Raw genomic sequence first — 72,089 nt, 5'->3', positions numbered from 1 at the left:
CAGGGTATTCTGACGAGATCTGAAAAACCTTGCAACCAGAGCAAGCAAGAGATTATGTACATTTATTGAGTGAATATTATGAAAGTGAAATATGTATTGCTAGAAATGTAATCAAAACGCATTTCTATGCAGAAACTAACTCAAAATATTGATTTTTTCCACAGCGTGTCCAGCAACCAAAAATGTAACCATTTCACGTTATTAAAACGTTCCAGTTTTACATTATTCTGACGAGATCTGAAAAAACCTTGCAACCACGAGCAAGCAAGAGATTATATACATTTACTGAGTGAATATTATGAAAGTGAAATATGTATTGCTAGAAATGTAATCAAAACGCATTTCTATGCAGAAACTAACTCAAAATATTGATTTTCTTCACAGCGTGTACAGCAACCAAAAATGTAACCATTTCACGTTTTTAAAACGTTCCAGATTTACATTATTCTGACGAGATCTGAAAAAACCTTGCAACCACGAGCAAGCAAGAGATTATATACATTTACTGAGTGAATATTATGAAAGTGAAATATGTATTGCTAGAAATGTAATCAAAACGCATTTCTATGCAGAAACTAACTCAAAATATTGATTTTCTTCACAGCGTGTACAGCAACCAAAAATGTAACCATTTCACGTTTTTAAAACGTTCCAGATTTACATTATTCTGACGAGATCTGAAAAAACCTTGCAACCACGAGCAAGCAAGAGATTATATACATTTACTGAGTGAATATTATGAAAGTGAAATATGTATTGCTAGAAATGTAATCAAAACGCATTTCTATGCAGAAACTAACTCAAAATATTGATTTTCTTCACAGCGTGTACAGCAACCAAAAATGTAACCATTTCACGTTTTTAAAACGTTCCAGATTTACATTATTCTGACGAGATCTGAAAAAACCTTGCAACCACGAGCAAGCAAGAGATTATATACATTTACTGAGTGAATATTATGAAAGTGAAATATGTATTGCTATAAATGTAATCAAAACGCATTTCTATGCAGAAACTAACTCAAAATATTGATTTTCTTCACAGCGTGTACAGCAACCAAAAATGTAACCATTTCACGTTTTTAAAACGTTCCAGATTTACATTATTCCGACGAGATCTGAAAAAACCTTGCAACCACGAGCAAGCAAGAGATTATATACATTTACTGAGTGAATATTATGAAAGTGAAATATGTATTGCTAGAAATGTAATCAAAACGCATTTCTATGCAGAAACTAACTCAAAATATTGATTTTCTTCACAGCGTGTACAGCAACCAAAAATGTAACCATTTCACGTTTTTAAAACGTTCCAGATTTACATTATTCCGACGAGATGTGAAAAAACCTTGCAACCACGAGCAAGCAAGAGATTATATACATTTACTGAGTGAATATTATGAAAGTGAAATATGTATTGCTAGAAATGTAATCAAAACGCATTTCTATGCAGAAACTAACTCAAAATATTGATTTTCTTCACAGCGTGTACAGCAACCAAAAATGTAACCATTTCACGTTTTTAAAACGTTCCAGATTTACATTATTCCGACGAGATCTGAAAAAACCTTGCAACCACGAGCAAGCAAGAGATTATATACATTTACTGAGTGAATATTATGAAAGTAAAATATGTATTGCTAGAAATGTAATCAAAACGCATTTCTATGCAGAAACTAACTCAAAATATTGATTTTCTTCACTCAAAAATGAAAAATGTCCACCGTGTTTGTTGGTATCACGGCCAGAATCTTAAAAGTCACGTGACTTGGGCGCAAAACGAATCGGCAGAAAAATGTAACAGTTATACGTTTTAAGGGCTAAAAAAACGTAACAGTTATACATTTCAAGGGCTAATATTGTAGCCCCTCTACGTTTTTGCACTTTGGACCAACGTAGGCAGGGTACGTTTTTGTGTGAGACTGGGTTGCGAACCCAGGACCTTCTTGCTGTGATATGGCTGCACTACCAGCTGTGCCACCGTGACCCCTTAACTCATTATTTAACCTATCGAACACATGCCAGCAGATATATCATCTCCTCCAGGTTCTGCATCTTTGGTGTTTTCCTCTTAGTTTGTCACACAATTAAGTACGTCACAGCAGCTTCGCTCCAGCCCGCCTACTTCTGCTCCGAGTACTGGATTGTAGTGGAAAAGAAAATCAGGCTAAGTTGAGTCGAGCTTAGTTGAGATGAGTATAACCGAGTAGGTACCTTTGGAAAAGCGCCAATACATAGCCAGCCCAAGTAGCAGCGTTGACAGCTTCACTTACAAGTTAGCAAGCTCACCAAACTTTAATTCAATTTTATTTATATAGCGTCTAATACAACAGATGTCTCTAGACACTTTCCAGAGACCCAGAACATGAACATGACCCCCGACCAATTATTACATAGACAATGGCAGGTAAAAACTCCTCTAGTCGGAGAAAAGCCTTAAGCCAAGCAAGGAAAAACTCCCCTTTAGGAGGGAAGAAACCTTGAGCAGGACAAGGCTCAGAAGGGGGGGACCCTCCTACCGAAGGCCAGACTGAGGGGGGTCGGGGACGTCAGCAGCACACAGCAGGCATCCACGCAGGCATGTGGAAGCAGCAGCGGGATGACCAGAGGGGAGGGGGACCGCAGGCAGGTGGAAGCAGCAACGGGATGACCGGGGGGGGGGGGCGCAGCCCAGCACGCAGCTCCCAAAGCTCCGGCCTGAAAACATGCACAAAAGAGGAAAAAAAAGTGGGTTCCAAATTCCAAACGTTCCAAGTTATGCACATTTAACATGCCGTATGGACGATAACGCTTCCTACTTCTTCCATTTGGAATGTAGTCAGCTCCAGAAGTTTGTGAATGGAAGGCTCGGAGGAAGTAGTGAATATAGTAGATGACATCTTAGTGTGGGGTGAAGAGAAACAGCATGACAGGAGACTGAGAGGGCTGATGCACAGGATCAGGAGCATCAACCTGAAATTAAACAAAGACAAATGTAAGATTGGAAAGATGGAGATCACCTATGTTGCACACATTCTGCCTGCAGAAGATGTGAAACCAGACGAGGAGAATGTCAGAGCCATACAGGACATGCCCGAGCCTGAAGACAAGGCAGGTCTGCTGAGGTTTTTAGGGATGCTTCAGTATCTGTCTATCAGGCAGAAGCAGCAACAGCAGACATCCACGTAGGCAGGTGGAAGCAGCAACGGGATGACCGGGGATGGTGGGGGTGGGGCCAGGAACACAGGCCAGAACACAGGCCAGAACGCAGCTCCCGAGGCTGCAAACATGCACAAGAGAGAAAAAAGGGGGGCCGGCACAAGAAACTACAGGAACGATGGACAAAAATGATAGCTATGAGATATTTATAATAAATAAAAATGGTAATGGAGAAGAGAGGCAGGGAAAAGGAGAGGAGAAGAAGGGTGAGAGGCACCGCCCAGCGGATCATGTCGGTGCCCCCGTGCAGCATAAGCCTATAGCAGCATATCTACCGCGAAGCTATATTTGAGACTAACTATTATAGTTTTGTTCTATAGCTGCAACTATGACTACTGACTCTAACACACGAGTTTACACTACCTAGAGATTTACTGAAGCTGAAGATACTTGTGAGCTCTGAAGGTTTTGGAGTAGTGTTACTTCAGGAGGGACAGCCCATGGCTTATGGCTCAAGACCGCTGACTGCCAAAAGAGGTACGCACAGATTGAAAAATAACTCTTAGCAATTGTGTATGTACGCAAGAAGTTCAAACAATACATGTACAGAAAGACACTGTATGTGGAATCAGACCACAAGCCCCTGGAGACTGTGTTCAAGAAATCATTCCAAAAGGCTCTGCCAGAGATGCTGATGAGCCTCCAACCCTATGATGTACGGATTAGCTACAAGCATGGAAAGGAGCTCTACATCGCTGACACTCTAAGTCGAGCTTTTCTGAAGGAGAAATCAGAAAAACTACTACAGGACGAACTACGGGTCCATCAGATAACAGCTCAGCTACCGATCATGGAAGAAAAACTGAAGACTTTCAGAACACAAACAGCAGCTGATGTGGAACTGCATGGGGGTCATAGATATGGTCCTAGCAGGATGGCCAGCAGAAATACGTCAGGTACCAGTAGACTCAGACAATATCGGATGCTCAGAGAGGTACTTACATGTCTACTCTTCAAGAATACACGACTTGTTGTTCCACGTTGTCTGAGGACAGACATGCTTGACAGAGTCCATGATTCTCATCGTGGAGTAGTCAAATGCAAGGAAAAGAGCAAGAAACGTCATGTTCTGGCCCAACATGACTGAGGACATTGAGGACATGGTGTTAAAGTGTGCTGTTTGCAACACATTCAGGTGGTGCGACATCAAGGAGCCACTTATCTGACATTCCAGACAAGGCCTGGGCAAAAGTTGGAGTAGACTTTTTTCACTATCGACAAGGTGATCATCTGCTGTGTGTAGACTACTATTCAAAGTATCCTGAGGTTGCCAAACTCACTTGGACAACCGGCTGACAGGTGGTTACAGCCCTCAAGTCGCTGTTTGAAGACATGGGATTCCAGATGAGGTAGTGTCGGACAACGTTCCACAGTTTAGTAGTGCCGAGTTCAGGACATTTACAGAGAGATGGTAGTTTACGCACACCACTTCTCATCTGGGGTACACCTAGTCTAAGTGAGCGAGTAATTCAGACTGTAAAAAACTTACTGAAGAAAGCACAGGAGAGCAAAAGTGATCCTTATATTGCTTTGCTAGAATATAGAAACTCTCCTTTGGATATAGTACAACTGTCCCATGCTCAACAGCTCATGGGTCGGAGTATGAAAACTACAATGCCAACATCAGCACAGTTGCTGAAGCCACAGCTCCATGATGATGTACACTGCAGGATTAAGGAGAAGTAGCTGAAACAGAAACTGTACTTTGATCGGGGGAACAAAACGGCAACCTCCTCTAATGGCAGGAGAAAAAGTGAGGGTGAGGGTCAAAGATAACTGGTGACCAGCGGGTGTTGTGAGAAGACATGACAATCCCAGGTCAGTTATAATCCAAACAGCAGACGGCAACAACTACAGGAGAAAGTGGCGACACCGGCTGAAAACTTCTTCAGTAAGTTAAATGGTCTGAAGAGATATGGATGTGTGGTCCTGTAGTGTTTAATGGTTTGACTTGGTTCCTCAATCAAACTCTTAATGACCGATTAGGCACACTTGTTGAGTAAATATCTATGTAAAGGGAGACGCCCTATGCATGTTTTATCCTGCACTCAGGAAAGTTTAACTTAGACGAAAACATCTGCACATTCTCTATTGCTTGGAAGTTCCGCAGAGGCTCAATGACAAACAATTTTGATCATAACTCCTGTCTGCTGTCTTTTTTCATTGCTTGCAAGTCGTACAATGCTGCAACAATAAAGGATACATCCAATTAGTCCCATAAATCAAAACAAGCAAAAATGTCACATTGTATAAACATTCAGAGCAACAGAGAAAAACGCAGAGGGACCTTTTCTTGATGCTGCATTACGGTTATGCTGTTCTAAAAACTGCAAGGGGGAAGCACTGTCCCCTCACAGCAAAGACGCTTCCTGATCTCCCCGCTGGGGCTTTTCTGACATCAGTGTGCATTTTCTCCAGGTGCCTCCATGGCCTTCTATCTGTTTTTTCAATGTCCTTAATCAGTCCTAAAAGTCCACATTAGGTCAGTTGTTTTTTTCTCTCTTTCATTTTCTGACATAAACTGCTGAACAGCCAGACAGTTGAGATTGGCTCCAGTCCCTCTGCAACCCAAAATGAAGAGGGTATTGCGAAATAATCGACTGTCAACCACACCTTAGGCTTTGAAACGTTACTGTACTGTCAGGTCTTCCCCACTAGAGGGAGACGTCGCACAAAGGATCGGCCCTTTTCCACCATGTCCATCATCATGATCTTTGCTCCACAAACATTTGCAGTCGGAGAAGGCAGCAGTTGCTGTATTAGGATGATAAAACAGGATTTATGTCCATTCGCAGTTGTAGCCGTCACATAAAAGCAGGGAAAACAGGATGAAACAAAGGACTAAAGTGAAAATGCATTGAATACGTTTGTATATCTTTAAACTGTGAGTCTGAGATTTAAATCAAGATATAAACTTTCCATTTAAAACACTTATTCATCTTTCAGTTCATGTAATAAATCAAGGTTTTAAAATAATTAAAGGGGAGCTATTATGGCATCTAATACCTATTTTAAACAGGCCTTGAATGTCTTAAAAACAAGCTTTTGATTGTTTTTGCTAAATAAATTAGAAATTCAGCCTCTAAACCATGTCTTTATTATCCCAGTCTCTAACCTCAGTCAGCAGGACCCCCAACTATCCAGGCCTGGACAGCAGGACCCCCAACTATCCAGGCCCTGGAGCAGGACCCCCAACTATCCAGGCCAGGACAGCAGGACCCCCAACTATCCAGGCCTGGACAGCAGGACCCCCAACTATCCAGGCCAGGACAGCCCCCCGCAGGCAGGGGCTCCCGGCGTGGAGGCCCCCCATGATGAGAACACTGGAGCTGAAAACTAAAAGACAATGAATAAGATATGAACAGAACTAAAAGGAGTGTAAAACATACTAAAAACAGCATAAATGAATGTTAATATAAAAGATAACTTATGGGCACTAAGGCAGTAGAAGCAACATTAAAAAATAAATAAGTAAGAAAATAAATAAATAATTAATGAAATCTTTAAGAGAAAATTAAGAGCAATAAAATGACATAAAGGAAAATAAGTACGTAGTGCTAAACAAGAAAAAGTGACTACCTTGCATTGTATCAATGCAAGGTAGTGATGAGGCATGAGGGGTGCATCTCTTCATCCCCCACTCATCTTACCCTGATTCACCCATCCATCTAGAAGAGGGTGAATCTGGTCTTATAAGACCATATGACCTTTTTGCATTCCTCCACTGTTCAATCTTTATGCTGCATAGCAAACTAACGTTTTTTTGTAGTTTTCTTAAGGCAATGCAGTTATTTAGTTTTATCTAGCTCTTTTCACATTGTGTGTTCACTCGTAAACATTTCCATGAGCTCTGCTGTTCATTTTCCTTGATTAGGCTTCTTTTTATTCCTTTCCAAACCAAGGTTATTCATGATTTTTCTCCAATCCTTTTTGTTACTTGAAGATGAGGATTCAGCATTGTCCTTCCAGAATTCAATGACGTCTTGGACAGTTTTTAACCTGGTTTAATTTGAGCAGTTTTCTGGTTCTTATGTTCACATTATGCTCAGCAATACTATGACCCTTCTGAAACAGAGAAACCTCTTTTATATGACCACAAACTGTGTCCACTGATAGAACTGTATGAATATTTTACGTAATTAGAAAGGTATTCACTGCACAAATTGTGGTTATATAGCTTGTTGTTCCCAGCTGAAACATATTCATCAATGCTGTACTTTCCCAGTGAGATCATCTTCCCTGTTTGTTTTGTTATATTCCAAATACTTTGGACTGTCTCATTTATTCAACAAAAACTAAGCTGAGACCCTAGGTGGACCTCATGGTTGAATAGTTTGCTGAAACGCTTCTAGCAGCGAGAACTTCAAGTCATATTTTTCTGTATGACGTTATGTATCTCTCATAATGTTTTGGAGAAATTCTGTCTGGCTCCTCTTTACGGAGTCGCTTCAGTTCGTTCAGGCTTGCTCCCACTAGAGCATTTTAGTCATGTTGAAGTCTGTACTTGGACTGAGACCTTGTATTCTTTTTGTTTTTGGCGTGATTGTCCTGCTACACTTCCAAGTTTGAGCCAAACTTTAGTTAAAGTCATAGAGGACAATTTTACCGCTTTTCCACCAAACCAGTTCCAGGGCTGGTTCCGGGCCAGTGCTGGTGCTGGTTCACAACTCGTTCAACCTGCTGAGAACCGGTTTGTTTTTTTATAGCTCGGGTACTAAGGGGAGCCATGTCATTACGTCACTGCAAATGTCAGTTACATCACTGCAAGCGTCAGTTACGTCGCTGCGCTTCCGTTGGCACGAAAGTTGAAGCAACAACAAGTAGGGGTGGGACGATACGGGTAACTCACGATTCAATACTGTGGCGATATGTGGCCCAAGATAACGATAATATCACGATACACGATATCTACGATATTCCATATATTGTAAGAAATGTCATCAACAATATATCACGATGTATGTGACTGAAAAAGAAAAAATACCCATAAAAAGGAAAATGTCTGTAGCTATGCATTTATTCAATGCCAAAACTTCATACAATGTACAAAGAAAGTGCATTTGTATATTTCCTCACTGCCTGCTAGGCTTGTAAATGTAAACACTGTACAGCTGGATGAATTGAAGTGCATGAATATTAATAATATGTTTTATATAAACCAGGACAGTGCACTGGTTTGTTTCTAATACTGAAAAGTCAGTAAGCAACTTAATGTTGCATCGTACCTCACTGCCTCCTAGGCTTGTAAATGTAAACACTGAACAGCTGGACTAATTGAAGTGCAATAGTGCGGTGACAACCGCGTAAATCCATTATGTGTGTTGTTATAAAATATCAATATATCAAAATATGATGCGGTTGGTTCTAATAACTCCCCCCTCCGCTGACATAAGCGGTTCTTTCCTCTAGCCCAGCAAAGAGTTGGTGTTACCTTGGAACTGGAACCGGTTCTTTGTCAGTGGAAACAGAAAGCCCGGTTCCAAACTCAGCACTGGCCCAGAACCAGCCCTGGTTTGGTGGAAAAGGGGTATCTGATTCCAGCATCCTGGTACACACAGGAGCTCACGGTTGACTTAGTGATTGCATAAGATCCTGTGCCACAATAAAGGGTAAAAAAGCCCAAATTATCACTCCTCAACCATAGTGTTAGAAAGCAGTGATGAGGTGTTTGAGCTGAAATGCTGATGTTTTGTTAAAAATTACTTTTATTTAGTGATCTCCACTTCGGTCTCATTCGTTCACAGGACACTGATGACATAAACCATGGCATTTGTTGAGATGATTTTTCCGGTTGTGAATTGTGCTGCCATGTTGTTAGAGAGAAATAGGGGAGCTTTTACATACATCAAAACAACTTGCATGCGAACTGAAGCCTATAGAGTCTGAGATGTAGCTTTGTATCTCAGCATTGCATGGTTTCATCTTGGTATTAAGCTGCTGGGACATCCGACTTGGGGATATTGGCATATCTTGAATGTTTTCTACTTGAAAAATAATCTTTTTCACTGTAGAAAGATAGGCTACAAAGTATTTGGAAATGGCCTCATAACACCTTTCAGAAAAATTGGCAGTAAAAAGTGGTTCTCGGAGATCATTGCTGATGTTTTTCCTCATTGGCATTGTGTGTTAACTTGCAGCTTTGTACTGCATATAAACCAGTTTCCTAAATGCTTGCTTCTTATGGAAGAACCACCTGCCTGGTACTCGTCTTCAATTCAACTTTATTTATAGAGGGTATGCATTGATGTCACTTTCCCACTGGACCACACCTCCTTACTCGCACTGAGTGGCAAAAATGTCTCCAACTAGTGGAGAAGACGGGATAACAGCCAGTTATGGGCTTAAATTAAAGGCAGTTGGACTTGACAGTTACCCGAAGAACCAGTGGTCCATTGACATTAATATTTGGCCACAAATCCAGTTTCCTGATATTTATATGTACTTAATTTCTATGATGACAGAATAAATAATAATTAAAGCTGCAGGCAGTGATGATCGGGCCCTTTCACCCTTGTGCACGTTCAGGCTGCAGTGGAAGCTTGTATGACTTGCATGTAGATTCTTCAGGCGTGGACATTTAGTGGATGACACCACCCACGACTCTCTATATCAAACCATTCAAAAGTTATGGCAGAAAGTAGGAACTATCAGATATCGATCAATCAGAAGAAGCTAATTCATGTCAATGAAAGTCAAGTACACAAAACCGAGTCCGATGACACCACCCACGAGTCTTTATGTCAAACCATTGAAAAGTTATTGCAGAGAATAGGGACTATCAAATATCGACCAATCAGAAGAAGGGGCGGGGCTAATTCATGCCAATGAAGGTCAAGTACACAAAACCGAGTCCGTTAACACCCACGACTCTTTATGTCAAACCATTCAAAAGTTATTGCAGAAAATACCTATCAATTAGGCCAGGTGCATTATTCAAAAATGCAATACAAATACAGTTAAATAAATAATATTCAGAAATAAAATAAGGCTGAGTCTCAAATAGGCACTTAAGCAGACTCTCAATTCAAAATTAAAACTAAAGCTGACTCAATACAGCAATTCAAGTACTAGTAGCTGTAACGTTTACAGTGGAACTTGTTTAGCGTTTAAATGATAATTCAGGCTGGAGCAGCTCCGCTGATAGGAAAATTATTTTTTACAAAATGTACAAATCACATTGTTCTTGTTGATAGTCCCGTCTTCTTTCTTTTTATACATAAACTTGCCGTTCAAAGGTCCTAGCAAAGATTTGCTGAGTCTCCCCTGAGTCGTCCAGGTCTGTCACTGCTTTGTTAGTTTGACTAGCAGCAGGAGGGAAGTGACCTGCCACTGCCAAGTGGCCTACGGGTCCCTCAATGGGCCAAATATAAAATACTCGCGCATTTTGCCACTCATAATTAATTGCGTTAATTTTCATAACGCATTAATTAGCAGTGTAATTAATTAATCAATCTAATTAACGCACTAAACTGACAGCCCTAGTATTGTTATGAAATAATCAAAGCTCAGAAATTGAATAAGATATACATTTTTCATTTGACCGTACATGTCCAACATTTAATACATTCCTGTCAAGAGAATACATGATGAGGTCCACCAAGCCTGTTTTATGATTGATCTTTTCGTTTCTCCTTTGAAGCTGTATCAGATCTAGCTTCAACGTGGGAGATGGAGACAGCTGCAGGGAAAACTGGGATGAAGGTAGGAGTTGAGGTTATGAACAACAAACATGACAGCAGGGAGGATGAAGGGAAACAAGGATCACAAACCAGAGGCTGGGGTAGACGAGCCAGTTGGAAAGACGACTGCACAAGTGTCATCCCACACGGTGTACCAAACCAGGAGCTGTAGGTGTAACACTATAATTCATCCCTAGTGGTTTATAACTTGACTTTTATTCAGGTATTTATTACAAATATCTCCAAGACAAACATTGGAGGTGTGCTTAGTTTTACTTTAGTTTAGTTTATTGTTTTGCACAGTTTTTAAAAAATATACAGGACATATCAATGATAAACACTATAGGTGCAGGAAGAGGCAAAAAACCCAATGGACTTATTTGAAGCCTCCACCGAAGATATTAAAATTTCATGTCAAGATTAACATACAAAAAAAACAGAAAGTAAAACTACACAAAAGTGATGGCAAACTAATAATGCAAAATATAAATAATAAAGAATAAAGACAAAAAATAAGTGTGTGTGAGTGTGCATGGGATATTGTTTTTACAACTTATATTATATTGACTCCTGAGCAAATAAGACTGTACATGTCACTATGAGTGAAACACAAAAAAAAAACAAAAAGAACATGGATACATAAACAACAATACATTGGGAAAACAGTTACAAAACAGCAGTCAAGTTGTCCTTCAAACGTCTTTTGTAATATTTCAGAGAGGACGAGCTCTTTGCCAAGTGGGAAAAAATCCTTCCTCAATTTAGTGCCCCTAAATCTCACCGAAAATTGACCTCTGCTTACTGCCTGTATTTGTATGTTTAGGTGTGAATGTACTTTAATACACAAAGTGACTTTTAATTACTAATCTACTTTTCATTGTATTCATTTATGTCTGTTTTTATGCAATGCAAGGAAAAAGCCTTTAATCAGAACCACTGTATTACATACAAGTCAAACATACTTATAGGACGAGACAGCTGTAAGATAAACTGTTATTGTGTTTGTAGAGAGAGAATTACTGGGTGCCTTTGGTGCTCTGGGGTGTGATGGTGGTCAAAAAAGTCACGTGAAACTCGTATGAAACAGCATGAGGAAGGAGAAGACAATAAGCTCCTGCTAGGGTGGGAGTTGGAGGAAGGGTTTTGTCTAAAGAGAAGGGTGTGTGTGGGTGAGAGAAGGACGTCATGATATGGAAAAGACAGTGGGGGAGTAAAAGAGAGAGTGGGTGTGTTGGAGAGACAGGCTTGTTAGTATAAAAGCTACCCCTCTTGCATTTGTTCCCATATCCTTGTGTGTCTTGTGTGCATGTGTGTGTGTGTGTGTATGTGTGTGTCTATTTAAAAAGCCAAAGAGAGAGTGTGTCAGTGCCCTTGAAGTACAGAGGACTGATAACTCGTCAGGATGGACCGACTTCTGCTGGTGACTTTAGTGGTGGGGGCGCTCTGCACCCTGGGGAGGGTGGATTCTTCAGCCTATGACAAGATAGTCACCCACAGCCGCATACGGGCCAGAAAAGAAGGGTAAGGAGATGGCGAGAATGAGAGAAAAAGTTACATTTTTCATGCAGATCACTGATGGCATTAACCAGCCTGGTCAGCTTGTGATGTGTGCAGACAGAAGAACAAACGTTGCATGTTTCTGCTTATTCAAATCACTGACTATATAAGGTATTTGTGTTAGTTTTAAGGTCATTTTAAATTATAAATCATTTTAAATCATCACTTGATCTTAATAAGGCTGTAACTAACAACATGTGTTTATCACACTTCATTGCTCATATACAACACTATAAATCATTTTCTTTCATTTCAACATTTTGTTAATGTTAATTTTCTCAGGACAAATATATATATATATATATATATATATATATATATATATATATATATATATATATATATATATATATATATATGTTCAGGATTATACAGGGGTGTTATGGCAAAAGCATTTGCATGAAGACATAAGAACAGGCATGTTCAAATAAAATGAATTCACCCTTCTTTTTTCCCAGATGTACTTAACAACCCCCATATCTTCTATTTTCATTTCCCCATCTCATGCAATTCATCCGCCAGTCTCCCACCCACATCTCAGCCTTACTCACGGCCTTGCGCTTCTCTGTCTTGGTGAATAACCCCCCCACCAACACCTTCCGCTCTTTTCACAGGCCAAATGTGTGTGCTCTGCAACAAGTCCTGGGAACCCAGAAGAAGTACTTCAGTACCTGCAGGAACTGGTACAAAGGCTCAATCTGTGGCAAGAAGGCGTAAGTCTTTACAAAAACACTGAAACGATCAAAATGTGGTTTTGTTGTTTACCCTGGACACACAGAGGTCCCAACCCAACAACCCACACCCAGTTGAGACTCCTCCTGCAAAGTTAAGTGGTCATCTCCAAATTAGTCCCATAATCAAAATCTTTGTAGCACTGCCTTTTAGAATTGATTGGATTTCCCTGCTGCACTGACCTGCTTCAGTCAGCACACTTTGAGCCCAGTGTGACTTTTTTCCACCTGACCTGATGCTATTTTACTTTTCTTTTTTCAAAGTAAGGTTTTCCCACTCCCAGCTAGCCTTACATGATCACTCACACAAGATTCTTTGTCCTCATCCATCCCTCCCTTCCTCTCAAGTCTGGGCATGCTCTGCCGATCAGAGGCTCTGCAGATATCCACGCTGCTCACTGATGGCGAGCTTACCAGCAAACCTCTGTCTTTTAAGCACTGATAGTGGAGACTTTGATATCCTGCCTGCATTTATGTAAATGTAAGAACGTGTGATTAAGGTTAATCATTATTTTGAGGCAAACTGACCTTTGATAGAGCTGTTTTAGAGTATGCTCTTGTCCATGTTTAAGTTTAGAGCGTTGAGTTCAGCAGCAGACATATTGATAAGGATAAATGTGCGGGGCATGTTCTAAACAAATCAAACATTTATTTATTTTTATTCTGGCCTTCCAGGTTGGAAGTAGGGCACAGAGCTAACAACGCTGCCCCATAAAACAAACTTGTTGCAGAAACAGACCAACCTAAGCCAGCATGTTATTTTCCCTTGACATTTTGTGTTTAATGATATCAATAGAGGAATAGCTGAGGGAGTGTAAGGTCCAGCTGGAGCTGCTCTGCCTTGTTAGGCATGAATGGAGTGCAGACAACAAAGAGCACAATCCATCATGCTATAATAAAGGCTCAAGCACATTTTGGAGCACTCACGCAAACAAACTCACCTTTTCTGTGGGGAAGGTGGCTTAGTTGGTAGAGTGTTCGCCCATGAACCTGAAGGTCAGTGGTTCGAACCCTAGTTCCTCTTGTGTCCACCAAAGTGTCCTTGGGCAAGAATCCCCTATTTTCTCCCGGTTGTCAGGCCAGCGCTGTTGTATATGGCAGCTCCACCGACAACCGGTGTGTGAATGTGTGCATGTGTGGGTGAATTTCTACAGTGTAAAGCGCTTTGGGGCTGTAGGAGTACAGCTGGAAAGTGCTGTATAAGTGTAAGCAATTTACCATTTTACCATTTTCTCAGTCAACTGGAACATCCAGCCAGCGGTTAAGCCTGCAATTGAGGAGATATAGATATGATACACATGCGCCGAACAAAGTGTTTTCAAGATGCTAAAAAATATATTTTTTGACTACCTCACCTTTTGCAAATTGCAAAATTATTTTATGATACATCTTGTCAAATGATATGTTGTGGTGAGGTTTTTTTTCTCTGAGACTCAGCAACCAAACTGTCTCAGACCTTGACCTCGTGGTCCATCATGCACCTACCAGAACCCTCACACAGTCAGGGCTGGACCTTCTTACTGTACCAGAGTAAGAACCGAGCACGGCTAGGCAGCGTTCAGCTTTTATGCTCCTCACCTATAGAACAAACTCCCAGAATGCACCAGGGCTGCTGAAACTCTGGTTGAAAATATTTTAGTTTATTGCTGCATTTCAGTAATCCATCACAATGCACTACAACCTTTATTTCACCTGTCTCTCTTTAATTCTGCTTTTCAACACTTACTTTTTAATGCACTTTTAAAATGTTTTGATGTAAAGTTTTGAATTGTCTTATACATGACAAGACAAATAAACTTGCCTATATAATGTCCATGATTTGCACAAGACTTCATCTTTGGTCTGTATTTGAACGTGTTAATGGTAACCTCCTCTATTTTCAGTCATTATATATATATATATATATATATATATATATATATATATATATATATATAATTTAAAATAAATCAATCAGGTGAGATTATATGCATGCATGTCAATGACGTGACCCAAGGTTGTCTCCTATCCAGCCTAAATATATTTGTTTGCATCAAAAACACCTTAATAGCTCAAGTATAAAAACTGTGCTTTAAGCTTTAAGGACTAATCATGATTTGCCTCAAATTAGCTCTACAAACTTGTTTTAACTGAAGGAGTAGCTTAAGTTAGAAAGGACAGATGTGGTGCGCAAACATTATCTGAATACATTAATTTAGTTTTGTTTCATGTCATTATTAAATGTGCTTTTTTTTCGTTTTCTTTTGTGTTTTGTGTTTTTTCTTTTTTTGTTTTGTTTTGTTCTGTTGTCCAGTCTGCATGGATACAGTGATTTTACATTTACTTAATCGTTTACCATGAGACCAGGTTGAATTTAGGGACCATATTAATCGTATTTTTCAAAAACCGGCTAATAATTTCTATTTAAATGTTCAGTTAGTCTGATACCTGATGATGCAAATACTTGAGAAACACCAATATGGAGAAAACAGAAACTGAGTAAAATCATAAAAATGTCACCTCCATCCTCCACTGTCTGTGGTCACAGTGTGGACATTGTTCGGCAGCGGAGGAGATCCACCCTGCAGCTGTGGTTCTGTCTCAGCTGGATTTGCTCTCGATGAGGGATCAGAGACACATGTCCGGTTCCAAGAAGTGGCTGTTTGTATCTTCAAGTGTTTTTCTGTGGGCTGGTGGAGCAATCAGCAGGTGTCAGAAGAAGCACCGATGGTGCAACAGTTAGGATAATATCCTGAAAGAATCTTCTCAATTCTTGTGCAATTTAAGCTTTTTGCACAATAAAATGCACCTTAAAAGGTTGGAGTTTGGGGAAAGGTCAGGACAGGGTGTCATGCCTTAAGAGCACCTGCAGTCATTGAACAAATAGTTTTTGTGTGAATTTGTGTGTCTTTCGAATTGATCAAATTATACTATGTAAACCATTTATGCTTTAGTTTCTTCAACTGATCAACTGAAAGTTAAGTTGGAACCATTTTGCTTCATGGGTTTTAAGTAACAGATACAGCATTTAAAAATATAAGAACATAGCAAGCACCAAGGATATACTGTATGTCACAAAGCTTATTGTATATACTTGACTTCAGAACAGAGAAACACTAGCGTCCTTTATTTTGTTTGAAAACCCCACCTAGTGTGTGTATTTAGGTGTGCGTGTTTGCCCCACGCCTTCACATCTGCTCATCTGGAAGCCACATTGAGCTGTGTCATGCAGAGACTCTGCCAGACGCTTCTTTTTTCTTTCTTTTTTTTCCAGTGAATTGGCTTGTTCTGTCTCTGGTCTCAACGGCATCTATTATCCCATCAGAGCTCAGTCGAGGAGCAATGACTTCATACCGCCCGACTGCCAGTCATGTATGGATGTTTATGTGTCTAACATGTAACGCTGTCAAAACACAGCCTGGTCATTTTCACAGACATAGCAAAGTCCTTAAAGTGGACCGGAGAGATTTGCCAAATGTTAGTCATTTTGGGAAGCTTTAGTCAGTGATAACAAATCCCTACTGTTCATTTCGAAAAGAAAAACATTCGGCATGAGCTCGAAGTTGAAATGGAAATAATATTTTCAAGTATTCGTCTCTAAGCAATAAAGCAGTTTCGTGAAAGCAAATGTTTTAACATACGAGGTGCTTAAATTAAAATGACATCATCGTTACATGTATTCTCTGTATCCTCTGGTGGAGCACTGTTAAGCATCCAGTTCTTGACTCACTTTTGAATTGGTTTCTATGTCTGTTGGAGACGTCCCAGTCGAACTTGTATGACGATAAGATCATTTATTCTGGAGTTAACATTACATTACTGATTGATGGCTCAGTTTTGGCTCCCTCATATCTCTCTCAATTTTTCAAAACACTGCAGTAAAGTGGATCCCCGGTCCCTGTAAACCATCGGAGGAGAACTGCTGAGCTGCGTTCTTTTGTCTTGTTCAGTGTTTAAAGGTCCAATCAGAATCCTGCCAGGATGTTTATTTCCTGAGCTTTGTTTTTTGCAGACTTTCAATAAGTTGTTCCTTTCACTCCAAATTGCACACCCATTAAATTGACACAGTACACTGTGCACTTTGTTTTCTTTCAGACCTCCTCAATAGTTACAGGAGATTAATGACGAAGGAAAAGAGAAAAGGAGTCAACAGAAACCCCGGTCAGCTTTTCATGTTGACATACTTACAGTTTCTGAACATAAGCTATGAAGTATTAACCTTACATTTCCTTAAGAACATTAGAGCTGTGAGTTGGTAAACTTTTTGAGACTATGGTGTTGTATTTGACTGATGTGTAGGGCAAAATATTTTTGTATTATATAAAAAAAGTTCTGTTTTTCATTGCTTTGATTTTTGCCAGTCACGTTACTTACTCTGTTACCATCTGAAGTGTTGTTGTGTTATTGTTATTGTTAGTGTTACTGCTGTTGCATGAGACTGTAGAAAGGATTTTTGGATGGCTCTGAAGCTGCCTTGCCGGTCCAGATTTTCAGATTGGTCTCCTGGGCCTGTTTCATGTTGATTCAGTTACTTGTCTCTTCATTGTCAGCTTGTATTGTAGGAGGATATTGCCTGATTATACACTTAATTTGGCAAATTTGGACTCCCTTATTGTGCAATGATGTTAGCACCCCTGATCCAAGGGGTTGTCACACTCTAACTAATGCAGAGGTCGTTTCTCTTCCTTAAGGTTCATTTGGCAAGTTTACGTTTGCGCTCTCAACTTGAACTACATTCACATTGGATCTTTTTCTGTTTTATTTCTTTTACATACAGTTGCCAAGAGATTAACTAATATTGTACTGCAAAGCTCGTCCACTGTAATTCATCTGGAAACAAAAAGCTCTTTCTCTTTTTTTTTACATGGTGCATCTGGGTACAATAAATGAATGTTTTTCATGATCAATCAATCTCTTTTTTTTGTGATCAACATTTTTTATTTTCAAAGACAGACAATACAGACAACGACAATAACAACAACAACGCGGCTCGTTTACAGTGAGGTCAGAGACAAAAAATAAGAAATAAAAGATTAAACAGGATAACAACTTGGATAACAACGTGGATATCAATGTCGATTCTTACAAATCAATAATCATGTCAGTAATCAGTAATAAGCAATAAGATAAAGGACATGTTCTCGAAAAAAAAAAAAAAAACAGTAGTGGACTAGGGAAGAAAGAAAGTTAGATACCTAGACAAACTGTATCACATCTGACTAACGACTCCTGTTCGTTCATACTGTCAAAGCTGGAACGTTTCAGGTTGTGTGCTATTGAACACAGGGAAGTGTAGGAGGAAAAAGAGAACTTTTTTTGAGGAAATCCCTTATGGTATCAGCTAAACCTGACCACGCCTGTACAGTAGCTGGCCTAGCCTTGTTAAGTCGTGCAGTAGTGTACTCAAGAGAGGCTATACTCTGATAGGATGCCATCCAGTAGTGAGTCAAAGAGATATTCGGATTATACCACAATGATCAATCAATCTCTTGAAGCCATGGGTTGAAACTTTTTTTTGCACTCTTTTTGCAGCGTTGTTGTATATGAATGTTGTCCCGGGTACATGAAACTGGAAGGCATGAGAGGATGCCCTGCTGGTAAGCCCCACTCTAGTCTAATAATATCATTCTCTGTGATACCATTCAACAGCCAATCCAGCATCCTGGTTCGTTGTTCCTAACTCTTCTGCTCCCCCACAGTGGCTCCCATTGACCATGTGTATGGCACACTTGGGCTTGTCAAGGCAACAAGCACACAGCAATACTCTGACATGTCCAAGCTGAGAGAGGAAATCGAGGGAAGGGGCTCTTTCACTATGTTTGCACCGAGCAATGATGCCTGGGACCTGGTGGACCCTGTGAGTAAACTGGAGACTTCAATTCTTACAATATGTATCTCTAAAATACACATTTAATACTGAATTGCCTTCCTCCATTTAATAGGGGGTATGCATTGATGTCACTTCCCCACTGGACCAGCCCCCTTACTCTCACTGAGTGGCAAAAATGGCTCCAACTAGTGGAGAAGACGGGATAACAGCCGATTATCGGCTTAAATTAAAGGCAGTTGGACTTAACAGTGACCCGTACAGTTACCTGAAGAACCAGTGGTCCATGGACATTAATATTTGGTACAGTTACCAAGAACCAGTGGTCCATGGACATTAATATTTGGTACAGTTACCAAGAACCAGTGGTCCATGGACATTAATATTTGGTACAGTTACCAAGAACCAGTGGTCCATGGACATTAATATTTGGTACAGTTACCAAGAACCAGTGGTCCATGGACATTAATATTTGCCAGTTACCAAGAACCAGTGGTCCATGGACATTAATATTTGGCCACAAATCCAGTTTCCTGAAATTTATATGTACTTAATTTCTACGCAAAGCGCAAAGCTTGAAGGCATACAAAAGTCTTGACGCTTGGTCCGACTTCAAGGCAGGATTTGTTGTAGAAATTAAAGTGATGAGGACACTGAACTTTATGATTTGACCGTTTACGTTAGCTACCCAAAAATCCAACATTACCTGATACAAAATGGGAACCGCAAATCCACGTTTCGGTGCCTGGAATCCAGTTGTTTCTGAGAATTGCAGCGATCCATTAGTCTCTCTTAAGCTTATTTTTCGGCAGTCTGTAAAATGATAACTCAGATTTATTGCTAAATCTATGAGTACAGTCGATCGCACAACAGCTCTTTCCCATTTTAGATGTTTTCCAGTTGCTCAAACTCAAAGTTTACGCTGACACTCAGTCTTTCTGCCACTCAGTCTTTCTGACACTCAGTGGGCGTAACCCGCTGTGAAGTTGTATCTGTGACGTCATGAGCATTCCCTCTATACGGTGATCTCCGCAGAGCGTACGAGCCGCGCTGGTGAGCAACGTGAACATCGAGCTGTACAACGCTCTCCACTTCCACATGGTGAATCATCGTGTCTTGACCAAAGACATGAAGGACGGCAGGATGGTCACGTCTATGTACAGCGACCAGAAACTTTACTTCAACCACTACCCAAATGGGGTCAGTCTTTCCACCAGTGAGAAAACCACAGTTCTGCAGTTGTGTCTGACGCAGATGGCGATGGCTTAACCAAATGTCTCCTCTCTCTGGAGGTTGTGACAGTGAACTGTGCCAGGATCATCCATGGCAACCAGGTGGCCACAAATGGTGTGGTGCATGTCATAGATCGCGTAATCAGCGCTGTTAGCAAAACCATCAAGGAGGTCCTGGATCTTGAGGATTCCCTCGTTACTTTCAGCGTATGTAAAGCATTTTTAACAACATGATGTTTAAAACAAAGGTACATCGCAGTATTACTACATGTTACATGATACAAGTATTTGCTTTGTTTCCCAGACTGCAGCAACAGCAGCAGGTTTAATGGACAAACTAGACCAACCCGGTCAATATACCTTGTTTGCTCCAACTGATGAAGCCTTTGACAAGTTGGGTCCAGGTTACTTTGAGCGCATCATGGATGACAAGAATGTTATCGCAGGTACATTAATGAGATGCACTTACCATTACTTGTTGGAATGTCATTCTTTTTATTAAGAAGATTTGTTCTAATACATCTTTGCCTGCTTCTCTGGATAGAATCATATCACTTTTCTTTTTTGAAAACTTTTTGTTTAAATTTATCATCAATTCCGACTTCCAATAGAGAATTTTACTCACATTGGTTTGGGTTTAGGTCATAAGAATTTATCTCTGACCTGGAATCAGTCAGCCAGAGGACGGACAGATGTCCAGATGATTATCTCTTGTGTTGCATTTGTTTCAGCCAACCATGGGCGTTTGATGCCTCATATCACCCTTCTACTAACTACTTACATGGCTCATGTTATCTTATAGAAAAATCCTTTTAAAAACTTGGCCAGAAGCTAGCACGTGTCGAATAATCGTCACTGTGATTAAACGCATATATGGGTCATATCAGAGGCTCAGGTTGTAACAGGATCAGACTAATGGATAATCCACCAGGCTGCAGATCTCGCTCCACAGCTGGCCACATTACGTTCATGTTTCATACCCGAAAGCTGAGGTCATCATCCAGAACCTTAAAGCAGTAAAATGTGTGCCATGTTAGTCTGAAATGTTTTTTACGAGATCATTCTACAGCTCATTACTTCTTTGCTGACTTCAAACATCATGCGAGGGAACAAAGGCAGGTGTGGGCATAAATTTACCCACACTTTTTAGAAAACTGGTGAGATAGAAAACTCCTTATTTTAATTGAATTGATTAAAAACATTACAAATCCTTAAATTGGGGCTGACAACAGATACACAACAGATGTGATACACCCACATGGTTTTGTACAAATATGTTATAGATGGGATGTACATCACACATGGCCGGGCGGCCAGGCCTCCTTTGAACAGACCAAGGCACCGTACTGTTAGCTTCAGACGCCCAATAGATGTACCAGCATCCTTGAGTGTGATATAACATTTTTGTTGATGTCCTGATTAGATTTTACATTTCACAACTGAACTTAAATCCTCCATCCGTCCATCCCGAATCCATACCAGCCTTAAGCCTGAATTATGGTTCCGTGTTAAACCAACACAGAGCATACGCCGTTGCCGTGACGCCGTCGTGAAACCTTCGGACTTCTCCGTCACTCCATTTCGCCGCAGTGCAATACCCCGCCGGAGCGCTAGTTGATACTTTGTTTAGCTTCCAGTTTTTCCGGTCACAGTGAATCAAAGAGATGAGGACAACTATTGTGCAAAAAATCAAAACAAAAACAAAAAATCACACACACATGACGAAAAGAGCGCTGAAGGTTCACTACTGCTGCACGAACCGGAACCGGAAATGCGTTGCTACCAAGCAAACCAATCACAGCCCTCTCGGTCTGCGTTGGGTCAGCGTCGCCTCGACATGTAGTTCCATTTTTTGGGAGGTGCACGTCAGGCTACGGCGTAGGCTACGGAGAGACTCCCGCGTAGCTGCTTACCCTACGGCGTAGGTTTAATGCAGAACCATAATTCAGGCTTCAGTCATATTCAGGGTCATGAAGGTCTGCTTCAATCATAGTAGAGATGAGTGTCAAATAAAAATGAAACCACTGAAACTATCTTTGGACCACATTGGCATTGCCCAAACTAAAACAATGTCTAAACATGGCTTCCATCAGTTTCTCAAAATAAAGGAGCACATTATGCACGCTCATTGTTAAATCCTTTGAATATAACCACATCCACAAACCACACGATTAAATCCAGGAACCATTTTTCAGCATATTTGCGGAGTCGTGACCATGAGTTCAGACAGACTCCTCTATGATTAGCTTACGTCCCGAGGATTTGACCTATTAAAACATAGTCTTAAAATCTGGAATTTGTTTTAAAGTTTTTAGTTTTCAGGGTAGTGTTTGCAGTCCTTTTGCATTTGGTTTTGCCTCTAAAGTGTACTCCCAATTTGAAATGTTCACAGAAGCTCAGTATAGTGGAGGAGTGGGAGTATCTGCTACTTCTGCATGTCTCAGAACTATCTCCAAGCAACTGAGGAATAAAGAATTACAAAATGTAGATATATAGATTTATACTATGGATATAGATATGTTATACGTAGGTATGTATATAGATATATTGAGTTATATTATACATACAGTATATGTATATATATATATATATATATATATATATATATATATATATATATATATATATATATATATATATATATATATATATATATATATATATATATACTGTATGTATAATATATATATATATATATATTTATAGTAATTTTTATGTATATAATTGGGGGTAAATATATGAACCAGTGTATATAGCATGTCTACTCTTATATAGTTACTCAAGTACATTGTTATACCATTGCTGTCTATTGTTCTCTATTATATTGTAGTATTAAAGTAATGATAATGTAATTCTATGCATTATAATTACTTCTATTAGTACATACATACATAGTAGCACAACTAAATGCTGGGCGTTTGTTTTGTTTTCTTTATTTGCTTTGATTTGTTCTGTTTTTGACTATATTTATAAATACATATAATTGAGTATTATATCACTGTATTGAACAGTTATTAAAGTAGGTATGGGTGTTTTATAAGTAAGCTTATTGAAACTCTTGTTATATGCAAGAATGTATGTAAGATTCAGGGGTAGGACTCGTTAAGTGAATATTTAAATCCTACTCTGTTTCGAACATGTTGGTGGATCCGTGAGGTCTGCCCAAGTGCTGTACACACATACATATGTATATGTATATATATATATATATATATATATATATATATATATATATATATATATATATATATATATATATATATATATATATATATTTATTTATTTATTTATTATTTATATTATTTATATTTATTTTTATTTATATTTATTATTTGTATTTTACTTTTTTATTTTGGTATTCTTTTTTTAACATGCATCTTCAAAATAAAATCTTCAATAAAAAAAAAGTGTCCAATCTGATCAGAATATGTTTCTCTTTCCCTTCCTCTGTCTTTGTCACACTTTGACAGCTCTGGTGAACTACCACATCCTGAACAGTGTCCAGTGTGCAGAGGCGATCATGGCAGGAGCCGCGTATGAGACTGCCGAGGGCAGCACCGTAGAGATCGGCTGTGATGGCGACACCTTGACTGTCAATGGCATCAAGATGGTCCTAAAGAAGGACATCGTAACCTCCAATGGTGTCATCCACCTCATAGACCAGGTGCTCATCCCTGATTCAGGTAAAGCTCTTTTATTTATTTATTTAAAATGTGTGTCTGGGCCATTTTTCTGTGCTAAACAGCGTGTCGTGTTTGCCTGATTCACATCAGCCCAGGAGGTGACAGAGCTGATTGGAAAATCCCAGAGCACCTTCGGTGACATGATGACTGAGATGGGCTTCGTTGCTGCCATGGGTCCAAAAGCAGAATACACACTTCTGGCTCCTCTCAACAGTGCCTTCACCAGTAAGTTAAAACACATTCCAACGAGAGCAAATTACATTTCATTATCGTGGATCAGTATTTTTCCCTATAATTTCACACTTTTAATTTTCACAAGTTCTTGCAGTAAACACAGGATCCGGGCCAGCATTTAACCGTACATATTTGTGTTTTCTCAGCTGAGGTGATGTCAATAGACGAGAGCCTGCTGAGACTCATTCTGGAGAACCACATCTTGAAGACAAAAGTTACACTGAGCGAGCTTTACAACGGACAGCTGCTGGAAACAGTCAGCGGCAAAATGCTCCGAGTCTTCGTTTACCGAACTGTGAGAGCCATATGTGTCTGTACCGTTGCATGAAAGTGTCAAACAGGCAGGAACACATATAAATTAAAGCTGCAAGCAGCGATGCACGGGCCCTCTGCGTGTGCAATTTTCACCAATTAAGGTCAAGGACTCAAAACTAAGTCCGATGACACCACCCATGACTCTTTATGTCAAACCATTCAAAAGTTATGGCAGAAAATAGGAACTATAAACTATCGACCAATCAGAAGAAGGGGCGGAGCTAATTTCCAACAATTATGGTCAAGGACTCAAAACCATGTCCGATGACACCACCCACGACTCTATATCAAACCAATCAAAAGTTATGGCAGAAAATAGGAACTCTGAAATATCGACCAATCAGAAGAAGGGACGGGGATAATTCATGCCAATGAAGGTCAAGGACTCAAAATTGAGTCCGATGACACCACCCACGACTCTCTATGTCAAACCATTCAAAATTTATGGCAGAAAATAGGGACTCAATCAGAGTCCAATCAGATGAAGGGGGGCAGGCTTTTTGGTGTCTATTGTCGCCACGGTAACGCTTTTGACTGAGAAAATTAATGGGCATTGTCGCAGGATCAAGACGCACACTTTGATGTATAACACACCTGGGTGCACGTTACGGTTCGGGCGAAGAAACGGCCGAAAAAATGGCATAAATTGCGCCAAAATTACACGATTAATTCAAAATGGCCGACTTCCTGTTTAGTTTCGGCCATGGCGCCAAGAGACTTTTCTTTAGGTTGCGACATGATACAGGTTTGTACCAATTTCCGTGCATGAACGTCAAACCGTATTGTGGGGCTTGAGGCACAAAGTTTTCTAGGGGGCGCTGTTGAGCCATTAGGCAACGCCCATTGATGCAAACCATTAAATATCTAATTTTTCGCCAGGCCTGGCTTGGTGAAAAATGTGGTGACTTTTGGGGCACGTTAAGGGGGGCAAATCGGAAGACAAACAAGAGAGAAAAAAAATTCCTACAGATACAATAGGGCCTTCGCACTGTAGTGCTAGGGCCCTAATTAGAGGTAAAAGACAATGCAAGGAGCATTTTCTTCAGTGGTGATCTGATATTAATTACCAGCCCCCTCATGAAGTGTTAAGATAAGATAAGATAAGATAAGATAAGATAAGATAAGATAAGATAAGATAAGATAAGATAAGATTGTCCTTTATTTCTCCCTCAATGGGGAAATTCACTTTGTGCAGCAGTAGTACACTCAACACACACATGAAATATAAACTGTATATACATTGGAATGAAAAATAAAAAGTAGTGCGGGAAAGAAAGAAAAAAGCAGGTAGGATGTGCATGAGGTAGACAGATATTGCACATGTTGTTATTGTCCATTACTACTGAGAGCAGACTGGTTGTGGAGTCTGATGGCAGCGGGGAGGAAGGACCCAAGTTAACATTCTTTGATGCCCTTCAGCTGCAGACAAATGCATCCAATTAGTTTATTATAATCAACAGGGTTTCATTAATGCACATCAGCTTTTATCGTTCAGTGTGATTGTTTGTGATCACAGTTGATGTGTGACAGCTCCCACATCGAATAAATGCTTTCCAGATTTGGAAAAACAACTGCCTGTAACTATCCTTTCTGAATGCTCCTCTTTTGACAGGCCGTGTGCATAGAAAACGCATGTATGGTACGGGGCAGCAAGGAAGGGAGCAACGGGGCCCTCCATCTTCTCTCAACTCTGATCAGAACAACTGATAAAAGCATCTACGAGATCCTGGTTGCTGATGGACGGTTCAAGTAAGAACTACATTCTTGTCTGTTACCTTTTTGCTGCTTTTACAAAAAAGGTTATTTAGATACGATATACTCGACTCTGACATGCTCTTGAAGGTGAAAAATGCACTTCTTTGGAGAAAAAAAAGAAAAGAAAATGTTTTTCTAACATCTGACAACTCGCATGCAACTTTTTGTAACTCATAGTTTTTGCAGTAACATAATTATTTTGGTTCTGGTAGCTTCATGCAGCATGTTTTTTGTTGTACAAGTCGTACAGCACATGCCTTAATGGATTATAAAAGATAAAATTCATCCACCTTATTGTTTCCACAAATCCAAAAATTCAACCAGCAAGTTGTGCTTAAGCTCAGGCCTCATTGAACTTCTCTCTCTTGGCTTTTGTTTATAAATGCAGGATTTTCTTGACCCTGATGGAGGTAGCAGGTCTGCAGGATATGCTGATGCAGGAAGGTTCCTACACCATATTTGCTCCAACTGACGATGCCTTTGATGGCCTCAGTAAAGAGGACCTTGATTTGCTCAAGAGTGAGTCTTTGTCTTGAGTTTACTTTCCCTCTTAGGGGGTTCCCGCAGCAGATCCTTTTTTCTTTTACCCTTTCTTCTCCACCTTCCTCTGTCGCACCGACCATCTACATATCCTCCTTTATTTAACCAGGTAAAGACTCATTGAGATTAAAATTACTTTTCCAAGAGTGACCTGACCAAGAGGGCAGTGGAAACAGTGTTACAACAGCGAAAAAAACAACAACAAACAGCAGTATAGTCAGGGACACAAATAATATACAACATAAACTCAGGAACACGACAGGTCCGTATGATGTCATCACATTGGCCAAGAGAACTAGTTTCTCGATCCTTTAAAATGGAATGAAATTCCCCCAGAGTGATCAGTTCAGGAAACCTCAGATCATTCTGAAGGTATGAAGGACCAGGGAGCAGCAGATCTGAAGGCTTTTTTCCCAAGTTCACTGTTGGCTCCAGGAACTAACATGTGGAGGAAATCCTGTGAGCGTAGGTTGTAAGGATTAGCGTCCCTACACATGTATGAACATAGATAAGTAGGAACCAGCCCAAGAAGAGATTTATATATAAAATCTAACCATCGAGAAAGTCTGCGGGCAGATAAAGAGGGACAATCTGCAGTTGCATACAAAGTGCAGTGGTGAACAAGATAGCCACATCTTGTAATAAAACGTAAGGCACAATGATATTCAGTGTCCAGCTTTTTCAAATAAGTGACAGGTGCGTTCATAAACAACAAGTCTCCATAATCCAGTAAAGGAACGAAAGGGGTTGATATCAAATATTTCCTGACTTGCAAGGAAAAACAAGACTTGTTTCTAAAGAAGAAACCCAATTTCATCTTAAATTTGGATACAAGTTTTTCTATAGTGGTTTAAAAGACAAGTTCTCATCAATGACAATTCTTTCACCATCAAGACATCTCCTCTTGCTCTTTCTCCTGCTAGGCCACTCCATCTCCTGCTTTTTCCATCAATGTATCCATCATCGCTCCTGTTTAGCTTTTCTCGGACATTCAACTCTGGTTGTTGCTCTAACGTGCTCTTTCTTTAGAAAATATTCTATTAAAAGGGAAGGATGCAGAGATGCTACCTCCAGCTCTTCTTCCTGTCTCTTTGTCAGTCCCACTGTCTACAAGCCAAATGGTTGGTCTCCCTCCTGTGTTATAGGCCTTTCCTCTAACTGCTCTGAGTAATCCACAAAAACTGTCCCACATCTGTTCCTGTCCAACTACCTTGTTCTCACGGGAAGTTATGTGATTAGTACAGAAACCAAAATAAGCCATTTTGTGTAACGTACTGTGAATGCTTTCTAACTTCTGTTTTGTTTGTCAGGTGATGTTACTGCTTTGAGAACCATCCTCCTCTACCACTTCAGTAATGGCGTCTTCATCAACGGAGGATTAGAGGGAAGAGTTACTAATCTGGTCAAAACCGTGATGGGTTACAACTTGCAAGTTAAATCAGTACGAAATAATTATTAGGGCCCGAGCACCTTCAGTGCGAAGGCCCTATTGTATCTGTAGGAATTTTTTTTCTTTTTCTTTTTCTTTTTCTTTTTCTTTTTCTTCTGACGAAAGGACGGCCTTTTTGCCCCCCTAAACGTGCCCAAAAAGTCACCAAATTTTGCATGCAAGTCAGGCCTGGCGAAAAATTTGATATTTAATGGTTTACATTAATGGGCGTGGCAAAATGGCTCAACAGCGCCCCCCAGAAAACTTTGTGACTCAAGCCCCACAATACGGTTTGACGTACATGCACGAAAATCGCTACACACCTTTATCAGAAGACAACTTAAAGAAAAGTCTCTTGGCGACATGGCCGAAACCGAACAGGAAGTCAGCCATTTTGAATTAATCGTGTCACTTTGGCGCAATTTATGCCATTCCTTCGGCAGTTAATACGGCCCGAACCGTAACGTGCCCCCAAGTGTGTTATACATCAAAATGTGCGTCTACATCCTGCAACAACACGCATTACTTTTCTCTTTCAAAAGCGTTACCGTGGCGACGCTAGACGCCAAAAAGCGCGCCCCCCCTTCATCTGGTTGGTTCAGACCGAAAAAACTTTGCGCCTCAAGCCCCAGAATACGGTGTGACGTACATGAATGAAAATCGGTACACTCCTGTATCATGTGGCAACTTAAAGAAAAGTCTCTTGGCGCCATGGCCGAAAGCGAACAGGAAGTCGGCCATTTTAAACATTCTGAATTAATCGTGTAATTTTGGAGCAATATGAGCCATTCCTTCGAGAATTAATACGGCCCGAACCGTAATGTGCACCCAGGTGTGTTATACATCAAAATGTGCGTCTCTATCCTGCGACTACGCGCATTACTTTTCTCTTTCAAAAGTATTACCGTGGCGACGCTAGACGCGAAAAAGTGCGCGTCCCCTTCATCTGATTGTTCCATATTTGATAGTTCTCCAAAAGTCACCAAATTTTACATGCAAGCCAGGCTTGGCGATAAATTTGATATTTCATGGTTTGCATTAATGGGCGTGGCCTAACGGCTCAACAGCGCCCCCTAGAATACTTTTTTCTGCCATAACTTTTGAATGGTTTGACATAAAGAGTCGTGGGTGGTGTCATGGGACTCGGTATAGAGTCCTTGACCATAATTGGTGAAAATTAGCCCCGCCCCTTCTTCTGATTGGTTGTCCCTATTTCCTGCTATAACATTTGAATGTTTTGACATAGAGAGTCGTGGGTGGTGTCATGGGACTCTGTAATGAGTCCTTGAGCTTCGTTGGCCTGAATTAGCCCCGCCCCTTCTTCTGATTGGTTGTCCCTTTTTTCTGCTATAACTTTTGAATGGTTTGACCTAGGAAGTCGTGGGTGGTGTCATTTCTGATATGCTTATGGGGGGCGGTGGCCGTGAGTGCGAGGGCCCGTTCATCGCTGCTTGCAGCTTTAATTAGGGCCCGAGCACCTTCAGTGCGAAGGCCCTATTGTATCTGTAGGAATTTTTTTTTTTCTTTCTTTTTTCTTCTGACGAAAGGAGGGCCTTTTTGCCCCCCTAAACGTGCCCAAAAAGTCACCAAATTTTGCATGCAAGTCAGGCCTGGCGAAAAATTTGATATTTAATGGTTTGCATTAATGGGCGTGGCAAAATGGCTCAACAGCGCCCCCTTGAAAACTTTGTGCCTCAAGCCCCAGAATGCGGTATGTCGTACACGCACGAAAGTCGGTACACACCTGTATCATGGCGCAACTGAAAGAAAAGTCTCTTGGCGTCATGCCCGAAACCGAACAGGAAGTCGGCCATTTTGAATTAGTTGTGTCATTTTGGCGAAATTTATGCCATTCCTTCGAAAGTTAATTCAGCCCGAACCGTAACGTGCACCCAAGTGTGTTATACATCAAAATGTGCGTCTCCATCCTGCGACTACACGCATTACTTTTCTCTTTCAAAAGCGTTACCGTGGCGACGCTAGACGCCAAAAAGCGCGGCCACCCTTCATCTGGTTGGTTCAGACAGAAAAAACTTTGCGCCTCAAGCCCCATAATACGGTTTGACGTACATGAACGAAAATTGGTACACACCTGTATCATGTCGCAACTTAAAGAAAAGTCTCTTGGTGCCATGGCCGAAACCGAACATGAAGTCGGCCATTTTGAACATTCTGAATTAATTGCGTAATTTTGGAGCAATATATGCCATTCCTTCGAGAGTTAATTCAGCCCGAACCGTATCGTGAACCCAGATGTGTTATACATCAAAATGTGCGTCTCCATCCTGCGACTACACGCATTACTTTTCTCTTTCAAAAGTGTTACCGTGGCGACGCTAGACACCAACAAGCGGACCCCCCCTTCATCTGATTGGTCCATATTTGATAGTTCCCCAAAAGGCACCAAATTTGGCATGCAAGCCAAGCCTGGCGATAAATTTGATCTTTCATGGTTTGCATTAATGGGCGTGGCAAAATGGCTCAACAGCGCCCCCCGGAAAACTTTGTGCCTCAAGCCCCACAATACGGTTTGACGTACATGCACGAAAATCGCTACACACCTGTATCATGTCACAACTAAAAGAAAAGTCTCTTGGCGCCATGGCCGAAACCGAACAGAAGTCGGCCATTTTGAATAAATTGTGTCATTTTGGCGAAATTTATGCCATTCCTTCGGCAGTTAATTCAGCCCGAACCGTATCGTGCACCCAGGTGTGTTATACATCAAAATGTGCGTGTACATCCTGCGACACCACGCATTACTTTTCTCTTTCAAAAGTGTTACCGTGGCGACGCTAGACGCCAAAAGGCGCGCCCCCCCTTCATGTGATTGGTCCATATTTGATAGTTCTCCAAAAGTCACCAAATTTTGCATGCAAGCCAGACTTGGCGATAAATTTGATATTTCATGGTTTGCATTAATGGGCGTGGCAAAATGGCTCAACAGCGCCCCCTAGAATACTTTTATCTGCCATAACTTTTGAATGGTTTGACATAGGAAGTCGTGGGTGGTGTTTTGGGACTCTGTAATGAGTCTTAAGCTTCGTTGGCCTTAATTAGCCCCGCCCCTTCTTCTGATTGGTTGTCCCGATTTTCTGCTATAACTTTGGAATGGTTTGACATAGAGAGTCGTGGGTGGTGTCATCAGATTCTGTATGGAGTCCTTGACCTTCATTGGCCTGAATTAGCCCCGCCCCTTCTTCTGATTGGTTGTCCCTTTTTTCTGCTATAACTTTTGAATGGTTTGACATAGGAAGTCGTGGGTGGTGTCATTTCTGATATGCTTATGGGGGGCGGTGGCCGTGAGTGCGAGGGCCCGTTCATCGCTGCTTGCAGCTTTAATTTTGTTTGTGTCTTAGTGCATGTTTTGAATCATCATTTATAAATGGCCTACTGCATGGTACGATCTGCTATTGCACATCTATGAATGATAAAATCAATTGCTGCATTATTTGTTATTTCCATTGTGGAATTAGAATTAGGTTTGTTTTTTTGTTTGTTTGTTTTTATTAATGAAGGAGACAATCAGACACCCTGTTCTCTCCACTATAATGCCCAGAAATCCCGTTAATCTTTTTAATTTATTTATTTATTATTGAGCATTCATAGCACAGCACATGGATACAGACACAAAAGGATTACAATGCTCATTTTTATATTTTAACACCCCTGCCCTCCAACCCCCTGAACAGGTTGGACAACTAACCAACAGAATTGGAAAATTGAATGAAAAAACAGATAAAACAACATAGACCAACAATGAATAAAGCAAGTTAACATGCACATATGCATATATACATACACAAATACAAACACATATACATACGCATACACATACATATACATACACATACACACAATGCACAACACAAAAGGAAAATATGGCCTATCAACATTGAAGCTGTGCACTAAACAGGATTCACATGGATTTAATCACATCTCAAATATCAGCGTAAGTGGCTGCTATGCCGTATCTAAGTGGGCACAATTCTAAGTTTACTGATATACAGTAACATCGGATCCCAGACAGAGAAAGATTTGTCCCTTGACCCCCTGAGAGGATATTTGATCTTCTCCAACTGTATGAATTGCGTCAGATCACTAAACCATAAAGATACTTTGGGTGGATGTTTTCCAATACAATAATATTCTTCTTCTTGCAAGCAGCGTTGTAAATGCAATAATATTCTTATAGCTATTTTTAATGTTGTATACCTGTAGTACCAAAATATGGCCATAGCAGCATCGGGTTGAAGATCAATATTCAGTGCTTCTGACAATGTTTTTGCCTTTAATCTTTTTTTTAAGATTTTGTGGCACTAGGGGCCTTTGTTCAAAGTTGTAGACAGAGAGAATGGGGACGACATGCAACATAGGGGCCAGGCCAGGACTCGAACCTGCAACCCCTGCAGGAGGACTGTTGCCTCAGTACATGGGCTGCTTGCTTTAGCCACTGTGCCACCCAGGCATCGTGCAGCAGGAACAGCTCCAAGATTATTATTCTCCAAAAAAAAAGAGTTCAATAATAACTTATTCAATGTGAGCATTTCCATCAATTTGTGTAAAATCAAACTTTATAGCCACACACACGGAGCTTCTGAGACGCAGTCGCTTCCCACAGTCTCATTATCTACTTCAAAGGTGGAAAATCTACCGCAATCTCTGGAGAATTGCCAGATGTAATAAAACCAGGTTTCCTGGTACTTCTATCAACCCCACGCCCACTCCTGGCTTTTGCCCTCCATTCCTACCTCCCTCTCAGTATTCCTCCACCTGCTATTCGTCTCTGTCTTCTTTGCTCTTGCTCATATCTCGGTTCCCCCCTCCACCGTCTGCTATTGTATTATTAGGTTATCAGTCAAGGTCTCCTATCAGGCCTACAGGACTTCCTGGATGTACACAGGAAAGCTGGAACACGATAGAGGGCTATTCAGTCCACGATGAGTCAAGAGGAAACAGCGATGGAAGTTATTGATGTGTCTTTTGTTAGGTTTTACAATAAACAGATTTGGGCTGGGGTCATTTTTGTATATTAGAGGGTAAAAGCAATAAGAGGAGAGGTCAAATACAGTATATCCTTTATTTACATTATATGTTCAGCTTGTCGTCTCCTTGGAGACAGATGGAAACCTGATACTCACAACTGAATGGCATTTGTAGGTTACATTTTTAAAACAGGAACACTTCCTGGTAAATTCTGCATTATTATAGTCAAACTAAATACATAATCATTCTGAGTTTGTGATTTCAGAAAAATATGTTGATGACCACCCATACAAACTAAAAAAAAATCAGCTAAATATATCAAATTATCAAAGGAGAGCAATGATTCTTGGATCTCAGACGAGTTTAAAGGAATATTTTTAATCCTGCAGGAAAAACTGAGCCAAGTTTGCGTGAAATTAATGAACAGCAGTGAAACCATGGATGCTCAGTGATAAGATCCAGATAAGATATAACATTATTTCTAGTTTATGGGACTTACATTCACATGGCAGCTTATCAATGATGCAGATGAGAAGCTGTGCGATGTGAGGACACAGGTTGCAGAGGAAGGGAGTCTATTCATCTGTGAACAGTAATCACATGGCTTCATCTATTTATTTGAGCCATCTTTTTTAAAATGTTGTTCAAGTATAAGGTGAAAAATGAACCAGGTGTGGGAGGCGATGTTCAGCTCCTCACTGGATTAACTAATGTGTGTAATTCATTGAGAACAGGCCTCCAAAAACGTGTTGAGAGGTTGGGCCTTCAACCCTCAGTGTCTGCATTGCTGGGGCAGAACCCGCTCTTACTTAAATGTCCATGCTGATGCATCATGGAGATCTTTCTCACACATCACATCAGCACAAAACTGTCTAATGGCGTTTTTCCACTAGTGCCTACTCAGCCCGACTCGACTCGCCTCGGTTTTGCGCTTTTCCACTAGGGGTCTAACGTGCAGAGTAGATACTTTTCTGTAACTATTCTGCCAAGGTTCTCAGCGGCTGAGTTGGCTGTATCTGACATCATCACACTACAGGACACCGATTGGTCGGGGGGTTGGAGTCAGACGTCTGAGTCAGGAGAAGGAAATCAGAGAAAGAGACTCTGACGGATTCTTGTTCATTTTATTCAACAAGCAATGGCAGCAAAAGTCTGTTTTATGATCCAACTCTGAGGGTCAGATGTTCATAAACCTGGTGCTGAGGAGAGAATTAAAAAGGGATCTAGACGGCGATAAGGAACGACCAGATCTACCAGGAGCTCTGTCTCTTCATAGCTGCTCACGGCTCCAGCTGACTTTTCAGCAGCGCCGAGACAAACAAATTTTTTTTTAAAGCTTCGCTGCTTGAAGCTTCTCTTGCTAATTTTTTTACTTGATATCAAACACAAGATATCTCTTTGTTGTTTTACTTTCACATTTTAAGCATCTATTGTCTAAAACTTTACATCTTTCTACGCAAATCTTAGAATGTTCCTTTATCTAATGTTGAAAAATCCAGTTTGAATAAGAATGAAAAGTGTTCAGTATCCATAGATAATGGTGGTTTAGGATTGTATTTCCAGGAAGTAGTTAGTAGTTGTTTATGAAATCCATTGAAAAACTGATACAAGCATTTTGAGTTTGTTTGTTCATTGTTTTTGTTGTTTTTTTATCTGTAAGGAAAACAACTCCATTCTTGTCAACAATGTGGATGTGACAGAAAGTGACATGTTGGGAACAAATGGTGCGATCCACGTGGTGAAGAATATTCTGTATCCTGGAGGTGAGAGTTGCTCCTCCGTTCACACAGTCCCAGGATGCATGTGCTCATCGGAAAATGACGAGATTCATTTGACCTACAGACCTTCCTGTGGGCCGCCAGGACCTCCTGGTCCTCCTGCAGAAGCTGATTAAGTACATCCAGATAAAGGTACCGAATGAGAAAACCTGTCTGATTATGTGTCAATCAAAGCAGAATTTTCAATTGAGTCTATTTTTGTTTTGTTTTTATTCTATTATTTCATCCATTATGCTTTTTGTCTCATAGTTTGTTTCTGGATTTGCTTATGAGGAGATCCCACTCCACTTTTTCAGTAAGTTTGATTGTGTGATGGGACATGGGGGTCACTGCATTGTCAACAAGTCTGAAAAGATTTTGTTACTTTACAGAAAAGACCATTACGACCACTCGTTATGTCGAAGGTAAGACCTTTATATAAACAGCAAACTAAAAGATTAAAATCCGCCTTGGTTACAGGACGGATTTCTCAGCATGATGACTTTAAAACTGATGAATGTGTTTTTTAATCATTGCTTCATTTAGTCCTCTTTTGGCTCCTGCTACTATTTTCTGAATATCTTTACTCACTGCTGCTCCATCGGGACCTCTCGTCATATCAAGTCAGCTGCTTTAAAAATGAGATAATCATGAGAAGGTCAGAGACTGTAGAGAGCTGGTCTGTGTTGCTCATGACGCTAGGCTGTTCCAGTTCACGTCCACACAAATGGCAGCGTTCCTCAACGTATTAGGTTGCATGGGAGAAATAAAGCCTTCAAAGGTAATGCTTCTGGGATTTCGTTTTCTGGGTTGGGGAAATTGATGCCGTACATATTCAGGAATGAAACATTTAATTTCTCCTGTATTTTGTTTCAAAGCCGTTAACCTCAAGGAAAACTGCTTTTTATCAAATCAAATAACATGGAAGGAAAAGTAATTCTTGCTTAATCCATTTGTTGTTAGGGATTACAAGCTGGTTTTACTTTGATTTATGGATGCACAAAACTGAATATGTATTATTTCTCAAGTTACTGTGATAGATGCAAGCTTCAGATTCACCGCACAATGTTTATCACTCACTGTTTTTTTGCAAGTTGAGGCGCAAAAGTGGAAGTTCTGCAACAAAATAGCAAATTACTAAATTGTTTTTGAGATATGAGTATATCTTTTCTTGGCCAGCAACACACTTCTATTCCTCACCAGAGAGATTTGGTGCAAAGTTAAAGTTATTCTATGCAACTTCCTAGAGCTAGCAAGATTTGAAAGTGGCGCTTCCTCTAAGCGCCCCCACCCACGAGCGCTCCATCCAAAGCCTCGCCCCACAAACACGAACGCGCATACGATTATTAAACATTTTGGACAGCACATTTACAGCAAAATTACCCCATGTCTCATTCACCTGTAAGCGAGGCCGGTTTTAGGGGGGGCAGGGAGGGGGGCTGTGCCCACCCAAACGTGCATACTGTCCACCGGCGTCTCCATCCCGGAGAGCACCGGTGCACGACACGGCAGCGCTGCAGTGCCGTGCAGGCTCTAAAGCCACGGCTACGGCGTACCCTACGGCGTAGCTGTGGCTACGTGTGTGTGCTCCCGCCGCGTGCTCCCCGGTCACACACAGCTGGACCGAGCCGCTCTGGAAATAACTACTGGGCTCCGTGGCCCCTCCGAGGGAGGGGGGTTACACTGGGACACTGTGAGCCCAGGAGGACCCGTGGGAAGTGGACACGGGGGCTGGAAGCGAGTGCGCGCATGGGACAGGGCGGGGGGGCGTGGTTTAAAATGAAGGCATCTGATTGGTTCTTTCCCTTCCTGGACCAATCCGTATCATTCGGACCGAATGGGCGGGGCTTAGAGGTGCCTCTTTCAAAATTCTTGCTAGCTCTAGGAAGTTGCATATAATAACTTTAACAGGTACGGCTGTCCAGGCTAGATATCTATCAGCAAGACCAGCAGCTCATTTTCTTTCACACTGTAACAAACAAAATAGGGTGAAACTGAAGTGCCTGTTATGATTATATTAATTATAAGAGTACTCATTATCTCTCTTTCTCTGTAGTCCCTGAGTCAAAGACAACCGTCATTAAATATACCGAGGATCGGCCCACCTTCACCAACTTCACGGTCATAAAGACAGAATCCACAGTCAGGCAGGTGAACGTGGAGACTGAGCCTTCCATCACCACCGTGAGGAGAGTTATCCAGAAAGAGCCTTCCATCATAAAAGAAACCAGTGTGTTTGAAGGACAGCCTGGCTTTCAAAAAGTTACAAGAGTTATCGGTAAGGTGCAAACACTCTCAGACACTGGTTAAGTCCTTCACACTGTAGGTGCCAATGAGAAGTTAAAATGTGGTCTCAACTTACTGCAGGCACAGAGTTTGATGCAGAGGGAAGCAGGATTACAGGTGCGTTCATCTTTTTTTTTGTCTGCATATATGTTTATTTATTTATTTCGTTTCGTGCATGGTGGTCAATATACACACCCATGACCGAAAAGGAGCAGGATGAAGACAAGTCTTATGTTACCTGCCCCTTATTAAATACCAAAACAAAAAGAACAGTCAATGTACCGGTAACCAATATTTACAAAAATATACACTTAAATAGAACCAACCACAGATATTAATAATACTGCTTAATTCCCAGTCTATTCATGATCATATAACTTAAATATTTTATCTTTATACATTTTTTTGAACCTAAGTGAATTTGTGCATTCCTTTAGATCATTCTGTAGAGAGTTCCACAGTTTTACTCCCACAACCGATGTACACATCTGCTTAAGAGTGGTCCTTGCATGCTGATGTTTGAAATTATATTTCCTTCTATGTTCTATATCTTCTGGATTTGAAAAAACAAACAACTGCCGTAGATTACTTGGTAATAATTTTATTTTGCACTATGCATAACTAATAACGTCTGTAACTCAACTATTTCTTTAAATGTAATAAGTCCTGAATATATGTTATTAGTTAACACCACGTTTGGTAAAACCTATAGCATATATATGCATTTTAATATATAATCTAAACTATAATGCTTTTTTCTTAATAATGAATATAAACATATGTGAGGGAGAGTTGGGGGGGAGGGGACACGCCTTTGAAATCTGAAAGAGAGAAAACAAACAAAGAAACCGACATGAGAGCAGGCAGAGACACAAACAGCAACCATTCCAGGTCTCTGAAACTGAATCAGGGCTAGGCTACTACGATTATCTGTCCCCCAAAACTGTGGAGTGAGTATGTAGGTGAGTGAGCAGGTGTGTATGTCTGTGTAACTGTGTGTGTGCAAAGTGAAAACAAGGCTTTACCTGAACTGCAACTATAGTGGAGGAGGGAGGGCACAACCACGCCACCCGAAAGACCAGAAGCCCTCTGTTGCCAGCGGCAACAGAGGGAAGCCCCGGGCGGAGCCCCCATGACCACGGGAGGACGCAGCCGGGAAACCCACGGTGATGGACCAGGACCCAGCCGAGCACCAGCCACCCGGCATGGGCCGGACATGCGGCCAGGAGGTCCAGACCCTCCAGGCCCACAACCCCCACCCGGCCCTGGTGCTCCAAATTTCAGATTTGGGGTGATGTAAATATGGTGGAAGATGGAGAAAGAAGTCATAGCAATGGACTGACGACATACTGACCAAGCCTGAACACAGAAGCACAGACAGCAGCTGAACTGTCTCAGCTTATATCTCCAAAGCTTGATTGGCTCTACCAGTGGTTGAGTAATAGATTGAACCCAGATGGTTTATGTCCCGCGCTGCTGCTGAAACCAGCTCAAAATGAGCAATGAAAACAAAAACAAGCGCCTAACAGTGTGGTAACACTAAAGTGGTAATATTGCAGAAAATATGAAACTCCTTAACATTTTCTTTAGCAAACAGACGTGCACAACAAATAAAAACTTTAAAGTTGTTAATGTTATTGAGGATAAAGAACATTAAGTTTACTCAAGCAAGATGTGCTGAATTGTATTTAACTCTTGATACATGTGAAAAAATATCAAAGTACATCCTGATACAAGAGAGTGATTTCAACTATTTAGAATCTCAAGAAAATTGATTTATTGCAATTTCTTAAATCAGAATTTTAACATTTCAGTTTAATTCATTCCAATCCACTTCATGTTGAATGTGTCAACATAAAATGGAGAAATTAGTAAAACATCTAAGATAAACGTCGTTTTAAGATGTTTACCTGATTCTTTTCTTCTTTCTTCTTTTCTTTTCTTTAGCACATTTTGCATGAGAGATGACAGGCTGAAACGCTTCTGCAGTTTCAGTTCTGCATTACTCAGCAGAGATTTAAGAGGCTTTGCACTGTTCTGGAAGTGAATGAAAACCCTTGCAGCTGTGTTTACATGAACTCCAAGAGTAGAAGACTCTTTAGGACTGTGCTGTGTACGATGGCAAAATTAGCCCAACCACAATTGAAAAAACACTGCGAGCTCATTCTGGTGTAAGACATTTGCACAGCTCATTAGTAACACCACATAGAAAGGAGGCTGGTTTTTAGGGTCCAGCTTTTAGCTAGGGAAACATACCTACTTAAAAATAAATCAAAGCCTTTCCACAAGATCTTCAGATGAGTGTGACGCACCATGATTTCGACATTCATCTCAGCAAGTTTACCATCTCATTTCATTCCATTCAGCTTCTGATTTCTCTAGCAACAAAGCCTTTGTCGTATTTAATCCAAATATGGAGTGTAGATGTGTGCAGCATGCAAACAATGTGTACGTCTGCAGAGTCCAATTCAGACAATTGGACCATTTGCAAACACAGGACAGCTTTCAGCCATTCTGTCCTACAGATTAGTTTGTGAGCTACATTTCTGAGCTGAGCGCCCCCTGCCTGCTCGCCTTCATTTTGCACCCTGCACATTTTGTGTGCAAGTCTGAGTATATGTGTCTGCTCATAAACACAGCACACTTGCGTCTGATTTTGTGTTGGTGGTGGTGGAGGAGGTCTGTCATCGGGTGCATGTACCCGCCAGTCTGGTTGATGTGAGTTGGTACAGTTGCTAAGTCGTTAAATGACTTTCAACACCCTTCTCCGTTGCCCGTCTGAAGGTGGAAGCAGATATTCCTCATTATGGGTAGGGTGTCCTCACATGAGCAGAAAATAACAAGCTTCTTTCAAATGTTTGTTTGGTTAAACTTCAAAGTGGGAGATAGAATGTATTTTAGCACATGACTTTGTATGTGTGGGAAACTTTGCTCTGCATTTCCAATCTGAGTGTTTTGTTAACAATCAAATTCAGGCCCAGATTTCACCAAGATAACCACCATCCACGGAGACCCGAGCCTGATCAAAGAGGAATCGGAGAGAATCACCTCGATAATTAAAGGTAAAAATGTGAAACTGCCGTTTTAGAGTACTGGTACTTGACTGACAGTGTTTTTTTTTCTTTATTTCAGAGGGAGGTAGATTCGCTGCTGCAAAGAAGTCTCCAGGTAAGGGCGTGGTTAGTTTGATCATTATCAATGTTCATCAATACCAGTATTAAACTTAACTAAACAAAAAGTCTTACAATTTTCATTTTTATCCTCCTCAACACACATTGACCACGGTTACATGATGTTTTTTAATTTGGAATTAATTATTCCGAATTAAATAATTCCGAATTAAACTATTTTCCTTCAAGTTTACATGGAAATAGTAATTCCGAATTGAGGTTTATATGGAAAACACGTTTGATCGGCTTTATCCAATTCCTCTTAAGGTCTGGGGGTTGGGAAGGTTCTGATTGGATAGTGGGGGGACCGGAAGTTACGTCTACCGGAAGAAAAACAAACTTAGCCGTTTAGCCGCTACAATTTTGAAAAGCTCACAATTTTTATGTTTCCTGTTTCCATCTGTTCTTTTAATGATTTCTATTTATTAAATAAATGGTCTCTGCTCTTGACCAGCGTTTACTGCGTGCTGCCATCTTGAAACTTTGTTTGGAAAACTAGCCCAGCGCTGAATATAAGCGTCATGGAGACAGACGGGAGAGGGAACGAGCAGAAAGAAAGACCAGAATTAATTTAAAGAGGAATGAGTGTAAACATGATCACGGAATTATTCTTATCGGATTTAAAATCGGAATAAACCAGTCACTTACTTCGGAATTAAGTTTAAATCAGAATGGCCATTTTCATTCGGTATTAGGTGTTTACATGGTAATTTTTACTCATTTTAAATCGGATTTAATTTTAATGCTGAATTAAAGAGGAATTAAACTTTCCATGTAAACGCACTCAATGTTCATCAATGCTAGTATTAAACTGAACTACACAAAAAGTCTTACAATTTTCATTTTTATCCTCCTCAACACACATTGTCCTTGTCTTGTTTTCTCTCGTATTATCCCTGTTAACTCTATTTCATGTTTTTACAGCTGGAATAAGAAGAAGGACCAGGCTGGTGCGCCGTCATCACAAGCCAAGGGAGTGAAGCCAGAGTAGAGAAACAAGTCTGGGTTCACCGACGAGACACCACCACCACCACCACCACCACCACCACCACCACCACCAGCACCACCAGCACTCATGGCTGAGTAATCGTGGATTTAAAGACTGTGGCCTGACAGAGTGGAGTCAAATCAGTCTTGTGATTTCTTTTTGTTTATTCCTCCTGAACCATAACGTGTGTGATAGGCATTCAACGGGATTAAAACACTCTCCATGTGAGTGCGTGAGGCAAATACAGCACTTTGCTGTGAGATAAATGAGGTTAAAAGGTGAAATATATTCTAGAGATTCTTTTTCTTCACAAGCTTGTTTTTTTTAAACATGTCCCTATTTTAAACATACAGTTTTGAATGACATTTCTATGCCTTTTATGGTGCTTACATTCTTCACAATGGATGGATTTAAATGAATACAACAGTGTTTTGATACCATTCTTCTGTACTGTACCTCTGTAAATTATTGCATGGTAATTAAAAGATACTTTGACTTTTATTTTCTTGCTTTCATTTTCACTTATAGAAAAAAATAGATACATTCAAATAAAACCTGTCAAACTGAAAGATGGAAGCTGAGAAAGAAATGTCTATCTGAAATCTCAAGTGATCACGAGAAATGCATTGTGGGTGTTGAGCTTGTAGCTGAGCTGATGGCGTTTCATGAGGCATCGACAGGCAAATCAATGAACCCTCTTAATAGATAACAGTCCAATAGTTTGATATCCAGGTGCAGATGTGCTTCTACACAGTAAAATATCCAATTAAGATGCACTGCAATTATTAAAATTAAATTAAAATCAAAATAATCATCCAAAGATTACAAAAACATAGAACTTAAATTCCCAACAATCCAGATTTTTATTCATCAGTGGTCCTGGATCTCACATTCTCCATGACAAGCAAAAGTGGAAGCTCGTTAATCCTGCTCTTTGTTCTCCATTTGACCCTTGCTCTCCTTCCTTGACTGCTTCTCTTCAACCCGTTAACATTTGAAGTCTTTTTCTAGTAAAACTTGGAAAGCTCCAATCGAATGCTCCCTTACATAAACAATTTTCCCTCTGTCGTGGTTAATTATCACAACTAATGATTTTAATGATTTAATGGGAAAAAAGAGAAAAGGCTCAGCAGAAAAACTACAATTGTTGCAAAGAAAGAGATAATGTGACCAGAGCAACTGGAGCGGTGCCACCAGCTCCTGTCTTCAGTGCACAGATAAACTTTTGTTTATAATGTACCCAGTACTCGAGTTGTAAAAAAAAGTCAGGGGGGATGGTGGATTTGATCATATGGGGACAGATAATTTGTGCTGATTACAAATAATATAATGTATTACAAATAATGCAGGAATGACATAGCAGCAGTTAAATGCAGCCTTCTGTAAGCTTTAAATATCCACTGGGCTTACATCAAATACATCAAAACACAACAATAAAAAACACTTTTTTGAACTTATCAATATGACTCTGTCCTTCACAGGATAAGTAAAATGGATCACTGCAAAAACTCAAAATCTTAACAAGAATATTTGTCTTATTTGTGGTTAAAATGTCTCATTTTAGTAAAAGAATATCATTACACTTAAAACAAGACTCATTACTGGAAAAAACAACATTTTTTCCTGTTTCAAGTAGATTTTCACTTAAAATAAGTAGAAAAATCTGCATGTGGAACAAGATTTTATTGCTTGTAATGAGAAGATACATCTTGTCTCATTGGCAGATTTTTCATACTTATTTCAAGTGAAAATTTACTTGAAACAGGTGAAAATTGTCAAATAAGTTATTTTTCTGGTGATGACTCTAAATGTTGAAATAGCAGTAAAACCACATTCATTGATGAAATGACATAAGGGATGGAAAGGGGGGATGGCAGTTTTACAGGGGGGATTATTTTGACCGTTTTTATTTCAGGGGGGGATGCCATCCCCCCTCATCCCCCCTCATCTCCAGGACTGAATGTACCACAAATCCAAATGAAAGATAATAGCATCACTGCTACATGATGACTTATTTTTTCATTACATAACTACTCCTCATTATATTACTTACCCCTCCATACCACTACCCACTTAAATACTAAAAGTTAAAAGGCACTTACATGAAGTACCTATGTATTACTGCAAGGTCTTGATCCTCCTCTACTGTTACAATTATACTTGTAAGGAATATTCAATTAAAAGTAGCAAAGAACAGAAAAAATACATTATTGATGAAAAATGCAATGTTAAACAACGTCCCAGTAGTCAGTTCATCGCATCATGTTTTTGACCAACACAACAAAAAAACAAGTGAAGGCTCTGCTGTATTTCATCCCCTGTCATCAATTTTACATCGCATTTACACCATCAGGTTGAATTGGGCTTATTTCTCGTAAACCCAGAAATTATATTCAGCACTGATACTGAATATAATTTTCTTTGCCTGACAAGCGTTTTCAAATGATGTTGAAAATAAGAATTTTTTCTAGCAGAGTAGCTTCATGCAGTTCTTGACCAAGAAGGCTCTACGTAGCATCGTAGATAAATAAAAACCATAAAAACATGGCAGATCTGCAGAAGCATCTCTTACATGTACTGTTTGTGAATATACGTGATGCACGTGTACATATATAACACCACTGCACTGGATTTTTTTTTTTTTTTTTACTACTGATACAACCAATAAACTGAGATTTTGAAAATGGTTGGTTTTGCAGAACATGAAATTTACAGGATGAAGGCCATGATTAATGGCATCTTAATATTTCATCTATTTACTTTTGCTCATCTTTGATGCATAAAATGTAATATCTACGATAAACAGATGAAGAGTTTGGATTGTGTTATTTTTTTTGTTAATAGATACAATATGAAAAGCTGACAAACAGCTTTTGCCGACTGAGACTGCACTGTAAGACCCTCCAGGGCTTCTGGGCACATCCCTCCCTCCCAAGTGCAGTGTCAGACATCGCTGTTGTCAGCCATCCAAGTCTAAATTAAAACCAGCCAACCATAACAGCAAATGTAAAATTTATGGAGCCTGAGGGGAGACTGCGGAGAAGATAGCAAAGTACCATCCAGGATTTACTTTACAGTCAATGAACTGTAACCAAAAAATGTGGCACTTGTGCTGATCTAATATAGTGCATTTTGATCTAGTGTGCCATTATGCATTTGGTCAAAAGATAGATGCAACCAAGCCATACAATCTGCATATGTTATCTGCTTTCTTACTTAATGTATGTTTTCTTTTGATTCTCCGTGTTTTTTCTGAATTATAGACAGTGTTATTATGATGAATGATCATTTGAGACATGTCCGGAGGGTTCAAGAGATAATGCAGATGTACTTTGTAGCATTCCTCTCTATAAAATACTCCATTGCAGCGTCCCAATAACACTTCCTTCAGGAGTGACTTTTTCAAATCTCAGCCCTCTATGACTTCATAAGGAGTGGAATTTCCTACTAGGGTCACACTCACAGGATAGTGGATGTTCACAAGAGCAAAAGCTTCAGCAGACATTTACGACTGCAGCAAGGATCACCCAAGTTTTTCATTGCAGAGAATCTGCTCGCACTTATTAACAATTTTAATTATGTTCCCAAGATCTCTCAAACGAAATGTGTTTCTGGTTGTGAGGGGAAAGTTGGCTGACCATCTCTCAGTGGATGCAATTTGTTTTTCTGGGAAACCAACTGAACTAATGCGTCTGTTTTTCACATCACATCACAAAGAACTATTTTATGAACAAGCCTCATGACCCAGCTGGATTTGCAGAAAGACTAAATCGTATAATCGTTACTCTTCCAACACTAGATATTTGTGATGTGCACGTATGGAATGAGGTGAGTTGTTAAAGGTAGGGTAAGCAGTTTCTTGATGACAATGTGTGTTGATATTCGAACAAAACACCAAAAATATCCCCTCAAAGAGTCCTGTCACCTTTTGGCGCTTTTATACTAGTATCTACTCAGTATCTACTCAGCACGACTCGACTCGCCTTGCCCTCGTTTATTTTCAATACCCAGATCATAAGTAGGAGGTTGGAGTGAAGCTGCTGTGACGTATTTGATTGTGTTATCTAAACGGAGAAGACAACAACACTAAAGATGTAGAACCTGGAGGAGATGATTTTTGTTCGTTTGTCTGGCGCTGTTGAAAAGTCAGCTGGAGCCGTGAGCAGCTATGAAGAGACAGAGCTCCTGGTAGATCTGGTCGTTCCTTATCGCCCGTCTAGATCCCTTTTTACAGTTTTTCTCGATTGCTTTGACACATTTTGCACATCATGGGTCAACTTTATCTAATGCTCACACCTTCTGTCTCCAGTGCTTCCTGAGAAAACATGCCCCATCATGAGCTCTCCCAAGCCTCCGCCCCCCTCCTCATCTTCATGTGCCTGAGCACGAACAATGAAGTTGTGGGTAATTGGCTGGAGCAATGTGTGGCAGGGTGGAGAGGTTGATGGGACACGCGCACCTGTGTCCCATCCGCCTGAGTGGCTGCCGCTCTCCACCCTGCCTGCCTTATAAGGCAGAGCTGGACAGCAGCAAAGGGTCGGAGAAGCTGCTGGCGTGAGGTGCTTGTGCACTGGGTGTTGTGTGATTGCAAATAAAGGGTTCTGCACGAAACTCCGTGTCTCTCCATCCTTCGGTCGGCCCCGGTAGCACTCGCCCTGCTACACAATGATTGCCATGTTTTTGTGTAACAGTGTTTTTGATGTTCCTAAGACTTCTGGGCCAACATCTCTGATGTTGTTCCCAGGATCTGCTGGAGCCACTCTCCCAGCTTGGAGGTGACAACTCTGACAGTTCACTTGACTTTCCATATCTTTTCCATCCCCTCCTTCAACCTTTAGTATTTCTCCTGCTTCTCGTGTTACTTCGTCTTGATGTAACTGTCACTTCGGAATGCTAAGTCTATCACTACTGCTTTTTTGGGGTTTGTGGATGACCACGATGTACTGTGTACATATATACAGTATATATGTTTAATATTCTTCCAATTATTGTTAAAACTTTTAGAAAAAAAAATGGGTCAAGTTTATATAACGATCCTACTTAATATTGGGCCAATCCCAATACACCCCCTACTTTCTTCCACTAGCCCTACTTTCTTCCACTAGCCCTACTTTCTTCCACTAGCCCTACTTTCTACCACTAGCCCTCCCTCACTATCACTACCCCTTAAAAAGAAGCCACAGATTTTAGGGCACTTGAAATCTTCCCAGGGGCCTGTCCCAATACCAGTGGTGGACAGTAACGGAGTAAACTTACTTGAGTACTGTACTTAAGTACATATCCAGAGGATTTGTACTTTACTTGAGTATCAGATTTCTTTGGTACCTATTACTCTTACTTGAATACATTTCCAAGACAAATATTTTTACTTTTACTCGAGTAAATTTCTAGGAAGGCTGAAAAGTACTCGTTACTTTCAGGTCTGCTCTTTTTTCTTCTTCCCTAAAATCCTATTGGACACAAGCTGTTTTTGTCAAAAGAGGAGACCTATCACAGTGCACGCTCTCCACTGGGATGTACGTAAAGCGGAAATACGTCAAGCCTCCTCAAAACGATACCGCCAAAGTAGCCTGCGTTTGTCAAGACAGAGCCGCAACAAGTCAAGACAGAGCCGCAACAATGGCTACGCCTGCGTCAGGAGAAGGAAGACAATCTGCTGAGTTGTCTGAGTCTGATAATGAGCCGGACTCGGAGCAGGGACTTTCACAAAATCCTTGGCCGTATCTTGTGGCATGAAATTGAAGGGATTTTCCGCATAACTATGCAAAAACGGCGCATGTGGTTTGGTGGCGGGCCGTTACGTAACGGCCCGCTAAATCACCGCCCCCTCCACCCAGCTCCCTGCCTCCGCTCCTCTCCAGCGCACCATAAAGGCTGATTTATGGTTCCGCGTTACACCGACGCAGAGCCTACGGCGTAAGTTTACGCGGCGACGCGCACCGTACGCTGAACCCACGGTGTAGGCTCTGCGTCGATTTAACGCGGAACCATAAATGAGGCTTAACACGGAGCTGTTTAGAGCCTCTTTTGTTCTAATCACCGGAGGAAAACTGCTAAGAAGACCCGCGGCCACTGACTGGACTTAAGATAAGGGGACAGTGCTGCTTGCATGCCTTTATTTTTATGATTGTTTGCTGTGGTTCGCCCTCCTGCTTTTCCGTGCATGCTTCGCCTGTCGCTCCCGGCTTAACTCTCTGACGCCGCTGTGAGCGTATGGCTGGAGGAGGAGGAGGTTTGGAGGAGGAGTGGCGCAATGATTGACAGGAAAGGGGGGAAAGGAAGCGTTTTTCACGGCGCAAAAAAACACTGTAATAAAAAGCCAGGAATAGAGTACTAGAGTGAAGTTTTTCTTGTTACACTCTTTTAGACACATTTGAGGGATGTTGGCCAAGACTTTTAATAGTGTTAAAAGCATGTTAAAAATGATGTCACAATACCTTTAACTCAATGTTTGAGTTCGACCGAGTAAAAAACGAGGGCACAGACAAACCACAGACATTTATTTTCAAATGTTGATTGTGTCTGCCGAAGCAGAACTACCTCTCTGCTTTCAACAACTCAACATCGAATTCTCAGAAACAAGAGTTAAAAGATCCTTAAATTAATTTAGAAAAAATATAGTAATTTACTGATGTGGAAAATAAGAAATTTACTCTTACTCTTACTTTTACTTAAAGTAAATTTAAAAGCATTTACTTTTGGATACTTAAGTACCTTTAAAAGCAAGTACTTTTCTACTCTTACTCGAGTAATATTTTAACTGAGCTACTTTTACTTGTAACGGAGTAAATTTTGACCAGTAGTATTTGTACTCTTACTCAAGTACTGGGGTCGAGTACTCTGTCCACCTCTGCCCAATACTCCCCCTACTCCTACTTTCAGCACCACCACTAAAATCAGGAAGCTGAGAGCCAAAAGCTGTTTTACTTTCCACTGTAGCGCTGTTAATATGCCACTTTATTAAGTTTTAATATGATTTCAGGCGTAAAAGTAACCGTTAAGATCCCCAACCTGGGCTCAGTTTATCCAAATAACGCCTGTTAAGAAATTAGATCTGATGTTTTCGGCGCCGGTCCGGGCGCAGCAGCAAATTTCGGGATTTCTGCCTGCCTGCTGGCTCAGGAGCTGATTTATGTTTCCGCATTAAATCGGCGCAGAGCCTACGGCGTAGGGTACGGCGTACGGCGCGCGTCGCTGCGTAACATACACTGTAGGCTCTGCGTTGGTGTAACGTGGACAACGGGCAAACAAGTGATTATGTACATTCACTGAGTGAATATTATGAAAGTAAAATATATATTTCTCGCTAGAAATGTAATCAAAATGCATTTTTATGCAGAAACTAACTCAAAATATTGATTTTATTCACTAAAAAATAAGAAATGTCCGCCGTGTTTTTTTTTTTTCATTCAGTCCGCAAATGACGACGAAAAGCATTCTGGGAAATCTTTCTGGCCCTAGTTCAGCTAGTGAGCATCGGAAAACCCTCGATCCGAAGGGACAGATTCATAGCCACTATCTCGTTTTCTCCAATACCCCTAGGTGAAAAGAGGAATTGGGACACCACTACCCTCACGGGAACGCGCAAAATTTAGGGGTAGGGCTGAAAAGTAGGGGTAGTGGGGGGATTGGGACAGGGCCTTAATAAACTCGGTGGGGCACCACCTTTGATTACAAAGGAAAAACAAATTGTATTTGTCTATCTCTCATCTGAAAGTAGGTTCTAATCTGGATTGGTTTGAGTACATCAAATAAACAACACGAAGGATCAATTCAAGGAACATTTATTACAAGTTCAAATAGACAGATAAATGCAGTTACCTATATATATGCATATATGTAACATATGAAGAAGAACACGACTTAATAAGGTGATTATAGGATCTTTAGACTAATATGCTTAACATCAGAAAAGAAAAGAGGAAATGATGATGAAAGAGAGAAAAGTTTTCTTGTCCAAAAATCTGATTTCAAATACATGTATACATGTAAAGGACTAAAATAAATCTGGCAACTAACCAAAAATTGATGATTAACTTTAAAGAGAAAATTATTTTGGACTTCTGTGGTTCGGATTGTGAGAGACACCAACGCACGGCAGGTGACCCGCCTTACCGAGTTGAGCTGAAATGGAATTTTGCCAAGTATACGAACAGCCAGCCTAGGTGGGAAGCTCCGCGGCCCGATGGACGCTTCTTAGGGATTTTGCCGTCGGTCTGCTAGAAGGTTGACAGCACTCTGGTTCGTCTCGGCTTGTTTGGCGATCATTTAGCCTTGAGTGGTTGATGGGCGATGGTGCTGGGAGATTCTCGTTGGCCAAACGAGAGTCGAGTGTGAACAGTGTGAACCAGGCCAAAAATGGAAAAACTCGAACTTAACTCAAAAAGAAATGTCTAAACTTCTCGGAAAAGAATATTAACTCAGTTTTAATAATGATACAAAAGTATGGAAGCAATTCTGTACCATAATTCAAATTAAAATGGATTAGCAAATTTGTTTTTTCATTTTTGGAATAAAGCCACATTTTTTGACAAATAAATAAAATTAATAATAGGCTTAGGCTATTTACACCCGGGTGCAAGTACTGATGCGTAGGCTATTTACACCCTACTACCAATATCAATGTATGCTATTGCACCCATGTATTATTAGAAAAAAAATTTTTTTTAATTATTTATAAAAAATAAATCCATCAGCTCAACAGTGATTGACAGGTCACCACTTTTGGTAAATTTAATTTAATCTCTTCAAAATATCTTACAATGACATAAGAGCCAAAATTATTCATACAAAAGTGTGAGAGCAGACGTTTGCCTGGCTCTATTGTTTGACATGGACACATCCAATTTTAGAGTGGTGCACATGCACATGGGGCTGCAGAATCGCACTTTGGCTTTCTTTATTTTAGCCTATTTAGCAGGGCGAGCCGCTACATTCAACGTGACGAGTGCGCGCATGGGACAGAGGGGGGCGTGGGCGGGACTTAAAATGAAGGCATCTGATTGGTTCTTTCCCCCCTGCCAATCCTCTGGTCCTCTGACCAATCCGTGCCACTCGGTGCGCAAAAAACAGATTGGTCAGAGTTTTTACAGGATTAAAGCTGTCAGAGAGGTCGGATTTTTTTCTTTCCTTTTTCTGAACACATTAGTCACTGGCTACTATCAGGATGGAAGGACAATTTCACCCAGTATAACAATAAATGTTTTTCAATTCAATGTATTTATATAGCGTCTAATACAACAAAAGTTGTCTCTAGACGCTTTCCAGAGACCCATACCCAGAACATGACCCCCGAGCAGTTATTACATAAACAATGGCAGGTGAAAACTCCCCTAGTGGGAGAAAAGCCTTAAGCCAAACAGTGGCAAGGAAAAACTCCCCTTTAGGAGGGAAGAAACCTTGAGCAGGACCAGGCTCATAAACCCCCAAACTGGGGGTCGGTGACGTCAACAGCACAGCAGGCAGGTGGAAGCAGCAACGGGATGACCAGGGGTGGGGACCGCAGGCCAGCATGCAGCTCCCGAAGCTCCAGCCCAATCATCAAGTCCCAGGTTGGGGTGCGGGGTCGGGGAAAGGTTGAAAAGGGGTAGGGCCAGGGGCAGGGCCAGGGAGAGGAGTCTTGACGGACAAACCTTCCCCCCCGCCTGCCCGGGCCGTTACCCTGCCCCTCTCACTCCCACGCTGCAGGTTCTGGTGTTGTGCATTAAGAGATGCTCTTCGCCACCGTCAGAGGATGGTGCAACATGGACAAAAGAGAAAAAAGAGAGGAGAAGGGGGGGCCAGAAGAAGAAACCACAGGAGCGACTCTAACACACTAGAGTTTACACTACCTAGAGATTTACCAACACCAGCTAGAGGTTTACTAAACACTAACTATAGGCTTTACTAAACAGAAATGTGTTAAGTTTAGTTTTAAAGGTGGAGGTGGTGTCAGCCTCCTTAACCCAGATTGGAAGTTGGTTCCATAGTAATGGTGCCTGATAGCAGAACGCCCTCCAAATCTACATTTGGATACTCTAGGAACTACGAGTAAACCTGCACTCTGAGAACGGAGAGCTCTGACAGGAAAATAAGGCACTATCAGGTCAGGTTTTTGAATACGATTACAGACTATACCTTTAATTCAACAGTGTAGCCAAGAAAGCTCTTGCTTTGCCCACTGTTAATGTTTTTTTTGTACTTCATATTCTGTGTTGCCACTTGTTCAGCATAATATTCATATTTTCATGATCATGTCTTTATAGGTCAACAGTATTTTTTTATTTTCATTCATGTTCTGCATGCAATTTTTATGATGTATTATTTTTTTTATTTTATGATTTTGTATCCTCATAACTATATTGTTAAAGTTTATTAGGTGGGGGCTCCTCATAAGCCTACTGGCTCACTCGATCCTCCCTGCACAGTTTATTTTAACTGTACTTATTTGTGTGATGTTATTTTTATTGTATATGCTAAATAAAACAAACTAAACTAAACTGCAATCCATGCTTTTATTAATACCAAACTGGATTACTGCAACTCTCTTTATTTTGGCCTGGACCACTCACTCGTGCTCCGCCTACAGCTGGTACCAAACGCAGCTGCTTGCCTCCTTACAGGCAAGCTTACTGGCGTGACCACACATATCCCCTGTCCTAGCTGCGCTGCACTAGCTCCCTGTTGCTTTTAGAATAGATTTTAAAATGTTATTGATTGTTTTTAAAGCTTTTAATGGACTAGACCCCAATTATCTGACTGAGCTCCTCGATACAATCCCACAACCCTGTCAGGTCATTGAGATCCTCTAATCAGCTCCTACTGGTCGCCCCCAAAACACGACTGAAGACAGCTCCTAGACTCTGGAATAACCTGCCGTTTCATGTCCATCTGCACAATCACTTGAGGTTTTTAAATCAGCTTTAAAAACATACTTTTCTCCCTGCTTTTGATTAGTTTGAGTGATTTTGGCAAAACTTTATTTCAAACATATTCAAATTTTGTATTATTTTACTCTTATTTTTATTTCATTGTATTCTTGTATTTTGTAGTCATCTTATTCTATTTATTTAATCTTTGTAATATATGCCAGCTGTTTTTAACTGTACAGCACTTTGGTCAACCTCGGTTGTTTTAAACTGTGCTCTATAAATAAAGATTGAGTTCAGTTGAGTTGAGTATATATATATATATATATATGTATGTAATATTATTACGGCTTTCATGCATAATGTAGCTTAATGAATACACATAAGTTACCTGTTTGCGGTCTGTGATGGCCACAGCCACACAGGCCAGTTGAAGAGGGTAATATCCTACACACTAGGCCCTCATTACTTTAAGCACACAGGCTAATTTTATTTGCAGTCAGCCACACCCCAAACAATTCAATTAAACATTAAGGTTTAGTTTATTTGATATATAATTTGTTTGTTTATAACCTTACATTGTTTAAATAGAGTGCACATGTTTCTTCTGTAAGGTTATAGTTCATTTTTTCTGTTTATATGAATCTTTATTTCCTTGTTTTGAGTTACCATGCTGGTGGAGGAGTTACCTTTCCTGGTGAGGCAAAAGGCGTGGCCAAGGGTGGAGGACTGTTAAATCCTGTGGCATGCCCATTAAGCCATACCATGTGCTGTTATGTTAGAGGGGGGGATTTGGGGTTTAGTTGGTTTCCTTTTGTATTAGTTGTACTTGTTGTCCATTTTGGTTTCCCCTTGTGTGTTATTTGGTTTGGCCAAGCCACTATATATGTTCTGTGTCATTATAAGGGAGTCAGTTTTGTTTAGTTGGTGTCTTGTTATGTTGCTAATAGTTTCAGTGTAGTTACGGTTTGTTGACCTCTTTTATAAACCTGGATAATGAGTTTTGGTTTATATATAAATTTTTGTAGTAAATAAACCCCTTTTTTTAAACCAACTCCTGTTCTCCTCCTTGCTGACTGCTTGGTCCCTAACACGGTCTGATGACGTAATGAAGGACCTGATATAATTTACAAAGAACAATGGTGGTAGACATAAAGAGAGTGTCAGGGTTTGACACTTCCCCCCAGTGTTTGTAACTTTCAGTTCTGTCTTGCCCCGCCTGTGTCCCATCTGCCCTGATTGTGTCTGCACCTGTGTCTCGTCATGTCTCGTTATCCCTTCAGTATATCTTGTCTTGTCATTTCTTGGTTCCCTGTCGGTCCGTACTGTTCTCTCCTCCATGTCTCCTCGTGGTTTTTGACCTGATCCTGGTTTTTTTGTGTTTATCCTGCTCTGCAGCGCTTTGCTTTGCCTTTTTGGATTAAAACCCTTTTTGTTTTTGAGAACTCCTGCCTCCAGCCTCCCTCTGTCTCCTGCACTTGGGTCCTTAAAAAACCAAACCATGACAGAACGGACCGACCATATGGACCCAGCGGGAGACTACCTCACCCTTATGGAGTTTTTCCGCCAGGAGGAGTATTGGGACCCCTTTTGGGGAACACGCCTGGCTCTGGGTGGGCCCAGGAGCCTGCAGGCCCAGGGGAAGCGACGGCGTCAGCGCCAGCCCCAGCCCCAGCCCCAGCCTGTTCCGGTGGGGGCCCTGGACGCACCTCTTCCTGTTCCCGAGGTGGTCCTGGACGCATCCCAGCCTGTTTCCCCCTTCTGGGGAACACGCCTGGCTCGAGGTGGCCCCAGGGGAAGGGACGGCGTCAGCCCCAGCCCCAGCCTGTTCCGGTGGGGGCCCTGGACGCACCTCTTCCTGTTCCCGAGGTGGTCCTGGACGCATCCCAGCCTGTTTCCCCCTTCTGGGGAACACGCCTGGCTCGAGGCGGGCCCGGGGGTTCTCAGCCCCAGGGGAAGCGACGGCGTCAGCGCCAGCCCCAGCCTGTTCCTGCTCCAGCGGTGGTCCTGGACGCATCGCCCCCTGTTCCGGCTCCAGCAGTGGTCCTGGACGCATCGCCCCCTGTTCCGGCGCTGGTCCTCGACGCCATCGCCCCCTGTTCTGGCTCCAGCGGTGGTCCTGGACGCCTCAGCTCCTGCTGGAGTTCCTCCTCCGGTGATGGTCCGGACCCCCCTCAGCCAGCTCCGAGGATCCGTGCCCCCCCTCAGCCAGCTCCTAGGACCCGTGCCCCCCCTCAGCCAGCTCCGAGGACCCGTGTCCCTCCTCAGCCAGCTCCTAGGACCCGTGTCCCCCCCTCAGCCAGCTCCGAGGACCCGTGCCCCCTAGGACCCGTGCCCCCCCTCAGCCAGCTCCGAGGACCCGTGTTCCCCCCCAGCCCGCCCTGGATGTGGACTGTGGGGACATCTGGGATCTGTCCCTTGAGGGGGGGCCAGCGCCCCGGACCCGGGTACCCCCGCAGCCGGCACCTCGGACCCGGGTACCCCCGCAGCCGGCACCTCAGACCCGGGTACCCCCGCAGCCAGCGCCACGGACCCGGGTCCCCACTCGGGCAGCCCTGGGGATCCTCTGCCCCCCGACGCCGGCTCCCCGCATCCTGTCTGCTCCTGTTCCGGCTCCCCGCATCCTGTCTGCTCCTGTTCCGGCTCCCTGCATGCTGTCTGCTCCTGTCCCGGCTCCCCGCATGCTGTCTGCTCCTGTCCCGGCTCCCCGCATGCTGTCTGCTCCTGTCCCGGCTCCCCGCATGCTGTCTGCTCCTGTCCCGGCTCCCCGCATGCTGTCTGCTCCTGTCCCGGCTCCCCGCATGCTGTCTGCTCCTGTCCCGGCTCCCCGCATGCTGTCTGCTCCTGTTCCGGTTCCAGAGCCCCGTCAGGTTCCCGAGCCCTGCCAGGTTCCCGAGCCCCGTCAGGTTCCCGAGTCCCGTCAGGTTCCCGAGTCCCGTCCAGTCTCAAAGCCCCGCCAGGAATCCCCGTCACGCCCCCCGCCAAGACCCAGGCCTAGGCCTCGGGGACGCCCCCCCGAGCTCTCTCGCTGGTCTGCTCGGTCCCGAGGGCGGCCCCCGGAGCTTTGGCCGCGTGTGGCCTGGGCCCTCCTCCAGGCCCCCCTCTGCCCACCCTGGGTTAGGACTCTGGGGACATCTGGGATCTGTCCCTTGAGGGGGGGGTACTGTCAGGGTTTGACACTTCCCCCCAGTGTTTGTAACTTTCAGTTCTGTCTTGCCCCGCCTGTGTCCCATCTGCCCTGATTGTGTCTGCACCTGTGTCTCGTTATCCCTTCAGTATATCTTGTCTTGTCATTTCTTGGTTCCCTGTCGGTCCGTACTGTTCTCTCCTCCATGTCTCCTCGTGGTTTTTGTCCTGATCCTGGTTTTTTGTGTTTATCCTGCTCTGCAGCGCTTTGCTTTGCCTTTTTGGATTAAAACCCTTTTTGTTTTTGAGAACTCCTGCCTCCAGCCTCCCTCTGTCTCCTGCACTTGGGTCCTTAAAAAACCAAACCATGACAGAGAGAACTTTAGTTTAACCAAAGGAAAATCACATTGAAGGTTTCTAAACTAAAGTTAATTCACACATTCCAGTCTTAAAATTTATCTCATGGAGATGAGACGGAGTCAGGTCTGGTTCTTCTCCCCTTCTTTTCAGTGTTATGACTCTTAACGCTATGCTCCCCCACTGGTGCTAGGCACTGCAAATACCTTTCGAATACTTCCTTGTTTGGTTGGATCTTGATAAGATGTGTATCTCTTTGGGGGTGTTTGAAGGACGTTCCTCCCCAGGAGTGACCTTACTTAAAATGATTATGTGTATTTCACTCTCCTTGGTTTGGGAGAGTCTGTCCGTGACTCAAGGTTTCGTAAACCAGGCCTGGATCACTACATTTGTATTCTAGGAAGGACTGCTGTAAAGCATAAAGCCTTAATACACACACACATAACTAGAACAAATGTTACTATTGACAGAAAAGAAAATGCTGTTGGTGTTAATCAAGTAAATAAAACACTGCAAGCATATACTTGCTATGTGAACAAAAATCCAATGGCGTACACTGCAGATGTGAATAGCGAATAGATTCTAAACAAGGAAGACAATGATTGTGTCAGGACATTTTCACATTACTAAATTATGACAACAATTTCCGAGACTGAATAGGCAGCAATATGCCTAAACAAATATACATTAAATTAGACTTTCATTTGCAGATGAAAGGATCCACTAGTGCCTATGTTCAGTAGCTCCTTCAGAGAGATAGATGAATGAGATGTATGAGTTTGTGGAGAGAATGATTTCACTCCTGAGGCCACGTGTGTCTTTTTGCTTGTATTACTTGTGCTATAATGGCGGCTTTATACTAGTACCTACTCATCTCGACTCCTCTTGCCTTGCCCTTGTTTGTTTTTAGACACCCAGATGAGAAGTAGGAGGTTGGAGCGAAGCTGCTGTGATGTATTTGATTGTGTATCTAAACGGAGAAGACAACAAAGGCTTGTGTTCGATATCAAGTTAAAAAAATGAGAGTGAGAGAAGCTTCAAGCGGCAACGCTTTTTTTTTTTTGTTTGTCTCAGCGCTGCTGAAAAGTCAGCTGGAGCCGTGAGCAGCTATGAAGTGACAGAGCTCCTGGTAGATCTGGTCGTTCCTTATCGCCCTTCTAGATCCTTTTTTAATTCTCTCCTCAGCACCAGGTTTATGAACATCTGCACCTCAGAGTTGGATCACCAAACAGACGTTGCTCTGCCATTGCCTGTCGAATAAAATGAAAAAGCCGCGAGTCGCTCTTTCGCTGATTCCCGCTTCCTGATTCAAACGTCTGATGGCCCCGCCTCCGGACCAATCGGTGGCCTGTAGTGTGATGATGTCAGATGCAGCCGACTCAGCCGTTTTGAACCTCAGAAAAAGTATCTACTCGGCGCGCCTCCACCCGCCTCCACCCCTAGTGGAGAAGTTAGTGAGCCTAAACGTTATTTCTAGGGTCCTGGTTAGTTAGAGGACAGGATAAAGGTTAGATGATGCCATATGGGTAAGGTCTGAGCTAAGGTCAGTATCAGAGTTGGATTGAGGCAAACCGCAATAAATGTGAAGTAAATGGTTTGGGTAAGAGGTCAGGATGAGCTATAAAGACACACAATTCATAGATTATCTTTCTTATCTTTTGTTTAAATCAAAAGGTTATGTCCTCTGAAATCCTCAATGTACCTTTGCACTTGAGTGTTGCATAATGAGAATGGGCTACATGAAACCTGCATGGACCTGCATGTTGCTGAAAGACATACAGTATGGAGCAATGTAAAGATATGACATATTTTAGCCTTTAAAACAATATAGCCTTAGGAAAAAATACCAATTTGATTGCAACATGTTCCAGTGCTCTGACCCAATGCAAAAAGCATATTTGTGCAGTTAGGTTATATTCCTTTTCTTACTAAATTTATTTTCAGTAGAGCTCATTACAGTGAAGTCAATATAGAAAATATCTTCAAAAAAAAAGACTGAGCTCAAGCTAGAAGTGTTTTATATATTTATGTTGTTGTTTGGCTGTAGTGCATAAGGAAGTCAAACAATGGTTGAAAGTCCCTCTCTGTCCCAGTCTTTAAATACTTCAATCCATTGTTTTAATTTATACCTTTATTTGTGTGCAATTGTCTTATTTCATTAAGCCTGCATCAATTAGTCTGTGAGTCTTTGTATGTTAAAAACAGCAGCTTTCTTTGTATTCGTGGCTCAGTTTTGACCAATTTCCAGCATCATCCAGCCATCAACAGATTTTCTATGGGTGAAAGGACAGAAAATATCTATAGCTAAAAAGAGACTGACGGTGCGTCCAAAATGCCATACGAAAAAGTATATACTAAAAAGTATACTTAAGTTCGACACACTTTTGAGTAAATATCAGTAGTGTGCATTAATTCAGACGTACTATTAAGAGCACACACGTCACTACTTGACGTAGGGAGGGGGGGGGGGGGGGTTGTTACCATGGTAACCTTTCACAGCAGCAGTAGCAGCGCAGCTCCGCTCTTTCCTGTTTATTCTGGCCGAAATAAGATTACATCATATAATATTTTTATGTACGAATATTATAATATTAATATTATTTAATAATATTATTATACTTAATATTATACTTATGACATATACGTATCAATTAGCAACCAAACGCTGTTGCATTGCATTGTGGGAAGTTTCTGCTTAGCTAGTGTCCATCAATCCACACTAATAAATTCTCCGGAATGAGTATGGATAGTACATACTATTGAGTATGTTCTAATGTTTCGCACTAAAAAATCTCGCATACTCATTTTGCATACTCATTAGGGTGGAAGTATGCAATTTCGGACGCAGCCTGAGTGTGGTGGTGGGTTGTGGTTGAGCTCAGCTGTAGAGCAGAGGTGAGTCGGTGGCTCTGGGAGCAGTGCCAATTAGGGTCCACACCTGGGCCAACTTAACAATTACTAACTGCGTCCGAAATTCCATCTTTCCACCCTAATGAGTATGTGAGATTTTTTAGTGCAGCCGAAACATTAGTACACACAATAGTATGCTCTATCCATACTCATTCCGGAGAAATGTATTAGTGTGGATTGATGGACACTAGCTAAGCAGAAACTTCCCACAATGCAATGCAGCGGTGTTTGGTTGCTAAGTGCTGCGCAGATACTTAGCAACTAACAAAAATGGAGGATAACGTTAGCGGTACCAAGCAAAGCTGCAGCAGCACCACCATCACGCGACAATTCAAATGTGAGTAATTAGGTGTGATTTTGCTTTGGTTTCCATAAGATATCAACCAGATGTGTTCATCATTTAACACATTATTGTGTGGGTAGATGTATTTGCAAAATGAGAGAAAGGATCTTGTTTCGGCCAGGATAAACGGGAAAGAGTGGAGTGGTGTGCTCCTACTGTTGCTGTGACAGACAGGCCCCTCCCAACGGCAGGAAGTGCCGTGTGGCTCTGAGTAGTACGTCCCAATTAATGCATACTACTAATATTTACTCAAAAGTGTGCCGAACTTAAGTATACTTTTAAGTATATACTGTTTAGTATGGCATTTCGGACGCACCGCATGTCTTCCCTGAGACTGCACAGGAGCAGAAGGAAGGAGGGCCTGGAGGAAAGCCTTTGTGGAAGAGGCTCTGTGTTGTTCTGCACTGAAAACTGCTACTGAATAAAAGTCTGGTGATTCAGCTACACACTAACTGTGATAATTTCCCCACAGTACCCGAACCTCTCACAGTGAGATATAATGAAACAAAACTATGAAGATCGTATGCGTCCTGTCACGGTTGCTGACACCAGCATACTTTCCTACAGCAAGTGTCTAGTTTCGCTAAGACGAACCTTCTGGAGCTGCACACAACGAGCGTTAGCTCAGAATTACAGAATTTCATGGGCCGAGCAGCAACTTTTGCAGAGTTCAAGTCTTATGGTGCTTTTACACTAGTACCTACTCAGCCCGACTCGACTCGCCTCGTCTTGCCCTCGTTTCTTTTCAATACCCAGATGAGAAGTAGGAGGTTGGAGTGAAGCTTCTGTGACGTATTTGATTGTGTAATCTAAACCAAAAAGACAACAACACTAAAGATGTATAACTTGGAGGAGATGATAGATGTGCTGCTGGGTCTGTGACTTGTGTTCAATATCAAGTTAAAAAATGAGAGACAGAGAAACTTCAAGCGGCGATACTTTTTTTTTTTGTTTGTCTCAGCGCTGCTGAAAAGTCCGCTGGAGCCGTGAGCAGCTATGAAGAGACAGAGCTCCTGGTAGATCTGGTCGTTCCTCTTTGCCCGTCTAGATCCCTTTTTAATTCTCTCCTCAGCACCAGGTGTATTCAATTCAATTCAATTCAATTCAATTCAATTCAATTTTATTTATATAGCGTCTAATACAACAGATGTGGTCTCTAGATGCTTTCCAGAGATCCAGAACATGAACATAAACATAAACCCCCGAGCATGAACATCATCATTTATGAACATCTGCACCTCAGAGTTGGATCACCAAACAGACTTTTTCTGCCATTGATGTTGAATAAAATGAACAAGAAGCCGCTGTCAGAGTCGCTCTTTCACTGATTTCCTCCTCCTGACTCAGACGTCTGACTCCAACCCCCCGACCAATCGGTGGCCTGTAGTGTGATGATGTCAGATACAGCCGACTCAGCATCTTAGAACCTCGGCAGAATAGTTACAGAAAAAGTATCTACCCGGCATGTTAGACCCCTAGTGGAAAAGCGCAAAACCGAGGCGAGTCAAGTCGGGCTGAGTAGGTGCTAGTGGAAAAGCGACATTATTTAACCATGGGAGAACATTTTTAGTAGCACGGAGAGACAATGCAGGTGAACAGTGTTGAAATGTAAATATAATGTGACTTGATTCAGTGAGATGACAGATTTTTCAAATTGCACTTTAATAGTGAAATCAAGACTTACACATGAAATGACACCGCTACGCTCCCTTTACATAATTAGGGGTTTTGAAGAGTTTTATATGAAAACCAATATGTGGCTTGATGCATTTGAGGATTTAAAGAGGAAATGTTAAACTGTCATGCAACTTTCTCAATGGAACAGCAGAGCCGTTGTGGTCTGTTTAGATTTTGTTTAGTAAAGAGGAAGGGTTTTTATATACAGCTTGTTTTCTAAGATAATAGATTTTTCCTTAACTGTTTTTGATGTTTGTTATTTTAACAGCACTGATTTTAGTTGAGAAAATGATGCATTCTTAAAAAAAAAAAGGCAAGAAAGGGGAAAAATCTATCCACATCTTTTCCATGGGAGCAGCCCATACCGGGCTGTTAGTGATATCGTGATACATGTGTTCTTGATTTGTAATTCATTTTGGTGTTTTTCACAGTAATGCACCACAGGGATCTAAAAAAATGCATTGTGTCTGTAACACATGACAGACTACCGTATGTTTCACAGCAGGACCACTAGGCTTTTCAGTCTCCTCAACAAACGAATGTGTTTCTACATTTGTCATGAGAAAACATTTATTTTTTGCTCTCGAGTGCAGGGGATAAGGTTACACAATACATATTACATGTTGTCGTGTCGTTATCTGGATTCAGTTTTCCCACTTCAGAATTGACTTAAGCCAAAATATCATCAAGATATAGCATTATGGAATTTGAGACATTGGTAGTGGGTGAGATCAAGAGATAATTATCAACAACTGGTGATAGTTTGTGCCCTGTGATGGACTGGCGACCTGTCCGAGGTGAACCCCTGCCTCTCGCCTGAAATTAGCTGGGATAGACTCCAGCAGACCCCCGTGACCCTGCAAAGGATAAAGCGGGTATAGATAATGGATGGATGGATGGATGGATGGATGGATGGATGGATGGATGGATGGATGGATGGATGGATGGATGGATGGATGGATGGATGGATGGATGGATGGATGGATGCATGGTGATAGTTTGTACTGTGACTTCTCACAGCTGACATGAAATCACAGAACTGTGTTGTCTAAATCAGTGATTCTCAACCGGGGGTCTGCGACCCCTAGTGGTCTGTGGTGTAATTGCAAGGGGTCTGTGATAATAAAATATATATTTTTTAAAAAGACCAAAAATCTGCAGGCGGTTGAGAACCACTAGTCGAAATGATGCTATCATTGATGACTTCAGCTTATTTTAGAGACTGCAGCCACTGTCTCACTACACAAGCAAGGGAGATAATCGATGTATTCATGAAAGTATGCCTTACGCCGTTGTGGTGACAATATGCCCCCTTTCAGCTTAAGCATTTTTGCAACCACATAGGCTATTACTTTTATATATGGGTACAAATGTAGCCAACATTTGTCGTACAAAGTATGTATAATTTGAACAATTGCCCAATCTACAGCACACAAAAAGTTAGAGGATCTCATGCTATTTCCAAGAAAAAGTCCACTGTACAACTGACCAGTTTCCATCCATCCATCCATCCATCCATCCATCCATCCATCCATCCATCCATTAACCTCTGCTTATCCGTAAGAGATAAAAAGAGATGCATTTTTGTACTAATGAAAATCACCAGACCTGGATGGAGTACATACTCTATACTGTACTGTATGTGCAATTCCCTGCATGTGGTTTCAAGAAAAACCCTTGTTGATGCTAGTCTTTTTCCTAGTTGACCTTTTACATCAGCGATGAATAAAAACTCTTTAACTGGTAACACGCTGGTAATATGTGTCGTGGTGAATGAGGCAGCTTTGCAGGTCTGTAAATGTTGCACTAGCTGTCAGCCTTACAAGTCCCTACAGTTGTTGTCCCTTCCTTCTTTTTATTTTTCCTTTTATTTCTGGGTATTTCCAACCAGAAGTATAAATGTAGTGATTTGACCCACAGCTTAATTATCTAGCTGTGTACGTCCAACTTGGATAAGTATTATTTCAGTCAGACTTACTGACTTACTACTGAGGAACTTTTGGAATTTCTTTAGCTTAGGGGATCCACGTATAGATTAAGTTGCTTTCACGACACTGTGTAGATTCGTTTGGTCTGCAGAGTGGTACGCAGTTGTCGCAAGACACAACCAAAAGTCCAGGGATACTGGATGACACTTCCTGACAGGAATCAAATGTGAAATTGTAGCTTTAAAGAAATTATTTTGTGCTGGATACCCAAAACATAATTGATGGGTAAAACACAAGAAAAAGTACTGATAATATCAATATTATCAGTAAAAATATATTGGTATTTTGAAGTTGTAGGATGAGACCTAAAGTGGAGATAAAGATGGGGAGGACAGATAAATCTGCTCCATAACAGAGCTGCTAACCTACGGTGGCCGAGACCCGCCATTGCTGAAAATAAAAGTAACACTGCAAACAGAAACAAACACCGCTGCAAATAAAAGAAACGCTGCAAACAAAAAGAAACGCAGCTGCAAATAAAAGAAACGCTGCAAATATAAAGAAACCCTGCTGCAAATAAAATAGCCACAACGGAAGTGAATTACCGGGGACTATTTTTGCCGATGCACTGGTGTTGCACATTAAAAATTACACGTAGCGACGTTGAACACTAACCTTTTCACTTATTTTCTCGTTCGTTGTTCTTCTTAGTCCTCGCTCTTCTTATTTATTCCTTTTCTCTTACGTCCTCTTCGTCTTCTTCTTCTCCTCTCACGTAAAAAACACCGGTGCATCAGCAAAAATAGTCCCCGGTAATTCACTTCCGTTGTGGCTTTTTTATTTGCGTCGGTTTTTTTTTATTTGCAGCGGCGTTTCTTTATATTTGCAGCGTTTCTTTTATTTGAAGCAACCTTTGTTTTTATTTGCAGCGTTTATTTTATTTGCAAAGCATTTATTTTATTTGCAGCGTTTCTTTAATTTTCAGCAATGGCGGGTCTCGGCCACCGTAGCTAACAGCTAACTTAGCAGGCTCAGTGAGTGAAACATGCTGTCAAGTGCAACAAAAAGGTTGTTTTCTGTTTTTAATAATATACCTTCTATTATTGTTTCCATTTTGCCTGCTACCAGAGCATCAACTTGGTACACTTGGTTCCGTCACATGCTGTCTGACAAAAAAAAAAAGCAGTTCACCGCTTGAAGAGTGCTATTGTAATGAGATTTTCCTCACCTCCGCGACCTAATGTATTGGATCACGGATGTAAATGTATAAATACTGTACTTCTGAGAACTCACTGAGATATATTTTTTTAGAAATGTGACAATAGTTAATTATGTTTAACTTTTAGCTTTCTTCTGCTCTTGCAGCATAGAAATCTAAAAAGAACAAGAACAGAGAGAAGGAGCACAGCTGTAACAGTCACCATTAAGAGTATCACGTCTAAACAGTAGTAAGAGTACCAGGGCATTTTGTAGGCCGCTGTACGTAGATGAGGTGCTCCTTTGTGCGAATCACATACTCTACCCAGAAAACAGCCTGATCCATGGGTGTCATGGGTTGATCTCTGTGTAAACGTGACAGTCTTTGCATATTCTGCCTGTAGCTGTCTTGGTGGAGCACTTCCTTAATACCGTCCTCAAAGGTGTGACCGTTCACATCAGCTAGCTGAATGATCTTTGCAGCTCCTCTCTCCTGCAAACGTAGAAGGTTGTCATACTGGTCAAAGAACAAGGGTATTCCTAGAACAGGGACGCCGTGGTAGATGGCCTCCTGGACTCCATTGGTTCCCCCGTGAGCTACAAAAACCTTGACCTGTGGATGACCCAGAAGGTCCTTCTGTGGCATCCAGTCCACGATCAGAGTGTTGTTTCCCAGCGTAGATGGACGCTCCCCCTTGTGCCTCCATATCACCTGGTCAGACATCAAACAGCACAGAGACAGAACAAATATGCTGAGTTCAAATATTATGAGAATATTGTTTGCAAGTAAGACTCAACAGAATAACCGAAAAAAGGAAAATAACACAGATGAGCACTAAAGTTGCCCTTTGTGCTCTACAATGTGACATGAAAACCATGTTTTTACCATATGTAGTAGTAGTGAATTTATATCACTTCATTTTCACTGCCTATGTACAGTGACTGAATGAAAAGTTGCAAATTCAAAAAAAAAAAAAATCACTGGGTTTGTATGTGTATATTTATGTATGTGTATGCATATGTATGCGTATATACATGTATATATATTAAATATAGTAATAATGCACATATATATACCTTTGGTTTCTACCGTCATGGTATCAATCATTAATATGTGTGCAGACTAGGTAAAAAAAAAATAAATAAATAAAAAAATAAAAAAATTAAAAATAAAATTAAAAAATAAATAAATTAAAAAATAAATAAATAAAAAATAAAAATAAAAAAATAAAAGTTGCAAATGCAATGAAAAGGTGTATCAACGATAATCTCTTACTTTCTGGGGCATCTTGGCAAAGACACTGGCAATTTCCTGTGCGACTTCGTTTGGCAAAGCGTTAACGAGAGTTCCCAGAGTCATGATGATCACTCCATCCTCCCCAGCACTCTGAACAAACTCCTCCAGGTCTGCTGGCAGAGGCTGAGCTGGTTTGCACTGAAATCCTCCAATGTACACAACGTTTGGCATTGTAGGACGAGGGAAATCAAACACAAAATCTGATCTGAAAAGCCAAATGTCTGCTTCCTGAAGCAGTGAAACAATGTCACATCCACCTTCAATGTATTTATCACAAATGGAGTCATAGATGGGCCCCACCATGAATTTCTCCTGGAACAGTATGATTCCATGGAAAAACATGTTTTTCACCCTCTGAATGAAGTCCATCTTATCTGTTAATCCTGATCCTGGAACTGGGATATAGGAGAGTGGTGAAGGGGCCAAAATAAAGTGGCCGTCTCCACTGGTGATCCAGCGCACATTGAGCACCAAGGGCAGTTTGAGGTACTTGGCTAACAGAACCCCACTGCTCATGGCCGGATCAGTAAGAACCAGATCATATTGTGAATCTATAAAGCTCTTGACTAAGTCCTGATTGTCAAATAATCGAGCTGTAGCCTCACACCATAATGAATGGGCCTCTGTGATCATAGCAAGGAAATACTTGGTGAGCTTGAGAAATGTCAGCAGTGAAGCCCCTTCCCGCTGCACCTAAAGTAATGGATAAAACAATGCTTTTGTTGTAATTCCTTTTTAACACATTTTAGAGAATTACCTAAATGCACATTTACAACTTCAGTAAATACAGGACTGTCTCAGAAAATTAGAATATTGTGATAAAGTCCTTTATTTTCTCTAATGCAAAAATGTCATACATTCTGGATTCATTACAAATCAACTGAAATATTGCAAGCCTTTTATTATTTTAATATTGCTGATCATGGCTTACAGCTTAAGAAAACTCAAATATCCTATCTCAAAAAATGTGAATATTCTAGGTATCTTAATCTTAAACTGTAAGCCATAATCAGCCATATTCAAATAATAAAAGGCTTGCAATATTTCAGTTGATTTGTAATGAATCCAGAATGTATGACATTTATGTTTTTTTAATTGCATTACAGAAAATAAAGAACGTTATCACAATATTCAAATTTTCTGAGACAGTCCTGTCTCAGACAGTCCTGTCTGAGACAGTCCTGTCATATTTACATACCTTCAGCTGCTCCGCTAGGAACACGTCAAAGAAGTCTTCAAACTCATTCTCCATTTCAAGTGTAACTGACGTGTAGAGAGGAGACTCCTCTGGGATGTACCAGCTGCTGGAGGCTCTGACCACAGTGATGTTGTGTCCCCTGGCATGAAGGTCTTCTAATAAAACCTTCATATTGATCCAGTGGCTGCCATCCACAGGGAACACCAGAATGTTTCCTCCCTCACACTGAGGTGTGAAGAATATCAGACTTAAGCTGAAGAATACAAGTGTCCCGTGCACATAACCACGCAGCATTTTTCCTAAAAATGTCAGAAACAGAGATTAATGTTCTCAAAAAGTTTGTAAAATTTAAAAACATACATCTAAAAGGTAATTGATCATTTTAACAGTGACACACTTTACATACAGTATAAGTAGAAATCTGAAACACAGCATGATAGATACCCGAACCTGACTTACCTACCATTGAAAGAGTGCTGTTATTCTTTCCCACAGAGTCCATTCCAAGGTTTCCCCTGATATTTGAGTTCAAATTCCAGGCTTGCATAAGTTTGGCCCTTTCACACATAACTTAATTACTTGTGGCACATGTTACCTGAAGCTGCTCTGAACATTCTGCAGAGAACAAGAAAAAGAAGTGAACATTTCTTCCTTGTCCTCATATTATTTTATCACTTCTTTGAGTAAAAACATGTAAGAGCTAGAATGTAAACTGTGTACTGTAGTTTTACAAACGTGCTTCTGTTCTCAAACAAGAAAAGCACTTGCATCATACAAACCTGGAAGCTCTTTCATAAGGGCATTACAGCGCTTATGTAATGGTAAGCAACACAAGTTTCCCATCATCTTAAAGCTGCAACTAAATACCTGAGTTAAAAACAAATCTGTTTATTGATTTGTGGTGGAAGTAACTAATTATTAGATTTATTTTCGATCAGTTAGTTGTAGTCTCATATCATATCCATATTTTCCGCTTTTATTTGAAAGTCAGCAATGGAATCAAGGCATAAAGTAATGCTCCAATTTGAAACAAGAAAGGCAGCAATAATCACATAATTCCTGTCAGGAATCATCAGGGAGAATATATGGAGGTCAAAGTACCTTGCAAAGACACTGTGACCAAGGGTTTTTAAGGCCAGGAATCAAACTGACTATCTTCTGATTGATGGATAAGTCTAATTCTAATACATACACCGCATTAAACAGGCGATCTTCATCCAGGGTAAATAACGAGGTCTAATCTAAAATATCTTTTAAATGGTCCATTAAAGGGTCCGTGCATGTCAGCAATAAATCACCACAATCCAAATTAAGCACACCATTAGATGATTGAGACAAATGTAATCTTATTGGTCCCCTTTCAAGGAAATTTAAGCAGCTCTATGTAGCAATACCACTCTTGGCCACACTGGGGTATACATATACATACAAAATAACCACTGACAATAATGTGCTAAAAAATGAGGATGGTGGGACATATTTCACAAGACCAATTTGTGGCACCACAAATGCACTTAGTTGTGTCTCATGCCAGGGGCTGGCAACATGCTGCTCCTGTGTGGTCAAAAGAGGTATTACTACATAAAGTGGCTTTAAATAACTACAGTTTCTGCAAATGTCAATTATTTATCACTCTAAATATTTTTTGTTGGGAGTAAAATTAGTTTTAAATGTTGTTCAAGTCTCAAGCTTGTATATTATGCAGTAATTCCAGTTTCCAGACAACTAAACTGGGAATCAGCTGACTCTGTTCCTGTTACGACTAGTGTTGTCCCGATCGATCGGGTGGCCGATCGATCGGGCCCGATCACGTCATTTTCAAAAGATCGGGATCGGCCAAAAAAGTATCGGGACATACTGTTATGGCTCGGCCGGCTGGTTTCCGACTCCGCGACCCGGTAGCGCTGGGAGCGCGGAGTCGGCGCAGCGGCCAGAAGAGCCGGGCGGCTCTGCTCTGAGCCCCAGCTGCAGCTCAGAGCGGCTCCAGCAGCTCCAGGCCAGTTCGTCTTATTTGTTTGCTTATTTTTCTGTGCCTATGTTTTAACATATATTAATTATTTAATCATTTTATAATTGCATTTAACAATACAGACAGTTGATGTGTGTTTATTGTAAGATTTTGGGCAGCGCCGGCGGCTGAAGAATCGTTTGTGCTGGTGGGGAAGGAAGCGTGGCTAACAGAGAGCTAACAGCAGCTAGGCTACGCTCAGATAAACGGTCTGAAAGTTTTAAAAACAAAGAAAAGATGTCGGAGAAAAGTGACTGTAGTGTTATGTAAATGATTATCCGTCACTCGTAAATCATCTTTTGGTCCACTTTATTGACTCGGTAACAACACAGGGATGACGGACTGCTATTTTGCAGGCTGGTGTTACGGTCTAAAGGGTCCGTGTCTGAACAACCACAATTGGTTCCTACGCTCTGCGTGACATCAGCACAACACAGTGACAGAAAACTATAACAGCCACAATGAATATCTGCTGCTATTCATTTCATGCTGTTGAGAATTCTGCACTACGGTTAAGCCAAAATGTATTTTCATTTTCTTATTGATTGTGAGTTTGACTGGATGTCATTCAACTTTTAAACCTCGTAAGTAAACTACCTCCTTTTGAAGTGAAATTGATTTATTTTTGTTATTTTACTATTCTGAACTTTTTGTTTTAGTTTACAATTTCATGTTTCTACATTTTGTGGCACCAGAGCTGATAAGCTTTGTTTTGATCCAATGATGCAGTCAGTGAAAAAACAAAAATATGTCCATGTTGGAGAGAATGGACAATACAGTTTTTTACTTAATTTACTTTACTTTTTTTTACTTAATTCTTTGCCAAAATGTATCTGATTGGGAAAAAGTATCGGAAATGTATCGGGAGCCAAAAAAAGTGATCGGATCGGGAAAAATCGGGATCGGCAGATACTCAAACTCAAGTGATCGGGATCGGATCGGGAGCTAAAAAATCCTGATCGGGACAACCCTAGTTACGACACATTCAACTGAGCACAGCTGTGTATTAAACAAAATGTTTTTTGGTTTAGGTAGTTGTGGCAGGGTGGAGGAGCAGCCACTCAGCCGATTGGGCACACCTGTGCCCAATCAACCTCTCCACCCTGCCTGGCTACATAAGAAGTGGCTGAACACCAGCAAGGGGTCTGCTGGGAGAAGGTTCTGCTGGTGCACGTGTGGCGGTGTGATTGAATAAAGGAGTTCCTGCACTAAACTCTGTGTCCTCTGTCCTGTCGGTCGGCCCCAGTGGCAACGAGCTTGCTACACTGGCGCCCAACGTGGGGCCCGACAGGATGGAGGAGGGATGCGGGGAGCGGACCCTGGAGGCGCTTGCACAGGTGCTGGCAGACCTGGCAGCCCTGTTGCAGGGCCAGTGGGAGCAGCAGATCGCAGCGCTGGAGGCCCTGGTGGCGCAGCAGCCGACAGGCTGGGAAGCCGAGTCTGCAGGGCGCCAGGCCACGGCTCCTGAGGCGGCCCCAGCGACAGCGAGACCCGCAGCGCGACCCACCCCGGCGCCACGCCAGAAGTTCGCCGCGGCAGCGCTGGAGGCGCTGGTGGTGCCACAGCCGACAGGCCGTGAGGCGGAGGCTGCAGGCCGCCAAGTGACGGCGTCTGAGGTGGCCCCAGCGACGGCGGGACCCACAGCGCGACCCACCCCGGCGCCACGCCTGAGGTTTGTCACGGCAGTCCTGGAGGCGGAGGTCGCCGAGCGGAGACGTCGTTGGCGTAGGTCGCCGAGGCGGTCCCTGACTCTCCAGCTCCGGAGGCGGACCAGCTGCTGGAGCAGTGCTGCGTCGGGGAGGGGGTGGTCCTGGGCGCACCCCGGCCAGGGCCGCGGATGCCGTTTGGCCCGAGGCCACCCTGGGCCCAGTCCCGAGAGCGGTCGGCCCGACGCAGAGGGCGACCACCCGACCGCTCTCGGTAGTCGGCCGAACCTGGAAGGCCCGGAGGTTCGGATGGCGGTTCCTGGCTTCCTCTCCCGCTCCGGGGGGGGGGGGGGGGGGTGGCTAGGCCAGATGGTCCCCGGCCTGAGTTGGGCGATGGGTGTGTGTGGAAGGGTGGAGGAGCAGCCACTCAGCCGATTGGGCACACCTGTACCCAATCAACCTGGTGACGACATCCACTGCCAATCCAGGAAGCAGGAACACACGGAGACACACGTCAAGCACTGGAAATCTGCAACAAAAAAACCACAAACAAAGCACGAAACCGGCACGGAGCCAACCAAAACACGAACAGCAATCGACCTAAATCTTGAGATCTGATCGCAGTCTGAGCTAAGCTATCGCTACCGCTACCTAAACCCAAAAACTAGAGAGCCAGCATGTAGGTGAACAAGCCAGTGTGTATGTCTATGTGTGTGTGTGTGTATGTATATGATCATGCATGTGTGTGTGTGTGTGTGTGTGTGTGTGTGTGTGTGTGTGTGTATGCATGTGACTAAATGACTATATGTGTGTGTGTGTGTGTGTGTGTGTGTGTGTGTGTGTGTGTGTGTGTGTGTGTGTGTGTGTGTGTGTGTGTGTGTGTGTGTGTAATAAACCAAACAAAGCTCCACCTGAAGTGTATCTATAGTGGGGGAGGGGGGGGAGCAACCCCGCCACCCGTGAGACCAGAGGCCGACAAGGAAGAGCCCGGAACCCAGGCCACCGGCAACCCCACAGAGGGGAGAAGTAGGAGGGAGGCAACCCACCGCCTGCGAGGCCCCCCCCCCCCACCCGGCGGCGGCCGAGGGGGCCCGCGGGCGGGGCCCCCACGGCGCGGAAAGAAGCAGCCAGGGATCCCGCGGCGGCGGACCGCGACCCAGGCAATCCCCGGCCACCCGGTCCGGGCCGGACACGCGGCCAGGAGGCCCTCACCCTTCAGGCCAACGACCCCCACCCGGCAGGGGGCCAGCCTGCCCGGAGAGACAGAGCCGCGTAGAGGCAGCGGGGGGGACCGGAGACGGGCCCGGAGAGAGGGAACCCCCCAACAAGGCGACACCCGCGCAGGCCCGACAACGGAGGGCCCCAGACCCAGGCATCCCATTCATTCATCCATTCACCTATCCGATACCTATACTAATAATAATATAATATACTATACATAATAATAATAATAATAATAATAATAATAATAATAATAATAATAATAATACTAATAATAATAATAATAATAACCATCTTTGTATAATATAATATTGATAAATTATTAAGTTTTTGATGTCCTGCCAATGGAGGCTCAAATCCTCCATGGCAGGACCCTTCCATACCGCATTCTCACCGACACAGACATACAATCACGCACCGTTTCCCCCTCCCCGGGGGGATCCAGCACCGCCAGAAGGCACCCCAGGCTGCACGGCGGGCCCCGCCAGGCCCGGGTAACCCGACCCACCCGTCCCAGGCCCAGGCCGGTGAGGGAACGCGGGTGATGTGGGACCCCCTCCCGCCCCTTGTGTTGAGTGCATGTGATTAATGCCATAAAAACAGGGAGGAGGGAGGGCCAAGTATCGATTGACACAGACCCCCCCCCCCTCCCGAACTACGTGTCCTTGTCAAATGTATTTATTAAGTGTTGAATGTGCAGTGTCTATTTTGCTGTTAAAACCGTGAGGCGGGGAGTGCCAGGCCCCGCGGGACAGTGCCCCCCACGACCCGGACCCCCCGCCTTTCGCCTATGTGCGTATGAATCGTGTAGGGGGGGCAAGAGGGGGAGCGGAGGCCGAAGCCAGGAAGCAGGACCAGCAAAGCCGGCCCTGATAAGACACCCGCGTCCCCCCACCGGCCGTCCAGTAGACGGGGGCCGGCCCCCCGAGCCGGGCAAGGGCCCCACCGTACCTCCAAGGGCGCCCCCGGCGCCGCCGGAGCCCCCAGAC

At 42.0% G+C, this 72,089-nt stretch overlaps 1 protein-coding gene and 1 pseudogene across 1 annotated transcript; one reads left to right on the top strand and one right to left on the bottom strand.

Annotated features, from left to right (window-relative positions):
- The first annotated feature begins 12,156 nt into the window (after positions 1 to 12,156).
- On the top strand, positions 12,157 to 41,846 carry LOC133459559 (periostin-like). The gene is made up of 22 exons (XM_061739626.1): positions 12,157 to 12,397; positions 13,048 to 13,146; positions 18,676 to 18,740; positions 18,843 to 19,000; positions 20,006 to 20,170; positions 20,263 to 20,409; positions 20,507 to 20,648; positions 23,673 to 23,885; positions 23,976 to 24,110; positions 24,266 to 24,414; positions 26,047 to 26,183; positions 26,578 to 26,708; positions 28,040 to 28,170; positions 34,805 to 34,907; positions 34,987 to 35,054; positions 35,172 to 35,217; positions 35,294 to 35,326; positions 36,958 to 37,179; positions 37,269 to 37,304; positions 40,163 to 40,249; positions 40,320 to 40,355; positions 41,282 to 41,846. Exons 1-22 carry the CDS (start codon positions 12,279 to 12,281, stop codon positions 41,335 to 41,337), a joined length of 2,478 nt encoding a protein of 825 aa, XP_061595610.1. The 5' UTR covers positions 12,157 to 12,278; the 3' UTR covers positions 41,338 to 41,846.
- An 18,346-nt stretch (positions 41,847 to 60,192) lies between these two features.
- LOC133459558 (UDP-glucuronosyltransferase 1A5-like) lies at positions 60,193 to 66,872 on the bottom strand (annotated as a pseudogene).
- Between the last annotated feature and the right edge of the window lie 5,217 nt (positions 66,873 to 72,089).

This window comes from Cololabis saira, chromosome 14, assembly GCF_033807715.1.
Source record: "Cololabis saira isolate AMF1-May2022 chromosome 14, fColSai1.1, whole genome shotgun sequence".
NCBI classification, from domain to species: domain Eukaryota; kingdom Metazoa; phylum Chordata; class Actinopteri; order Beloniformes; family Belonidae; genus Cololabis; species Cololabis saira.
The sequence above is the reverse complement of the archived record's forward strand: the minus strand, read 5'-3'. Positions and strand labels throughout refer to the sequence as shown.

Excerpts from the sequence above, each read along its gene's own strand:
- LOC133459559 (XM_061739626.1), top strand. The coding sequence starts at position 12,279 with ATGGACCGACTTCTGCTGGTGACTTTAGTGGTGGGGGCGCTCTGCACC. Across the intron at positions 20,410-20,506 it reads ATTCCCTCGTTACTTTCAGC|ACTGCAGCAACAGCAGCAGG; the intron begins GTATGTAAAGCA and ends TTTGTTTCCCAG. Across the intron at positions 35,055-35,171 it reads TTAAGTACATCCAGATAAAG|TTTGTTTCTGGATTTGCTTA; the intron begins GTACCGAATGAG and ends TTTGTCTCATAG.